The sequence below is a fragment of the Stegostoma tigrinum genome, chromosome 34 (genome assembly GCF_030684315.1).
Source record: "Stegostoma tigrinum isolate sSteTig4 chromosome 34, sSteTig4.hap1, whole genome shotgun sequence".
NCBI lineage: Eukaryota > Metazoa > Chordata > Chondrichthyes > Orectolobiformes > Stegostomatidae > Stegostoma > Stegostoma tigrinum.
In genome coordinates, this window is record NC_081387.1 from 18,032,257 (window position 1) to 18,104,345 (window position 72,089).

General features: G+C 44.7%; 2 protein-coding genes across 3 annotated transcripts in view; one reads left to right on the forward strand and one right to left on the reverse strand.

The window, feature by feature from the left end:
• Positions 1–9,653: 9,653 nt before the first annotated feature.
• Positions 9,654–42,428, forward strand: LOC125446638 (protein CutA homolog). The gene is made up of 7 exons (XM_048520363.2): positions 9,654–9,674; positions 15,893–15,971; positions 20,610–20,758; positions 23,334–23,393; positions 25,955–26,000; positions 39,361–39,410; positions 41,891–42,428. The coding sequence occupies exons 2-7, from the start codon at positions 15,897–15,899 to the stop codon at positions 41,988–41,990; spliced, it is 480 nt and encodes a 159-aa protein (XP_048376320.2). The 5' UTR covers positions 9,654–9,674; positions 15,893–15,896; the 3' UTR covers positions 41,991–42,428.
• A 20,039-nt stretch (positions 42,429–62,467) lies between these two features.
• The window catches only part of LOC125446659 (zinc-binding protein A33-like), a 13,429-nt gene continuing 3,807 nt past the window's right edge, over positions 62,468–72,089 (reverse strand). Inside the window, exons 3-6 of one of the 2 annotated variants that reach the window (XM_048520398.2) lie at positions 70,507–70,734; positions 68,736–68,758; positions 67,589–67,704; positions 62,468–64,152 (exon numbers count right to left, since the gene is read on the reverse strand). In XM_048520398.2, coding sequence (XP_048376355.1) covers positions 63,623–64,152; positions 67,589–67,704; positions 68,736–68,758; positions 70,507–70,734 — 897 coding nt within the window. In that variant the 3' untranslated portion in view covers positions 62,468–63,622. The remainder of the gene's footprint in view (positions 64,153–67,588; positions 67,705–68,735; positions 68,759–70,506; positions 70,735–72,089) is intronic. The other variant, XM_048520399.2, reaches the window with a different exon arrangement.

Below are 72,089 nucleotides of genomic sequence, written 5' to 3' on the forward strand. Positions count from 1 at the left end.
GAGAATCCAAGATAATAAAGTGTGAAGCTGGATGAACACAGCAGGCCAAGCAGCATCTCAGGAGCATAAAAGCTGACGTTGCGGGTTTGGGGTACCAGTAGGTCATCAGAGAGGCTCTCTGATGAAGGGTCTAGGCCCGAAACGTCAGCTTTTGTGCTCCTGGGATGCTGCTTGGCATGCTGTGTTCATCCAGCTTCACACTTTATTATCTCAGACATTGCTTATGATCCAGCCATATCATTACCAAGATAAAAACAGTAATTCCAGAACAGAGAATTTCTCTTTGACTCCTACCACCACTTCACTTCTCGTCTCACCATGAATTCCACATACTATAACCTTTTCTATCAATACTCCTTCTGAATTGCACATCTTCTCATCTCTCACCACATTTCTTTTGCAACTCTTTTGCTTGCCTTTCCTTTGCCACTTTAACAAACCCCAATGGCGTGTCCTGTTTCCCACATCCATCTTCCCACTGTTTTTTAACCAATGCTGCTTCATGAGGCCTACTTCATTACAGTAAAAATACCTGAAGAGTTTTACTCCTCTTTCTCCCTCACGGGTTTCCTTTCTATGCTGCGGTAAACTATCGTTACTATTTTGAATGGGGTCTCCTTTTGCTTTACCTCCTGTGGATTTCTCTTTTCCCCAATTTCTATCTCTCACAGATTGAAACTGATGTCAGGAGCCAAATTTTGATTTATGAACTAACTCAGAATTGCCTGCCATTTCTGCTGCTAATCCTGCAGTTTTAACTCTCTGCTATTCCACATGAGTTCTCACTGCTTTAGGAAGTGAATTTTTGAACTCCTCCAAAATAATTTCTCTCTAAAAGCATCACATGCCTCGAATATTTTCAATGGCTATTATCCACCAAGCAGAAGGGAGGTGATGGCCTAGTGGTATGATCACTACCCTATTAATCCAGAGGTCCAGGTAGTGTTCTGAGGACCCAGGCTGAATCTCACCATGGCTGAGGGTGGAATTGGAATTTAGTTAAAATAATCTGGAATTAAAGGTCTAATGATGACGATGAAACAATTATTGACTGTTGGAGAATGCCCATCTGGCTCACTGATGTTCGTTAGGGAAGGAAATTGCCATCCTTACCCGGTCTGGCCTACATGTGACTCCAGACCCACAGCAATGTGGGTGATTCTTAACTGCCCTCTGGACAATTAGGGATGGGTATTAAATGCTGACCCAGCCAGTGACACTGTCATCCCATGAGTGAATTTTAAAAATTACTTTGTTTGATTCTTTCAAATTCTAATATGTTCCCTTATTGTTGCCAGTAGATTTCTGGCACTAACCCGTACGCAATTAGGATGATTTTGTTCATCACCTCATACTCCCCAGATAACTCCTCTGATAGTGATGTAAACACCTCACTAGCTCTAGGGGCGGCATGGTGGTTCAGTGGTGAGCAGTACAGCCTCACAGCAATAGAGACCTGGGTTCAATTCCAGCCTCAGGCAACTGCCTGTGTGGAGTTTGCACATTCTCCCCGCGTCTGCGTGGGTTCCCTCCGGGTGCACTGGCTTCCTCCCACAGTCTACAGATGTGCAGGCTAGGTGGATTAGCCAAGCTAAATTTTCCGTAGTGTTCAGGGGTGTGTGGGTTATAGGTGGATGGGTCTGGGTGGGATGCTTCAAGGGGTGGTGTGGGCTTGTTGGGCTGAAGGGCCTGTTTCCACACTGTACGTAATCTAATCTAATCATCTACTGGTCAATTTTTGTTTGAATCAACATACCCACATGGCCATATCCTACACCTCGGTTTTCTCACATCTATCTTCCCAGTGCTTTTTTTTTAAAGCACCACGACTGCATGTGCCCTATTTTATTGCAGTGGAAGCACCTGCGATTTTTTACTTCTCTTCCTCCCATCTCATGGCATTCTGTTCCCCCCGAACCCTCCCCAATGGGATCTCAATGTCATAGTGTCAATAGCAAACTGAGAGCAGTTTGCTATTCAGCTCCTACTCTCTGATGAATGCTCCACGTTATTTCAGAACTGACCAGCTCAGTCTTCAAGCACAGGTTCTCTGCTACAACAGGCTGCTTTCCTCTCACACTACTTTCAAAGTAAATCTAAAGAGTGTAGGAAAACATACTTTAAAAAGGACCATGTTTCTGCATGTATTTGCGAATATTTCCATATATTAGTATAACTCTCCGGACATTTTGACAACGCAGTCAACAGTTGAGACTTGGTGACTTTTATTTTAAATTTCCAAGCAGCTGAATGTTTCAGAGACACGAGAAGGACCTTTTATTTCTGTAATAAAAAACTGGGCTGCTGTTGCATGTCAAATTCACTGCCTATATCGTCATTCACACTGACTCCCATTCACTGACCAGCTCTGGTGGTTAATCACCTGCATTAGCTCCTGGTCCAGTAATGCAAATTTAACACTCATGTCCTCGTCTCCAGTCCCGGCCACGGTCACATTCAGCCCCATCTCTGTAATCTCCTCCAGCACTGCAACCTTCTGAAGTATGTGCACCCATCCAGTTCTGGACTCTTGCACATTATTCCAGTTTTAATTGGGAGCCCACTGGCTGCTGTGTCTTCAGCTCATGGTTGTTCCAGGCAGACTACCTTCTTCACGTCTTCCTTTGAAGTCCAGCACAAGCTGGAGGAACAACACCTCATTTTCTGCTTGGGGACCCTTCAGCCCTCTGGACTCAATATTGAGTTCAATTATTTTAGGGCCCAAACTGCCCCATGTCCCAGCCCCCCACCCCACACACCAGGCCTTGTTACCATACAACCTGCCATTATACACCCCCTGTTGTTAGTCACCAACAGTCCCCATAACAACTATTCACCCTCCCAGCCTGATCATTAGAAACTCCTTTGTCTGTCCAACTGTCTTTCTCTCTCTTTGGGCTCTATCCTGTCGTTTACTCCCTACCCCATCCACCTCCCTATTTTCTGCATGTAAACTGATGTTTTCCCAGCCACCATCAGTTCTGATGAAGAGTCACTGAACCCGAAACGTTAACTCTGTTTTCTCCTCCACAGTTGCTGCCAGACCTGCTGAGCTTTTCCAGCAACTTTGTTTTCGTTCCTCTCTCTCTGTATATTGTAGTGTCTCTCTCACTGTTTATTGTAAACTTTATCTCCCTCTGTATATTGTAGTGTCTCTCTCACTTTATTGTAAACTTTATTTCCCTCTGTATATTGTAGTGTCTCTCTCACTCTTTATTGTAAACTTTATCTCCCTCTGTATATTGTAGTGTCTCTCTCACTTTATTGTAAACTTTATCTCCCTCTGTATATTGTAGTGTCTCTCTCACTTTATTGTAAACTTTATCTCCCTCTGTATATTGTAGTGTCTCTCTCACTTTATTGTAAACTTTATCTCCCTCTGTATATTGTAGTGTCTCTCTCACTTTATTGTAAACTTTATCTCCCTCTGTATATTGTAGTGTCTCTCTCACTCTTTATTGTAAACTTTTCTCCCTCTGTATATTGTAGTGTCTCTCTCACTTTATTGTAAACTTTATCTCCCTCTGTATATTGTAGTGTTTCTCTCACTCTTTATTGTAAACTTTATCTCCCTCTGTATATTGTAGTGTCTCTCTCACTCTTTATTGTAAACTTTATCTCCCTCTGTATATTGTAGTGTCTCTCTCACTTTATTGTAAACTTTATCTCCCTCTGTATATTGTAGTGTCTCTCTCACTCTTTATTGTAAACTTTATCTCCCTCTGTATATTGTAGTGTCTCTCTCACTTTATTGTAAACTTTATCTCCCTCTGTATATTGTAGTGTCTCTCTCACTTTATTGTAAACTTTATCTCCCTCTGTATATTGTAGTGTCTCTCTCACTTTATTGTAAACTTTATCTCCCTCTGTATATTGTAGTGTCTCTCTCACTCTTTATTGTAAACTTTATCTCCCTCTGTATATTGTAGTGTCTCTCTCACTTTATTGTAAACTTTATCTCCCTCTGTATATTGTAGTGTCTCTCTCACTTTATTGTAAACTTTATCTCCCTCTGTATATTGTAGTGTTTCTCTCTCACTTTATTGTAAACTTTATCTCCCTCTGTATATTGTAGTGTCTCTCTCACTCTTTATTGTAAACTTTATCTCCCTCTGTATATTGTAGTGTCTCTCTCACTTTATTGTAAACTTTATCTCCCTCTGTATATTGTAGTGTCTCTCTCACTTTATTGTAAACTTTATCTCCCTCTGTATATTGTAGTGTTTCTCTCACTCTTTATTGTAAACTTTATCTCCCTCTGTATATTGTAGTGTCTCTCTCACTTTATTGTAAACTTTATCTCCCTCTGTATATTGTAGTGTCTCTCTCACTCTTTATTGTAAACTTTATCTCCCTCTGTATATTGTAGTGTCTCTCTCACTTTATTGTAAACTTTATCTCCCTCTGTATATTGTAGTGTCTCTCTCACTCTTTATTGTAAACTTTATCTCCCTCTGTATATTGTAGTGTCTCTCTCACTCTTTATTGTAAACTTTATCTCCCTCTGTATATTGTAGTGTCTCTCTCACTTTATTGTAAACTTTATCTCCCTCTGTATATTGTAGTGTTTCTCTCTGTATATTCTACAGTCTTTTCCTCTCACACATTATATGATGTCTCTCTCTGTATATTTTACAGTCTCTCTCTTTGAATATTGTCAAGTCTTTCTCTCTCACTCCCTCTGTACATTATAGATTCTCTCACTGTATATTGTATATTCGCTTTCTCTGTATATTGTACACTCTGTCTCTGTATATTGTACATTCTCTCACTTTCATATGTATAGTACAGTGTCTTTCTGTGAACATTGTACTGTCTCTCTCTGTATATTGTACACTCTCTCTGTACATTGCATGTTCTCTCTTTCTGTATATTGTAAAGTGACTCTGTACATTGCACAATCTCTCGCGGTGTATTGGACATTCGCTCTCTTTGTATATTGGACAGTCTCTCTCTCTGTACATTGTACATTCTCTTTGTCTCTGTATATTGTATATTGTCTATCTCTGTATATTTTACACACTCTATCTGTATGCTGTGCTTTCCCTCTTTGTATATTGTACAATCTTTTTCTGTATACTGTGCATTGTTTCTGTATATCTATTGTACAATCTCTTTCTGTATATGGTACACTCCCTCTCTGTACACTATACCATCTCCTTCTCTCTCTGTCTCTCCATCCCTCACCCCGCCGCCCTGTATATTGTGCAGTCTGTCTCCCTCTCCGTATATTGCACAGTGCCTCGTTCCATCTTGATATTTTACAGTCTCTCTCTCTATCTGTCTCAGCACAGTGTACAGTCTCTGTATATTGAACAATCTCTGTTTTTATGTTGCATGTTTTCTCTCTCTGTATATTATACAGCCTGTCTCTGTATATTGTACAGTCTCTCTTTCTGTATATTGTAAATCCTCTCTCTGTATACTGTACATTCTCTCTGTATAATGAGAATTTTCCCTATCTGTATATTGTATAGTCTCTCTCTGTATACTGTACATTCTCTCTTTGTGTATTGCACATTGTCTCTCTCTTATCATAGATATCATTGAATCCCTATAGTGTGGAAACAGGCTCTTTGGCCCAACAAGTCCACATTGAACCTCAGAGCAACCCATCCACACCCATCCCCCGATAACCCATCTGAGTCTACACATCCCTGAACACTGGTAAAATAGCATAGCCAATCTACGTAGCCCGCACATCTTTGGAATGTGGGAGAAAACCAGAGCACCCAGAGGAAACCCACGCAGACACAGGGAGAATGTGCAAACTCCACACAGTCGCCCAAGGGTGGAATCGAACCTGTGGAGCAGCAGTGCTAACCACTGAGCCACCGTGCCACTCTTTATACTGCACATCTTTCTCTGTATATTGTATGTTTTCTCTTTTTGTGTATTGTACATTCTCTCTCTGCATGCTGAATGTTTTCTCTCTCTCTGTATACTGTGCAGTCTCTCTCCGTGTATTGTACACTCTCTATGTATGCTCTACATTCTCCCCGTCTCTGTATATTGTACAGTCTCTATCTGCATGCTGTACATTCTTTCTGTCTCTGTATTTTGTACAGTCTGTCTCTTTATATTGTACATTCCTTTCTGTATACTGTACATTCTCTCTTTCTGTACATTGTACAGCCTCTCTCTTTGTGGATTGTATACTTTCTCTGTATACCTTACATTCTCTCCCTCTCTGTATATTGCACATTCTGTCTCTCTGTACATTGTAAACTGTCTCTCTGCCTGTATGTTGTACAGTTTCTCGTTTTCTCTATACTGTTCAGCGTCCGTACCGGTATATGGTTCAGTCCCTTTCTGTAAATTGAATATTCTCTCCGTACATTGTACATTCTGTCTCCCTCTCTGTATATTGTACAGTGCCCCTCTCTCTGTGTATTATACATTCTCTCCGTCTCTGTATATTTAAATGCCCCTCTGTATACTATACACTCTCTCTGTATACTGGACATTCTCTCTCTGTGTATTTTACAGTCTCGCTCTGTATATTGTATAGTCTCTCTTTGTATAGTGTGCATTGTCTCTTTCTGTATGCTGTACAGTCTCTATCTGTATATTGTATAGTCTCTCTTTATGCAGTGTACATTGTCTCTCTTTCTCTGTAAACTGTACATTCTCTCTGTACATGAGCGGGTTTTTGTCTCTGTACATTGTACAGTGTCTCTTTCTACCAGTGCAATTGTCTCTCTCACTGTATACCGTAAGGTCTCTCTGTATATTGTATAGTCTTGCTTTGATTAGTGTACATTGTCTCTCTATACTGTTTATTGTCTCTGTACAACTGACATTGTCTCTCTCTGTATATTGTAGTCTCTTTCTGTGTCTCTTGTACAGCCTCTCTTTGATTAATGTACATTATCCCTCTGTGTACTATACATTACCTCTCTCTCCTTCTGTATATTGTATAGTCTCTCTGTACACTGTACATTGTCTCTCTCTGTATATTGTACAGTCTCTGTACACTGTACACTGTCACTCTCTCTGTATATTGTATAGTCTCTGTACACTGTACGTTGTCTCTCTCTCTGTATATTGTATAGTCTCTCTGTACACTGTACATTGTCTCTCTCTCTGTATATTGTATAGTCTCTCTGTACACTGTACATTGTCTCTCTCTGTATATTGTATAGTCGCTGTACATTGTACATGGTCTCTCTCTCTGTATATTGTATAGTCTCTCTGTACACTGTACATTGTCTCTGTCTCTCTGTATATTGTATAGTCTCTGTACACTGTATGTTGTCTCTCTCTCTGTATATTGTATAGTCTCTCAGTACACTGTACATTGTCTCTCTCTGTATATTGTATAGTCTCTGTACATTGTACATGGTCTCTCTCTCTGTATATTGTATAGTCTCTCTGTACACTGTACATTGTCTCTGTCTCTATGTATATTGTATAGTCTCTGTACACCGTACATTGTCTCTCTCTCTCTCTGTATATTGTATAGTCTCTGTACACAGTACATTGTCTCTCTCTCTGTATATTGTATAGTCTGTCTGTACATTGTCTCTCTCTCTGTATATTGTATAGTCTCTGTACACTGTACGTTGTCTCTCTCTGTATATTGTATAGTCTCTGTACACTGTACATTGTCTCTCTCTCTGTATATTGTATAGTCTCTGTACACTGTACATTGTCTCTCTCTCTGTATATTGTATAGTCTCTCTGTACACTGTACACTGTCACTCTCTCTGTATATTGTATAGTCTCTGTACACTGTACATTATCTCTCTCTCTGTATATTGTATAGTCTCTCTGTACACTGTACATTGTCTCTCTCTCTGTATATTGTATAGTCTCTGTACACTGTACATTGTCTCTCTCTGTATATTGTATAGTCTCTGTACACTGTCTCTCTCTGTATATTGTATAGTCTCTGTACACTGTACATTGTCTCTCTCTCTGTATATTGTATAGTCTCTGTACACTGTACATTGTCTCTCTCTGTATATTGTATAGACTCTGTACACTGTACATTGTCTCTCTCTCTGTATATTGTATAGTCTCTGTACACTGTACGTTGTCTCTCCCTCTGTATATTGTATAGTCTCTCAGTACACTGTACATTGTCTCTCTCTCTGTATATTGTATAGTCTCTGTACATTGTACATGGTCTCTCTCTCTGTATATTGTATAGTCTCTCTGTACGCTGTACATTGTCTCTGTCTCTATGTATATTGTATAGTCTCTGTACACCATACATTGTCTCTCTCTCTCTCTGTATATTGTATAGTCTCTGTACACAGTACATTGTCTCTCTCTCTGTATATTGTATAGTCTCTCTGTACACTGTACATTGTCTCTCTCTCTGTATATTGTATAGTCTCTGTACATTGTCTCTCTCTGTATATTGTATAGTCTCTGTACACTGTCTCTCTCTGTATATTGTATAGTCTGTGTACACTGTACGTTGTCTCTCTCTGTATATTGTATAGTCTCTCTGTACACTGTACATTGTCTCTCTCTCTGTATATTGTATAGTCTCTCTGTACACTGTACATTGTCTCTGTATATTGTATAGTCTCTCTGTACACTGCACATTGTCTCTCTCTCTGTATATTGTATAGTCTCTCTGTACACTGTACATTGTCTCTCTCTCTGTATATTGTATAGTCTCTCTGTACACTGCACATTGTCTCTCTCTCTGTATATTGTATAGTCTCTCTGTACACTGTACATTGTCTCTCTCTCTCTGTGTATATTGTATAGTCTCTCTGTACACTGTACATTGTCTCTGTATATTGTATAGTCTCTGTACATTGTCTCTCTCTGTATATTGTATAGTCTCTGTACACAGTACATTGTCTCCCTCTGCATATTGTATATTCCCTGTACATTGTCTCTCTCTGTATATTGTATAGTCTCTATACACTGTACATTGTCACTCTCTCTGTATATTGTATAGTCTCTGTACATTGTACATTGTCTCTCTCTCTGTATATTGTATAGTCTCTCTGTACACTGTACATTGTCTCTCTCTCTGTATATTCTATAGTCTCTGTACACTGTACATTTTGTCTCTCTGTATATTGTACAGTCTCTGTACACTGTCTCTCTGTGTATATTGTATAGTCTCTGTACACTGTACATTGTCTCTCTCTCTGTATATTGTATAGTCTCTGTACACTGTCTCTCTCTGTATATTGTATAGTCTCTGTACACTGTACATTGTCTCTCTCTCTGTATATTGTATAGTCTCTGTACACTGTACATTGTCTCTCTCTGTATATTGTATAGTCTCTCTCTGTATATTGTATAGTCTCTGTACACTCTCTCTCTGTATATTGTATAGTCTCTGTACATTGTCTCTCTCTGTATATTGTATAGTCTCTGTACACTGTACATTGTCTCTCTCTGTATATTGTATAGTCTCTGTACACTGTACATTGTCTCTGTCTGTATATTGTATAGTCTCTGTACATTGTCTCTCTCTGTATATTGTACAGTCTCTGTACCCTGTCTCTCTCTGTATATTGTGTAGTCTCTGTACCCTGTCTCTCTCTGTATATTGTATAGTCTCTGTACCCTCTCTCTCTCTCTATATAGTATATAGTCCCTGTACACTGTTCATTACCTCTCTCTCTCTCTCTGACCCGCCTCCCCGGTCACGTGTTTCTGACGCAGTGCGCGGTGACGTGTGGGAGGTGCGGCAGCGGGTGAGTGTGTGAGGCCTGAGCCGGAGTTTCAGTTCAAAAACCATCAGAGTCGGTGCAATAATACACTGAGAGATGGTAAATAGATCGTAACAGTGACTGTGGGAGGGTCTGGGCATTGGGGTATGTACCCAGGCTTCGTGTGAGGGGCCAGTATCCCCGAAGGCTAGTGGGGGCGGGGGCGGCTGTGCCCAACCCCCAGGGTCAGAGGGGGTTATGTTCCACGTCCCTACCCCAGGGTCAGAGAGGGTTATGCTCCATCCCCACCCCAGGGTCAGAGAGGGTTATGCTCCATCCCCACCCGGGTCAGAGGGGATTCACCCCACACTTGCTGTGGCCCTGGGGGGGGGGGTGTGAACGTAACTCCGTCCCCCTCCCAGTGTCAGAGGGGGTTATGTTCCCCCCCAGGGCCAGAGGAGGTGGGGGAGTGGCTGTGTTCCCCCAGGGCCAGAGGGGGCTATTCCACCGCCCCAGGGCCAGAGGGGGTTATGTCTCCCATGGTCAAGAAGCATGTACTCCAAGATCAGGGGATATGTCCCCCAAGGTCAGGGTGTATGTTCCCCAGGGTCGGGAGTGTGTATATTTTTCCAGGGTCAGTGTGTATGCCCCCGCCCCCAATCAGAGGATATGTTCCCTAATGTCAGTGTAAGTGTGGTATGTTCCCCAAGGTCAGGAGGCATGCCTCCCAGGATCAGTGGGTTTATGTTTCCCTCTGATCTGAGTGATTGCAGTGTTGTATTGCCATGTGACCCAGTAGTCCAGGCAAGATGAAAGGGCTTTGAATACTTGAAATTTTTGCTATTTTGTAACTTCTGTCATTAATTTATATTTGTCTGCATGACACCAGTAAACCATTGTGGCCCCAACACTGAACCCTCTGGTACTGTACTAGTTTGGGGCTGTCATCCTGAAAGTAGCTCCCTTATTCCAAATCTTTGTCTTCTATTAATTAGTCAATCTCCCAGCTTCAAAGAATTTGAATAAATTTGAAATATGTGATATCCCCTTCATGGTACCAGTCTGACTGTGATCCTTTGCAAAATATATTACTGACTTGGATGAGGAAAGTGAATTTTTGTCGCCAGGTTTGTGCTGGAAACCAAAAGAAGTGGGAGGGGGTAAGGATGATGAAGAGTCTGCAGCGGGATATCGGCAGGTTAAGTGAACAGGCAAAATCTTGGCAGATGCAATTTCGTGTAGGAAAATGTAAGGCTTTTACACTTCAACAAGAAGAATAGAGGAAATGAAAACTATTTAAATGGAGAAAGACTGCAGAAAGCTGCAGAATAGATGGACTTAAGAATCCTTGTGTGCGAATCACAAAAAAACTAGCATCTGTGCCCATTAAGCTATGCAATGCATTAGTTCAGACGACAGCTGAAACATTGTGAACAGTTGTAGGAAGGATACTATTAAGTTGGAGAGGGTTCTGGAGAGATTTACCAGGTTATTGTTGGGTATGGAAGGTTTCAGTTGTAAAGAAAGACTGGATAGACTGGGACATTTTTCACTGGAGCATAGGAGATTGAGAGGTGACCTTATAGAAGTTTACAAAATAATGACAGGTATAGATAGAGTCAGAGGTAGTTGTCTCTTCTGTAGGATCAGGGATTTAAAGACTGGGGACACGTTTTTAAGATGAGAGGAGTAAGATTTAAAAAAGACAGCAAGGGCAAATTTTTCACACAAAGAGCGGTTCACGTGTAGAATGAACTTCTAGTGGAAGAGGTGGATGTGGGTATACTCATAACATTTAAAAGACATTTGGATAAGTACACGAATAGGAAGGGTTTGGAGCAATATGTGCTGGGGCTAGTTAAGTTTAGGATTATGTTTGGCGTGGACAGGTTGGATTAAAGGGCCTGTTTTTATTACTCTGTGTTAGCAGGGAGGACTTGGCAGAGTTGACAGGTCTGTTTTTGCCATTGTTTTTTCCAGTGCTTAGATTGATGCCGAGTGATCTGTCTGGTTTCATTTCTTCTTTGAGATTTTGTAGCAGTTGATACAACTCAGTGGCTTGCTGGCAATTCACTTGGGAGTCAGCCACAATGCTCCAGGTCTGGCATCTGATATCAGCCAGACCAGGTTAGAATGACAAATTTCCTTCCCTAAAGGACATTAATGAGCCAGATGGGGCATTTGCTATCAATCTGCAATGGTTTTCTGGTCATCAGTTGATTCTTAATTCCAGATATTTATTTGTTGAATTCAACGCCCACCATTTGCCGTGGTAGATTCAAACCTGGGTCCACAGAACTTTGCTGAATTTCTGGATTAATCGTACAGCAATAATATCATGAGGTCATCACATCCCCCGTATATTGACCAATAAACACCAAACTACGCAACTTCTTTTTACCTTCACTTGGTCCATAGCCTTCTATACTCTGGTATTTATAGTGCTCATGCAGATGCTTCATTAATGGTTAATTTCCTCTGAACCACTTATTCTTCATCTTAAATTTGTGCCGTCAGCTCTTCTGCAATGAGGAAAAAGTTCTCATGCTCTTATCCTGTGTATATGTCTCATAATTTTGTACACATCAGTCAAATCCGGTGGGTCAGTCGTCAGCACTGCAGCCTCACAGCTCCAGGAACCTGGATTCGATTCCCGCCTTGGGTGACTGTCTGTGTTGCACATTTTTCCCGTGTCTGCGTGGGTTTCCTTTGGGTGCTCTGGTTGCCTCCCACAGTCCAAAGATGAGCAGGCTAGGCGGATTGGCCATGCTAAATTGCCCATATTGTTCAGGGGTGTGTGGGTTATAGGGGGATCGGTCTGGGTGGGATGCTTCAAGGGGCAGTGTGGACTTGTTGGGCCGTAGGGCCTGTTTCCACACTCTAGGGAATCTAATCTAATCTAATTCCCCCCTCAGCCTCTTCTGTTCCAAGGCCTATGCAGTCTGTCTTTGTAACTGGGTTTTTAATCCCAGGCAATATCCTGGTGAATCTCCTTTGCACCCTTTCTAGTGCAATCATGTCCTTCTGATAGTGTGATGAGCAGAACTGTGCATAGTATTCCAACTGCAGCCGAACCAATGTTTTGTAAAGTTGTAATAAGTATATTCCATATCCCAGCTAAAGAAGTGAAGTATTTTGTGCATCTTATTCACCACCTTGTCTACCTGTGCTGACACCTTCAGGAATTTATCCCTTTGTTCCTCACAAGGGAACTATCATTCATTGCGTTATCCTTCACTTACTCAACCTTGCAAAATGCATCACCTCCCACTTATTGGGATTAAATTCTGTCTGTCATTGCTCTGCCCAATTTACCAGCTAATCAATATCAAACTGGAGCATGAGACCATCCTCTTCAGTATCACAACACCAACAATTTTTGTGTCATCTGCAGACATGGTAACTATACCTTCTACATTCACATTCAGGACCTCTGTGTAAATACCAAACAGCAAGCATCCCAGCACCCATTCCCGTGGCACACTGCTAGTCACAGGCTTCCAATACAAACACAACTCTCCATCATCACCAAGATGGTAGGAACTGCCGACACTGGAGAATCTGCTAAAACAAGGTGTGGAGCTGGATGAACACAGGTATAGCAGCATCAGGGGAACAGGAAATCAGACGTTTCAGGTCAAGACCCTTCTTCAGAAATGACCCGAAATGTCAGCTTTCTGCAGAGTTCTTACCTTAGGCTTGCTCGTGTAATCACAGCATTTATGCAGCCAGTCCAGTTCAGTTTCTGGTCAGTGGTAGCCCCCAGGATGTTGATAGTGGAAGATTCAGCAGTGGTCATGACATTGAATGTCGAGGGGAGAAGGTTAGATTCTGTCTGATGATTTGTTTCTTGGATTTATGTGGCATGAATGCTATTTACAACACTATCAGCTGAGGCCTGGATGTCATCGAAGGTTAGCCTGTCTCCAATTTTAAGATAGTACCCCTGACTTTGGATGTCTCACGCTGGTGGAAACCCTTTTGATTCCCATAATCAATTTAAACACCTCCATCGGATCACTTATATAGCCTGGAGCATATCTTCTATATTATGTGTTCTTGACTGGTCAGACAACTCGCTTTTAGTATTCTGGACAATATAAAGGCCAGTTTCTAGTGTAACTTTCTGAAACAGAATTTAGTGATTTTGATCCTCACTCAAGGACTTGAGTAGACAGTCTGGGCCATCACTTCATCTCCATGCCAGGGGAGGGGGTGCTGCTGGATGACCTGCTAAACCAAGGTCCTGTCAGCCTCTTCAAGTTAGCTGTAAAAAAAATCGACGTTCAATGCTTGGCTGGTATCCTGGTCAGTTAAGAACAGACAATCCAACTGATCATTCATTTCATTGTCATCTCTCAGCATAACCCGATCACTATCCAAACGAATGAAAGAATCAAATGAAGACTTGCATTTGTACAGTGTCTTTCAAGACTCAGTACTTATCAAAGAACCATAGGTGCCCAGGGCACTTGACTGGGAGAATTTTTTTAAAAACTTAGCCTCAGAGCTTGATTGCGTGGAAAAGGATCCTTTGGTCCAGCTTGTCCATGCCGACCAGATATCCTAAAGTAATCTAGTCCCATTTCCCCACATTTGGCCCATATCCCTCTAAACCTTTCCTTTTCGTATACCCATTCAGATGCCTTTTAAATGTTGTCATTGTACCAGCCTCCACCACTTCCTCTGGCAGTTCATTCCATACACGCACCACCCACTGCATGAAAAGGTTGCCCCTAGAGTCTTTTTGATGAACCTTAGGGCAGTCCTCTGACCTCCATCATTGTCTGCTGCGAAACTCCTGCTCTCTCTCCTACTGTTTAAAGTGTTGTTGTTTTTGATCTTTTGTTTTAAAGTTTCGAAAACAAAACAAAAACTTAGAAAGCATTAGTTACTGCTGCAAAAAAATCGTGGAAATCAACTCCAGCACTGAAAAGAAAACCTGAAAAAAAAGGAGTAGCTCTCCCATCCATCAGCGTACATGGTTCTTGGGGATGCCAGTTAGGATAGCATTTACAGCGGTTCTTGGGGATGCCAGTTAGGATAGCATTTACAGCTCATCCCTGATTTCCCAGAGGACACTCGAGTCAACTGCATTGTCCAGTGCTGGCCTTGAATGTAGAGCATCTTCTAAATGAGCCAGCACAGGCTCAGTAGGCTGATCAGCCTCCTTCCGTGCGCCTGCTGTTCTGTAAGAGAGTTCTGTCGGTGCCTGTTTCCAACACCTCTTCTCTGGTGTCTGTCTGCACAGGGGAATGTGTGACTTCAGTCAGCTGCTGGGCAGTCAGCAGTGAGTCTGGTATCACATCTAGGCCACATCAATGATGGGAGCAGATTTCACTCACTAAAGGACGTTAGTGAGCCAGATGGGTTCTTCTTTTAATGACGGTTGGCTGTAGTTACATGACTTTTATTAAATTCAAATTTCACTGTCTGCCATGGTGAGATTTAAACGCCTGTCCCCAGAACACAAGCTCTGGTTTTCCCTGTACAGTGACATTACCACTACACCACTGCCTCCCAATATGTTCCCTTGTGGGGAAGATGAGAATTGAGGAATGCAGTTTGACTAAGAAGTCTTCCTTTTGAGTTCGAAAGGAGTTCTTTGCCTCTCTCCAAGGCGCTGTTATTTTGAGAAATTCCCTCCTGAAGAAAGTGATGGAGGTGGAATTATCAAGTACTTTCACAGCTCAGTTAGAGTTTTCATGGACAGGGTACTGAGGGTTCTAGGCAGCATACAGGAACGTGAGGTTTAAGGCCACAGTCAGATCTGCCATGGTCTTATCGAATGGAAGAGCAGGCTTGAACGGCCAAATGGTCTACTCCTGCTGCTAAGTAGCATGTTTCTAAAATACCTTACAACTGATGAATTACTTTTGCGGAGAGTTGATGCTGTTTTAGTGTGTCACAGTAGACTGCCATGGACAACAGTATGATAATGATCAGGAACTCTGTTTTTGTGATAAATATTGACCATATACTGGTGAGAAAGCCCTGACAGAACATTGTGGTAGAATCATGTCCATCCACCTGAGAGGCTAGACAGACCCTTGGTGTAAAACCTCTACTGAGAGAAGGCACATCTGACACTGCAGCACTCCTGCAGTGCTGCAGTCGAGTGCTGGCCTTGAAGGTAGAGCATCTTCTGAATGAGCCAACACAGGCTCAATGGGCTGACCAGCCTCCTGCGCGCCTGCTGTTCTATAAGAGAGTTCCGTCGGTGCCTGTTTCCAACACCTCTTCTCTGGTGTCTGTCTGCACAGGGGAATGCGTGACTTCAGTCAGCTGCTGGGCAGCATGAGACTAAACCTCAAACACAGCCCCTTCAGAGCCACGATGCTTGTAAGTTCTTTCCTTTTCCCTTTTATACTGTGATACACTTATCTCCTCTCTCAAACTCAGGGATAAAACTTAACAGTGCCTCTTATTTCCGTACACCCCTCCTTCCACTTCACCCTCTTTCAATGAACACTTCCCTGGAAGGGAAAGCTGACAAGTGAGCCTTTTAAAATTCTGAAAGTGTTCAATTATCCCCGCTGGCGGCAGATACCTCCATTTTTCAACAGGCGATACCAAAATTAGGGACTATAAACATAAAATGGTCAACCATGAATACAAAAATAAGAAATGTGGCGGAGATTGTGGTGGATAGCTGGTGTGGTGGCAATGGCCATGGACTAATAATGCCAGGATCTTATGCTAAAACTGTGGGTTCAAATCCTGCAATAGTAGATAGTGAAGATTTTAAGGGCAGCACTCTGGCTCAGTGGTTAGCACTGCTGCCTCACAGTGCCAGAGACCCGGGTTCGATTCCAGCCTCTGGCGACTGTCTGCGTGGAGTTTGCACATTCTCCCTGTACCTGCATGGGTTTCCTCCCATAGTCCAAAGATGTGCACGGTCGGTGGATTAGCCATGCTAAGTTGCCCATAATGCCCAAGGATGTTTAGGTTAGGTGTGTTAGACATGGGAAATACAGGGGTAGGGGAATAGGTCTGGGTGGGATGCTCTTCGGAGGGGCAGTGTGGACTTGTTGGGCCAAATGGCCTGTTTCCATACTATGATTCTATGAAGAGTGAAGGAGACATTTAATCTTACTTGCCTTTATTGTCAGATGACTGTGGTTGAGGCAATTAGCCTTGATTACATTTGAAGGCACATAGCTACATGAGGAAGGAATAGGAGGTACTGAAAAGGGGTGACAGGATAAATATCACACATCCCAGCCCGTTTCTGTGCTGTACATACTGCAATTTTTTAATTTGTTTGTAGTGCTGTGCCAAAAAGAGATCTGTTTATTTGAAATAAACTAGTCAATGACGGTTAAATAAGTGTAAGCGTTATATTCTGAAAATCAGCAGTGAATCGGGTCTGGATTTCTCTTGCTTCAGTCTGTCATTGTTAGAGTGCAGATGTTCGGACAACCAGCATGGAACTTGGGAGAAGAGGAAGTGATCACTAAAAACGTGAGCATGACCTCGCGCATTGTTTTGAGACGATTGGGGGTGGAGCAGTAGCGTGGTGTGGACGAGATGACCTAGTCACATTAATCATTAGAAAGTTGGGAGGAGACTGAAACAAGAACTTGTGTTTGTTTAGCACCTTTCACAACCTCAGGACATCCCAAACTGTTTCACAGCCAACGTTCCCTGGAAGCTGTGTGTATGTGCAGTTACTCCAATGTGTTGCACTAATCGCGGCATTAACTTTCATTTTCAGAAGACTCCACCGCGCACGGGTCATGGATACCCGTGCATGTTGAGAGAAATTTGGAAGGAACACAGCCATTTACAGTACAGCTGGAATGTAGTTGGTAATGTTGGAATGGAGGTGGCCAATCTGTAGAGAGCATGTTCCATTGAGCAGTTAAGATCAGATTTTGTGAGTGTGTTCTTAAGGATTAATATTTGCCAGAGTGCCTCTTCCGTTGCTGTTTGTATCATGGGATCTTCCCATCCACTCAGGATGGCAGTTAGTTCAACGTCTCATCCAGCAGACAACACCTCTGACAGTGCAGAGCTCCCTCGGTGCTGCACTGGTCATGATAGCACAGATTGTGGCTTGCAGTCTCTGAAGTGAGACTTGAAACCAGTTTCCATTGGAAGAGGGGAGAGTGCAACCAACAAAGCCATGGCTGACACCCGAGAAAGAGAGAAGAGAGTGGTGCGAGTATGGCTAAGAAGAGAGGTCCTGTGATTGAATCAACTCTTTTGAGATGGATTTGATTTCAGCAACTTTTCATGAACTTAACCATTGTTGAACATAGATGTTGATAGGGATGGGGCTGTCAGGATTGTTCTGAAGGCTATTTGGATGATGACAGAGAGTTTGTTGAATGCTATACCTAGGTTTGAAAAGACGTGTTTCTGGGCAGTAGGGAAACAAGCTTTTCAAACAGAACCAGAACCTCCTTAACATAAAGTACTCCCAGAGCCATTAGGGGAAGTAGAACTGAGTGTGGTTCAGCGATGGACTGGCAGGTCAGATTAGTGGCAAACCAGGTGCACTGGGAATGAATGCGTTGATTTTACTGACCTTGAGTGTAAATTTGCCTGTGTGTGTGTGTGTTCCTGTTATTTTCGTTCTGATTTGAGTTAGCAGTTTGCAGTTTGTATGCTTGCCACCTGCACTCACTGTTGTAGTGCTTAATTGCTCATTAAATAATTGAAGGCCCCTAGGGCCTGAAGATAGTGTGAACTGCTTGATTGAATGTCACTGCTGGACAGCGTGATTACTCACCATTGATTGTAGCTGACTGCTGCATTGTCATGAGGTTTGTTGATTGCTCAGTCTCTGGAACTGATGCTAGACAGGGTTTGAAGCATTTTGTGTCCCAACCTTTGCATAAATTCGCTGCCTTGGAATGTGGGAGCAGGAATAGGCTGTTCAGCCCTTCAAATCTACTCCACCATTCAACAAGATTACGGTTGATAATGGTCTTAAGACAAATGTAAACCCTGCTTTCACCACCCTCCTAGCTCTGTGCCCAGTAAGTCAGATGTAGATAATAAAATGTGAGGCTGGATGAACACAGCAGGCCAAGCAGCATCTCAGGAGCACAAAAGCTGACGTTTCGGGCCTAGACCCTTCATCAGAGAGTCTCTGATGAAGGGCCTAGGCCCGAAACGTCAGCTTTTGTGCTCCTGAGATGCTGCTTGGCCTGCTGTGTTCATCCAGCCTCACATTTTATTATCTTGGAATCTCCAGCATCTGCAGTTCCCATTAAGTCAGATGTAGAGCAGCTTCCTCCTTTTTAAGAGTGAGTGTGCTTATGCACATTCCTCACTCATGTGAGTGTAGCATGCCAATTTTTTTTTTAATCAATTCATGAGATGTGGGCATTGCTGGCTGAGCTAGTATCTGTTGTCCATACCCAGTTGCCCTTGAGGAGATGGTGGTGAGCCACCTTCTAAACCACTGCAACCCATGTGTTCCAGGTAGACTCATAATGTCCTTAGGGAGGGAATCCCAGGATTCCATGAAAAGAATTGCGGTATATTTCCAAAGGGTGGTGAGGCTTAGAAAAGCAGTCGCAGGGGCTGGTGATGCTTCTGTAACAATTAACTTTCTAGATGGCAATAGTCCTGGGTTTGGAGAGTACTGTCTAAGGAACCTTGGTGAGCTTCCAGTGTACTTTGTAAATGGGTCACACTGCTGCTGTTGTGCATTGGCGGTGGATTATGTGATTGTGATGCCAGTCAAGTGAGCTTTCTTTGTGTTGTTGGAGTTTCACTCATCCAAGCAAGGGGGGGAATGTTCCTTCACACTCCCTGAATTAGGTCTTGTAGATCATGGACAGGCTTTGGGTATCAGGAGGTGAGTTACTCACTGCAGGAGTCTTAACTTCTGACCTGCTGTTTGTAGTCATTGTGTTTATATAGCCAGTCCAGTTCAGCTATTGGTCAGTGATAACCCCCAGGATGTTAATGATAGTGGTAATGCCAAAGTTGATGTTAGGTTTTCTGTTGTCTATTGCCTGCACTTGAGTGGCATGAATGTTGCTTACCGTTTGTCAGCCCAAACTTGATATTGTCCAGACCTTGCTGCATCTGAACATGGACTACTTCAGTATCTTGAGGAGTTGTGAATGAATGGTGCTGATCATTGTTCAATAATCAGTCAGTATTTCACTTCTAACCTTATGATGGAGGGAAGCTTGTTGAAACAATTGAAGATGTTTGGTCCGAGGGTAATACCCTGAGGAACTCCTAACCATATCCCTTTGTGCTGGGTATGACTCCAGCCAGCAGAGAGAATTCCCCTGATTCTCATTGACTTCAGCCTTGCTTGGGCTTTTTGATGCTATGCTCGGTCAACTGTAGCGCAGTGGTTAGCACTGCTGCCTCACAGCACCAGGGACCAGGGTTCAATTCCGTCCTTGTGCGACTGTCTGTGTTGAGTTTGCGTATTCTCCCTGTGTCTGCATGGGTTTCCTCTGGGTGCTCCAATTACCTCCCACAGTCCAAAAATGTGCAGGTTACGTGGAATGGCCATGTGAAGTCCAGTGTTACAGGGTTAGGGTAGTGGGGTCGGTCTGGATGGGATGCTCTATGGGGGGTTGGTGTGAATTCAATGGCCTGGTTCCACACTGTAGGGATTATATGATGTCGAGGGCTGTTTCTCACCTGTGCCTCTCCTCTGTTGTTCATTCTTTTATTTGTTTAAACCAATGCCGTGTTCAGGTTAGGAGCTGAGTGGTCCTGATGGAACCCAGACTAAGCGTCAGTGCTTCCCAGGTGTAATACCTTATTTTTGCTTCTCTGTTCCCATGAACGAATGTGATGTGCTCTCCCCAAAGTGGCGCCTCACATTATCACCCAATGTACAAGGCGTTAGGTGGGGATGGCCTGCAGATGTCCTTAACCTTTCAGAAGTCGTAAACAGGAAAGAGTCTCTGCACTCCTGTAACTCACAGTACTTCAGATGGTGACAGTGTATGAAGAGAAGTCTGCTGATCTCCCTTGTCCTGTTCTCTCCTGTAGGCTCTGCTGTTCACACTGTTGATGTTCTCTGGCCTGAGAAGTGTGGGCTTGAGACTGTTCTCCATGGCAACGGAAACCTACGTGTCTGGAACCCACTCTGCAGCCTTCATTACCTGCCCCAACATGGAGGTTGCTAAAGACATTGCTCGGTGAGACTGACTATCCATGGTTTTCCAGTTCTTGTGTTTAAGTTGTGGATGAGTCCATGTACAGGGTTATGCAGCTAGTTTTAAACGCTTTAACCCCTGCCGCCATCCTGACCAGTCAAGGAGCTTCATAGATTCATCCTGCATGGGAAGCCATTCGGTCTTGGGTGTGCCAGCTGTAAGGTAAGTATATAAGGCCTTATTGCAATCTCACACTCTTTCATGGTACCTAGCAATATTTTTTCCCTCAATTGACACAGTGGGTCAGTGGTTAGCACTGCTGCCTCACAGTGCTGGGGACCTAGGTTCAATTCCAGCTTCAGGTGACTGTCTGTGTAGAGTTTGTACATTCTCCCTGTGCCTACGTGGGTTTGCTCCCGCAGTCCAGGCAAGTGCAGTTTAAGTGGATTGGCCATGGTAAATTACCCCATAGTGTCCAGGAATGTGCAGGATAGATGGATTAGCCATTGGAAATGTGAGGTTAAAAGGTTAAGGTGGGGGAGCTGGGTCTGGGTGGCAGTGTGGACTTAATGGGCTGAACGGCCGGTTTCCAGACAGGGATTTTATAATTATTGTTCCAAATGCCTGTTGAAAGTTACGATTAAATTCACTTCCACTGCTCTTTCAGTCCGTGCATCCAGAACGCTGCAACTCAGTGGGCCTTTTTTGTTTTCCCCATGTGCTGTTGTAACTTTCTGTCTTGCGTTCAACAAGCCAATCTTTCATGCTGCTATGATCTGTTAGCAGTATGGAGTGGTATTCTGCACCAGCAAGATTAAGCCATCAAACCAAAATAAAATGTTCAGCTTCTCTCTGAAATCAGTAATCTGGTGTATGAGTTTCAGTGCTGACATGATGCCAGATACATAGGCTATATGTCCCAATGGCTGGTGGATTGTATGAAACAATAAGCAATCACGTCAGGCAGAGAACTTACGATATTCAACCAGTCTGGGCTTCCAAAGCTCAGAGCTTAGTGTCCGATATTAAATGTGATTCTGCAATGGAAAATCACTTGCTGAAAAATCCAGACTATTACAAATTACACTAACAATCAATTTTAAGATTAATGTGGTTTATATAAAAGTTGCACATATTCAGACTCAGGGGCCCTGTACTTTGCAAACAGGAAGAATATGATTAGGCATTGCTCCGTGGCAAACTGAATAAAAATGGAGGCAGCCCTTTCCTGGGCTCACTGCATGGCAATACCTTGCTCAATTAGTGTCAGCTTGCCTCGTTTGATTACTCTGTTACGTTTGCATGCACCATGGCAACACCTTTACCTATCACAGTCCACTTTCCAACCAATCAACATCCTCTTCTTGTGCACTTATAATTATTGTTCTCTTTGAGATCTGATATTCTTATGATGGTGTTATGATGCGTGTAAGATAAAAAAACTTCAACAGCACTTTTTTTCTCCATAATACGACTCAATTCTTATGTCACTAAGTAACCATTTAATCCCTACTCCCTGATATATCTTCTCATTTTTCCTGACTCTGAATCCCGCATGCCTCAGTTGGCCATCTTATCCATAGCCCCTTATGGATTCTTTTGATCCTCAGGATTAATCTGTATGACTCCTAGTTCAAAATTACCTGCACCTTTCGACACCCCACTCTCTCTAGTCCTGGACCCAAACCACTGAAATGTTGAGATGACCCGAATAGAATCCTCGAGGTCGTAATTGCCCGCTTCTTACTGGGAAACTGTGTATCCTGCACCCTGTTTCTTTCTTCAGACCCCTTTTTAAAACAGATTTACCCTCACACTGGCACACCCATTCCCCTCTCTCTGACTCAGTATTGTTTCTGGGGCTTGTTGTGGGAACTGTGGCTTCTACGCTTCAAAAGCACATTACTTGTCTTGAAGCAACACACTCGCTCAACCCACTCCCCAACCAAAAACTAAAACTCTTTGTAGAACATAAATTAAGTCTCTCTTTTATTGGACTTCATATCATACTTTTCAAAGTATGGCAGAGAATTGAAACTCTGGGGCCTACTGCGTTATAAACATGAAACATTGAAAATAGGAGCAGGGGTGGCCATTTGGCCCTTTGCACCTCCTCCACCATTCCATATGATCATGGCTGATCTTCCTATACCCTTCAATCACTTCAGATATAAGAACTATATCTAATTCCTTGTTGAAAACATTCACTGTTTTGGCCTCAACAAATTTCTGTTGTAGTGAATTCCACAGGCTTGTCGCTCTGTGTCTCCACATCTCCGTACTGAATGGCCTACCCGGTAACCTTAAACTATGATCCCCTGGTTCTGGACTCCCTGATCATCTTTCCTGTATTTACCCTGTCTAGTCCTATCAGAATTTTGTAGGTTTCAATGAAATCTTCCCCTTTGTTCTTCCAGACTGTGCAACCCTTTTTTTGAAGTGTAGCAATTGCTTGGCAAGAAAAAAGATGCCAGTTTAGAAGTAAACCATTAATTTATTTAGTCAAACAAGCTCTCTTATCCCATTACAAATTGAACTTGGAGCAATTGACTGAAGCAATTCCCACTTTGCGGTGCACAATGAACATTGACATTTCTTGCTCTGTTTGATTCCTCAGGGGTGTTGTACAGAAGAAGCTGGCCGCCTGCGTGAACATTGTCCCACAGATAACGTCTGTGTACGTGAGTCTTTTCATCTGGCATGCAGCTGTTACGGGAGGGATCAGCCTCGGTTCAGCACTTCTACACCACACAATCAAATGGCCTTTCATTCTATTTAGCTCACGTTATCCCTATGACACCACTTCTTTTATCCACTTACCTGATCTAACCTTGAATGACAACCAGGCATCCATTCAAGGCCCTGAGACAAATGATCAGTTAATCAATTTTGGTTGGTTCAGAGGTAGATATTTTCAGGTAGATTAATAGAACTCCCTTGCAGTGGAATAATTCCTCATATGCAGTCAAGAGGTGTGAACATCGCTAGTAGCACTAGCATTTATTACCCACCCCTGACTGCCCATGAGAATGTAATGATGAGCTGCCCTCATCACCCATTACAGTCTGTGGGGCATTAGCACTCCCACAATGCTGTTAAACAGGTGCTTTCAAAATGCTGTACCCTGACAATGGATCAGTAGCATGGTGATCGTGGACCAAAGGCCAGAACAAACAATATGGGCCGTGGGTTCAGAATCCCTCAAGGTAGCTGGGTAAATTTAAATTCAATTTGTCAGGTTAATCTTGAATAAAAAGCAAGTCTCAGTAGTAGTTACTGTGAAACTACTGAGCATTGCAAAAAACCTGCTTCATTCACTGATGCTCTTTTGGTGAAGGAATCTTCTCGGTCTTCACATGTGACTCCAGACCCGCAGCGATGTGGGCGATTCCTAACTGATCTCTGAAATGACCTGGTAAGCCACTGAACTGCATTCAAGAGGGCAGTTCACTACCACCTTGATGTGAATCGAATAGACGCTCACCTGTATAACGTGATTGTCTGAGGAGGATCCAAATATTTGACCCATTCAAGGGATTTACGCAATTCAAGGTGACCCTCCGATACAGTGCTGCACTGTCGCTGTTTGAATGAACTCTTCAGCCAAGGTTCCTCTCAGGTGAACGGGAAAGATGATGTGGCATTATTTTCAAGAACAGGAGAGATATCCCTGTTGTCCTGGCTAATATTTAACCTTTAATCAAAACTGCAAAAAACAGATTAAAGTAAATTTCTCTGTGCCTTCTGTTTTCACTGTCTCCCCTCACTCTCCCCCCCACTGATCATATTTATGAGTGGTCCTGCCTGCAGGCCTGTACATTCATGTGTTCAGCACCGACCCTCCCCCCGCTTAGTGCAGGTTCATAGTTCCTTGAAGGTGGAGTCGCAGGTTGACAGGGTGGTGAAGAAGCTGTTTGATACGCTTGACTTTATTGGTCAGTGCATTGAGTATAGAAGCTGGAATGTCGTGTTGTGGCTGTACAGGACATTGGTTAAGCCACTTCTGGAATACTGTGTTCAATTCCAGTCTCCCAGCTATAGAAATGATGTTGTTAAAACTTGAAAGGGTGAAGAAAAGATTAACAAGGATGTTGCCAGGGTTGGAGGGTTTGGGCTATAGGGAGAGGCTGAATAGGCTGGGGCTATTTTTTCTGGAGCATTGGAGGCTGAGGGGTGACCTTATAGATGTTCATAAAATCATAAGATGCATGGTGAACAGCCAAGATCTTTCATTTTCCAGGGTAGGGGAGCCCAAAACACGAGTTATAGGTTTAAGGTGAGAGGGGAAAGATTTAAATGGGACCTGAGCGGAACTTTTTCACGCAGAGGGTGGTGCACGTATGAGCTGCCAGAGGAAGTGGTGGAGGCTGGTACAATCACAACATTTAAAAGGCATCTGTATATGAATGGGAAGGGTTTAGAGGGATATGGGGCAAATCCTGGCAAATGAATTAGATTAATTTAAGATATCTTGTCAGCATGAATGAGCTGAAGATAACGAGGCGTAGAGCTGGATGAACACAGCAGGCCGAGCAGGAAAGCTGGTTTCAGGAAGGTGTCAACCCTTCATCAGAAGTGGGGGAAGGGAAGGGGGTTTTGAAATAAATAAGGAGGGGGGGGGGGAGGCGGGTAGAAGATGGATAGAGGAGAAGATAGGTGGAGAGGAGACAGACATGTCAAAGAGGCAGGGATAGAGCCAGTAAAGGTGAGTGTAGATGGGGAGGTAGGGAGGAGGTAGATCAGTCCAGGGAGTCCAGGACAGGTCAAGGGGGCGGGATAAGGTTAGTAGGTAGCAAATGGGGGTGCGGCTTGAGGTGGGAGGAGGGGATAGGTGAGAGGAAGAACAGGTTAGGGAGGCAGGGATGAGCTGGGCTGGTTTTGGGATGTGGGAGGGGGAGGGGAGATTTTGAAGCTTGTGAAGTCTACATTGATACCATTGGGCTGCAGTGTTCTGTTTCCAAGCTGTACAACACTGTGAATCTAATTCTCCTTGTGTGCCAGATTCAGGGGAGTTTACTTTTTTATCGTCTTTGCCCCGTTCCATCTTGTAGGAGCTTGTTGTGACCAAATTGATTGTCGTCTTTCCTGCATTATAAGTTTGGTTGTCAACTGCTTTGAGACATCCTCAAGTAGTGGAAGATACTCCATAAATGTGAGATTATTTTCCATTGTGGCAATGGAGGTTTAATTTGCATATATGTACATTTGGTTGCACAATTTTTTTAATTTTTCCTTCAGATACGAGTGGAAAGGAAACATTGAGGAAGACAGCGAAATTCTGCTTGTGAGTTTTCAGATTATAACATAAGGTTTGACCAGATCAAGAGTGATTGTGCATAATTACATGGTCCTTGGTGTGTTGTAATATGTCTGTGGGCTTCACAGCAGGAGGTTAGATCTGAGTAAGCCTGGGGAAGTGAAGGAGTGTAGCAGACCGTGTGGTCAGAGAGAGAGTGCATGAAAGGGGACTTTTGAAGGTGTGCTCCAGGAATAGAAGTCTGGGGAGGAGAACTCCATAATGTAAGCCTTGGACCACATTTCCTTGGAGTTAATAAGATTGAAAGGAGATTTCATAGAGGTGGAGATCATGACATAGGAAGAGGAGTAGGCCATTCAGCTTATGGAGCCGGCTTCACCATTGAAAATTATCATGGCTGATAATCCACTTAAATATCTTTTACCCACACCATCCCCTAACTCTTCATACTATCGGTGATCAAAACAATTATCAACCGTTAAGTACTCTCCTCTGGGGTGGTTTCACAAACTTGAGATTTTAAAAAAAAGTCTCCCTGTCTTGGAGCTAAGTGGTATTCTTCTTATTTTTAAATTTTGGTTCTTGTTCTCGACTCCTCATCTAGGGGAAACTTGCATCTTGCCTGTCTATTCCCTTGTGCATTTTGTCGGCTTCAATGAGATCGCCTCTAATTCTGCAAAACTTCAGAAGCTACAGGCCCAGTTGTTCCACACTCTCTTCACCAGACAATCCTGGTGACAAATCTGGTGGAACTTTGTTGCATTCTCTCTGTGACAGTCTCTTTCCTGAGGTAAAGAGACCAAAACTGCACACAATAATCCAGGTTCAGTCTAACTAAACTCCTATACAGGTTTCAATAAGGAGACATAGAAATAATACTCCTTTCAGCTGATGGTACAGGATTTAAGTTTTTCGGCCAGAAATGCAGGGGATTGTGAATAACCTTTTTTCCACCACGTGTGCCAATAATCTGGAAGTCGTGCCAATAATCTGGAAGTCATACCAATACGGTTCATCGAAGCGGGGGTGTATCAATGATTTCAAAAGGCATTTGAGAATAGTGTACTTGCAGGACTACAGGGTGAAGAGGGGATTGGACTGGACTACTTCAGAGTGAGGTAACATAAACTTGATAGGTGCAAGGCCTCATGTTGTCTTGTAATGGCTCTGTGGATCTGATAACTGAGCTGTGAGTGGTGAGACAACAAAGAGAGGAAGAGGGGAAATTGGGTTGGAGAGGCTGTGACAAGTCCATTGTAGTTGGTAAAGTAAGTAAATTGTGAAGAGACCTTACCTAGAGAGCGCAGTGAGGAGGTGGAGTCCTGTCTCTCAGAGAGTGGTCAAAATGAGTCATATAGATGCTGTCAGGGAAAGCTAGACAAACAGACGAGGGAGAAGGAAATACAGGGATGCAGTGATTGGGTTAGATGTGGAAAAGTAGGAGGGCTCTCAAGTGGAGCTGAATCACTGGCTTGGCTGAATGATATATTTCTGGTTTTATTTATAATTTTCTGTCTGTTCAGCAAGTGAACAAAAATGAATACTCTAGACAATGTGTTTGTTCTTTAATTGTCTACAGTTCTGACATATTCAGCAGGGCAGGGAATATAGAAATATAATGACAATGGACCAGGCATGTGTTCGCTGAGAAGTGTGATTGCAATTTTAAATATGGTCGAGAGTCAGGCAAAAGATTTGGTCTCTTATCATCCAGTAGTTGTGTTTTGCCAAAAGTGGTGATCAAAATTTGCTGAACTCCAGCTTGTGGAGTCAGGTTAGCTCTGGAGTTGTGGTGCGTCTGCATTTCTTACTTTTATTTGCTGTTTTTTTTGATATGGAGTGGTGTACTGTTGGGCCACAGGTGGGGACAGGAAGTCTACAGTTCAGCAAATACGTTGATTTGAAAAATAACATTTTAGAGCAGTGATTGTCAAATTAAGTTGACGGGAACCACAACAGACTGACTGACTATCCTGATCTATGCAATCTCCACGCTAGCATTTCCTATCCCTCTTTATTTCACTCGATCGGCATATCCTTCCATTCCATTCTCCTTCATGCACTTACCTAGTTTTCCCTTAAATGCCTCTGTACTATTCACTTCACTTGCTCCATGTGCTGCAATTTCCACATTCTAACCACTCTGGAGTGTGGAACTTGCTTTTGAATTCGCTATCGGAATCAACAGTGACTACTGTATATTTATGACATGACACCCCTTTTATAGTTTGAAAGAGCTTCACGGTGTCTCCTCTTTGCCGTCTCTTCCTGGAGAGATCTTTCAGGTAGAATCAAGTACTGACTCAGAATTAACCCTTAAGGTTTCATTTCTGTGCACTGCCCAGTGCTGGTGAAAGGTCACAGACCTGAAGCAGTAATGCACTTGCTGTGTCACTTTCTTTTTCCCTCCCCCAATACAGGTTGGGGGTGGCTCCCTGATATAATATATACTCATATAGCTAATATTTGGTCACATGAAGTGATGAGAGAAATAATAATTCACTGCCATAAGTTCCATTGTAAAATTGAAACTTGTCCTGAACCACACTTGTACAGGTCAAAGGAACTCAGAAGTAGGTTTGACTTGTCGTTCTGGCCAAAAAAAAACTTTGTCTTGATTCTGCCCCCTTTTTATCTCCAAGGTGGGAGTTTCATGGCAGTACTGAGTCGTGGAAACAGCAGGGAATCCTTCTTGGGACATCTCAAATGAGTGTGTTTGGGTCTGTTATCTTAAAGGTACATGCTGCATCTCACTGACACCGCATGGTGCCCTAACCACTTTCAGTCCACAGTCAGTTCAGCTATGATCTTACTGAGCCACAGGGTGAGCTCAAAGGCCTACTCCTCCTAGTTCTCCACGTACGCCTGTAGAATGTAATGAGTGTGGACTCGTTGAGGAGTGGAGTTGGCCAGGCACACTGGGTGAATTGAAGAGAGTTACAGGGGAAGGATTGGCTGAGTGGGATGGTTTTTAAAAGGTGACAGTGGGCTGGAATGCTCCCCGACTTCAGCACCATTGAATATTGGTCATGTGTTGTATTAGGGAATGACATATTCCAATCTGGCTGATTAGCCATCCCTGCTCAAATTCATTTCTAGTCCCCCAAAGCCTTAATTTTGAAAGATGTACAACTGAGATGATGTTTCCCCACATGGGACAGCCTAGGACCAGAAGGGCACAGACTCAGAATGAAAGGGTGCAAATGAAAGACTGAAATGAGGAGGAATCTCTTCTCTGAGAGGGTTGAGAGTCTTTGGACCTCCCTGCAACAGAGAGAGCTGTGGGGGTAGAGTGCTTAAGGCTGAGACAGACAGATCCTTGATCAGTCAGGGAATCGAGGGTTACGGGAAAAGTGGACATGAGGAATGCTAGATCAGCCGTGATCCCATTGAATGGCAGATCAGGCTCAAGGAGCTGAATGTCCTACTCCTGCTCCTATTTCATATCGCGTTATGGTCGTAGTGCAGTGCTGAACTTCAGTAATTTCCTAAGAGTCGAAAATGCAAGGCCGGCACAGCGGGGCAACTACATCTGCTCCCTGACTCCGCAGATGAGGGAGTGTGTTCCCAGCAATTCTCAACCCTTCCCATCCCCCTGTCTAAACAGATTCCCAGCAGCCGCAGTACTTTGGACTGCTGTTTTATTTATGGTTTGTTGTTGATGTGTTTTCTGGGTGATCTGAAATGCTCGAGTCAGACTTGTGACTCCTTTGACTTAGCCACACCGCATAGTGTCAGACTGAGTGCAGCTCAGTTCTACTTAAAGGCATTGTGACAGTGGCACAGTAAGAACCTGTCCCATCATGTAGGAGCTCCCCAGGTTTGATGTGAAGGCTCCTGCTGTGACAAATCTTCTGTCTCAGTTGTCAGCTGGTCAGATCGCAGAAACCGAGCAGAACATTATCTGTCACTCCCATGGGAGATGGGTCAGGGAGGGAGGGATGTGGGGAGGGCATCTAGATGATGAATCATTTTGCAAAATTTGTGGCATTGTCACCTTGTTTGCTAGCAAAAGACATCAAAAAGCTGCATTTCTGTCGTGCGTCAGGTCATGTCTGCTGGCCAAATGAGTTGCAGTAGCTGTTCTGACTGTAGGAAACGTGGCGAATGATTGATGCATAGGACGATCCCACAAACAGCAGTGCATTAATGACCAGATAGTTTGACTCCATTGCTGTCGAGTATCCTGGGTCAGCTTCGTCCGCTGGTACCAATTTGTGTTGCTGCTGTATTTGCAGCAGTGGGCGGGGATGGGAGGGTGCGCTGCCATTTCCCAATCCCATCTTGGGAATACATCACTGCTTCTTTATCATCACTGGGTCAAAATCCTGCGTGCTGTTGCCAGGAGCATTGTGGGAGTACCTTCACCAAGTGGTTGAAAGAGCAGCTCAGCCTCAAGGGCAGCGAAGGATGGTTCGTAAATGTTGCTCTTAACATTGACGGCTGCATCCTGTGACTGAATTTTTTAATAAAATGTCCTTTGGTGGGGGAAGGCTGTACGAATGTTGTTGTGGTGTGGCAGTAATGCCCCTACCTCTGGATCAGGAAATGCAAGTTCAAGTCCCTTCTAGAATCCCTACAGTGTGGAAACTGGCCCTTTGGCCCATTGAGTCAATACCAGCTCTCCGAAATGCATCCAACCCAGATCTACCCCCTAGCCTATCCCTGTTACCCTGCATTTCCTATAATCTCATCCATCCAGCCTGCACTTCCCCAGACACTGTGGGGTTATTCAGCGTGCCCAGTCCACCTATCCTGCACATCTTTGGGCTGTACCTGCCCCATCTGTCTCTAATAACATCTCTGAACAACTTGATTTAAAAAAATAGCAAAAAAGAAAAATGCTTTTTGGGGCATCCCAATACCGTGAAAGGTGTTTTATAATTGCATACCTGTCTTTTTTTTTTATTCACTAGACTTATTTCTGGGTGAACATTTATTGCATGTCCCTAGATGCCCTTGAGAAGGTGGGGGTGAGCTGCCTTCCTGAATAGCTGCAGTTCTTGTGTTGTAGGCAGACCCACAATGCCATTAGGGAGGGAATTCCAGGATTGTGAACCAGCCACGCTGAAGGAACACGGTATATTTCCACATCAAGATGGTGAGTTGTTTGGAGGGAAACTTGAAGGTGTTGGTATTCCCACGTATTTGCTGCTCTTCTCCTTCCAGATGGAAGTGGTCTTGGGTTTGGAAGGTGCTGTCTAAGTATAGTGGCAGAACGCCTTGTTAAACCCTCAGCTGAGCTTCAGTCAGTGCAGAACTGCTTTCAGGCTGATCTGGGCTGGCCAAGCAGAATAAATGTTGAGATTTATAGTGATATTTGAAGTGGTATGCACTGACACCTGAGCCGTGAAACTTGATAGTAAAGTTAAAAATCAGAATAATTAGTAGGATTCATTTCCGTTGAGTGCCATTTTTAGTGTGCCTGTCAGTGCATTTAAACAAATTCTCACTTGTGCTGTGTCGCTTTTATGTTCGGAGTACGCAGGCCAGTGATTTGTTTAAAAACAGCAAAGGGAAGAACCTTTTCAGAGCAATTTGAAGCGTGTTGTTAAATGGATAGTACAGTTGAAAGCGTGTGTATTGTCAGAGAGGGCTCAAAGCTTAATAAGCTTTTGGGGAAATAGTTATCTAGGGCGTCCTTTGAGGATGGGCAGAGGGTGAAGAGATTGCAGCAGATGGAGAAGTGTGTAACGACTGGGAGGTTAATCTGAACACATCATAGTCATATAGCACGGAAACAGACCCTTCGTTCCTCCGGTCCATTCCGACCAGATATCCCAATCCGAACTCGTCCCAATTGCCTGTGTTTGGCCCATATCCTTATGAACCTTTCCTATTCATGTAACTGTCCAAAGTCTCTTAAAAGTTCTAACTATACCCACCTCTATCATTGAATGTATATTCAATAATCCTGCCTCCTCTGCTTGCTGAAGAAAATTCCAAAGATACGGATCATTGGGGAAAAGGAATCCCCACTCGTCTCCATCTCACATATGAGGCTCCTTCTTTTTAAACTGTTCTAGAATCTTCCACAGAGGGAAGCATCCCCTCAGCAACTGCTCTGTCACATGCCCTCAAAAAGGCCAAAGTTTTGATCGTGCAGTAATGTATAGTAATCCAGAGCCCAAGGCTAACCCAGGGGGGACATGAGTTCGAGTCCCACCAATTAAAAAGAAATGGCCTAATGTGCCCATGAAACTGCTGTCAATTGTTGTAAAAACCCAGTTGGTTCACTAATGTCCTTTAGAAAACGAAACTTGCCATCTTTACCCAGTCTGGCCTCCATGTAACTCCAGACCCACACCCATGTGATTGCTCTTTGACTGCCCTGTGTTGGGCGTTTGCGAGTGGGCAGGAAATGCTGGTCAGGATTGCCCACATCCCATGATCAAATATGGCGGAGCAACCGTGAAGGGTCCTGGGGAAGGATCCTGACCTGAAACGTCGACTTTCCTACTCCTCCGATGCTGCCTGGCCTGCTCTGTCTCTCCAGCTCCACACTGTGTTGACTTGAAGAACTCATATCCCACTGTGGTGTCATTGAGCCATAGCACTTTACACTACGGAAGCAGACCCTTCAGTCCAACTCGTCCATGCCGACTGGAAATCCTAAATTAATCTAGTCCCATTTCCCAGCGTTTGGCCTATAACCGTCTAAACCCGTCCTGTTCGTGTACCCATCCAGATACAATCACAACATTTAAAAGGTATCTGCCTCCTCCACTACCTCTGGCAGCTCACTCCATTCACACACTGCCCTCTGTGTGGAAAATGTTACCCTTGGGTCCCTTTCATATATTTCCTCTCTCACCTTAAACCTATTTCCTCTAGTTTTGGACTCCCCTCCCTATACTGGGGAAAAGACCTTGTCTATTTACCCTATCCATGCCCCTCATGATTTTATAAACCTCTACAATGTCACACTCAGCCTCCAACGCTCTCGGGAAAATAGCCCCAGCCTATTCAGCCTCTCTCAACAGCTTAAACCCTTCAACTTCGGCAAGATCCTTGTAAATCATTTCAAGTTTCACAGCAACTGCCTGCAGTTTCAGATTTGCATAGGCAGCATTTATTGGAAGCAAAAATTTAAAAAAAAAAACTGCAAGTGCTGGAAATATGCAATAAGAACAGATGGTGCTGAAAATGCGCAGCAGGCCACTCAGCACTTGTAAAGCGAATATTGGGTTAATGATTTGCGCATATGTTCTAAATCAGCCTGCAGGTTATTGAGCCTAGTGTCCTCTCAATGTGAATCCTTGGTCCTCCTCTTTCCCATTTTACTGAACTGTTTTACTTCAATCAATGTTTTCTTGGTAAAAGATGGCACCCTGACCAATTAACCTGTGCTTTTTCCATTGTTCCTGATCTTACATCAAGTTTTGCCATGTTCGCAACAGCTCGCGTTTCTGTAGTGCCCTTAACCCAATGAAAAGTTCCAAGGGACTTCTCGGGTGCATTAACAATTTGAAACTGAACCAAATATGAGGGAAGATCGCCAAAAGTCTGACTGAAGGGATAGATTCTAAGGGGTGTCTTAAAGGAAGAAAGAGAGGCGGAGAGGTTCTGGGAGATCACTCCAGAGCCGTTACTTGGGCATGTGAAGACATTGCCATCAGTTATGGAGCAAGTAAAACCAGCGGTCTCAAGTGGCTAACATTGGAGGAAAGTGCATTCCTTTAGCGGGTTCAAGAGCTGCAGCGGGTTACAAATGTTTTGAAGCCATAGAGCAGTTTGAAAGGAAGGCTGAGTATTGTAAAGTTGAGGTGTGGCCCGACCAGGATCCAGTATAGGTCAGTGATGACCATGGGTGATTTGATCACATAGCTCGGTGTGAATCAGGATACAGGCAGCGGAACTTTTCACATACATGTGGCTTCACTCAAAGCAGCCCACTCAGTCCGGGGGTCTCAACTTTGTGGTGTGGCGGCTGCAGCTGCTCGCGAGGGAAATAAATTGCTGCAAAACAGAGACTGCCTGAATGTCCGTTCTGAGCTGCGGCCCTGATGCTGATTAGCGTTGTGCATCTGGAGCAATTCTGCAGGCCTGTCAGCTCCCCTGCGAAATGGTCTGACTCGGAAACAGTACCTGGGGCAGATGACAAATGCGTGTGTCTTCTTTGTCTGCAGAGGGCAGCCTTTATCAAGCGAACACAAAGAACTGTGGATGCAGGAAGTGTGAAACAGAAACTACACATTGCATCTGTGGCAGGAAAACCAGAATTAACCTTTCGAGACCAGTGACCCTCCATCGGAATTAAAGGGTGAAATTTATGCTGATGACCATCAGAGTAGATGCTGCCAGACCTGTTCTGTTTCTCCAGCACTCTGTTTTGTTTAATAAATTGAGCATCTCTTAGAGTCATACAGCACGAAAGCAGACCCTTGGCCCAACTATGCTGACCATGTTCCCAAACTAAACCAGTCCCACCTGCCTTCACTTGGCCCAAAGGTTCTCATATATTTGTGTACTTATAAGTACATATTTAGGTACTTTTGCAAATGTCTTTTAAATATTGTAACTGTACTGCATCCATTGGAAACCAATTCTCTTTAAAAATACTGGCACCTATCGAGACCCAGGCTGCAGCGTTTGTGTGGGGAGGATGGTGCCTGTGCAACTCAAGTCTATTTGTGATTCTTCTGCGAGGAAATTAAGCAGTCAGAGAGGAAAAGAAATGCTTGTATTAATGTTGCACTTCTCTCTGCCACCAAAGTGCTTTTCAGCTGAAAGAGTACCATTCAAAAGGAAAGTAAGTAATTCAGAAATGTGATAGCTAACTTGCAAACCTCAAACTCCCACAGGTAGCGATTCGATAATGATCAGTAAGGTGTTATTGCTTGAGGAAAAATATTAGTCAGGAGACTGGGCAGAACTCTACCTGCTCTTCATCAAAATAATAATCCATAGGATTGTTCGCATATGTTTAACAGACCTGCACCCATATGCTGAATTAACCAGCAAAGGACCTTTTGAAATTTGTAAGGGTTTTGTTGTAAATCTATAGTTCAGCACAAGCACCAGTTTTCTGCTTTCTCATCTGGACCCTTTCCCTGTCTAGAAGCCAACACCCCACTGGGGAAAGCTCAGACTCTCTTTTTCCTGACCAACATTTTCAGAGATGCTACAGCATGCCTACGGAGAAGAGTGGGCATTGAACCCAGGTCTTCTGTCTCAGAGGTAAGGGCACTTCCACTGCCCCACAAAAGACCTTCAAGCAAAGCCCGATAAAACCGTAGTTGCTGTTGTGATATGGTAAACGCTGTAGTCAGCTCTCAGACAGCACATCCGCCCCCCAAAATAGCGAAAAGGATAGTGTCCAAAATCTTCCTTTTAAAGTGAGATGGATGAGGAGTAAATATTGGAAAAGTCTGCTGCTCTTTTCAAAGCAGAACCACCGAAATATTTTTTTAACATCCTGAAAGAATGATAGAGACTTTTGAATGTGAGTTTGCTCGCTGAGCTAGAAGGTTGGTTTTTCAGATGTTTTGTCACCATTCTAGGTAACATCATCAGTGAGCCTCCGACGAAGCGCTGGTGTTATGTCCCGCTTGCTGTTTATCTGGTTAGGTTTCCTTGGGCTGGTGATGTCATTTCCTGTTCCTTTTTCTCAGAGGATGGTAGATTGGCTCCAAATCAACGGTACACCATGGGATCTCCGATATCAGGGTTCTTAGCAGAGGCAGTAATGCAGAGACTCGAACAAACAGCTCTGCCAATCTTCCAACCCAAACTTTGGGTCCGCTACGTGAATGACACCTTTGTCATCACTAAACAAAACAAATTAGAGGAAACCTTCAAGACCATCAATAATACCCTGACTGGCATAACATTCACAAAAGAGGAGGAAAACAACAGCAAACTGCCATTCCTAGATGTCACAGTAGAGCGAACAGTCAATGGGGAACTTCAAACCAGCGTCTACAGGAAAACAACACATACGGACCAAATACTGAACTACAGGAGCAACCATCCCAACACCCACAAACGAAGCTGCATTAGAACATTATTCCAACGAGCCACCACACACTGCAGCACAAAGGAACTACACAGAGCAGAAGAAAATCACCTATACAGCGTATTTAAAAAGAACGGGTACCCTATGAACACAGTCCGCCAATTTCTCAGCAACAAACCCAAACAGACAAAACGGGCTCAGAAACCATAACCACTCTCCCCTACATCAAAGACATTTCCGAAATGACTGCCAGACTACTTGGACCTCTTGGCATCAGGGTAGCCCACAAACCCACTAACACACTAAAACAGCAGCTAATGAACTTAAAAGACCCTATACAGACAACAAGCAAAACGAACATCATCTACAAAATACCTTGCAAGAACTGTGGCAAACACTACATTGGACAAACAGGCAGAAAACTAGCCACCAGGATACATGAACCTCAACTCGCCACAAAACGACATGACCCACTATCACTAGTATCCTTACATACAGATGAAGAAGGACACCACTTTGATTGGGACAACACATCCATCCTAGGACAAGCCAAACAGAGACACGCACGAGAATTCCTAGAGGCATGGCATTCCAACCGGAACTCCATCAACAAACACACTGACTTGGAGCCAATCTACCATCCTCTGAGAAAAAGAACAGGAAATGACATCACCAATGCAGGAAATGACATCACCAACCCAAGGAAACCTAACCAGATAAATAGAAAGCAGGACATAACACCAGCGCTTCATTGGAGGCTCACTGATGTTACCTAGAATGGTGACGAAACGTCTGAAAACGAACCTTCCAACTCAGCGAGCAAACTCACATCCCGAACCTCAACCTGAGCTACAAATCTTCTCAAAACTCGCTAGAGACTTTTGAGTCGCAACTGAAAGATGTTTCTTTAGCCCTGCAGCCGTCCTTTAGTTTGGCACTAGATGTATCAGCTTGTTGGAGTAAGTGCTTTGATTTGATTTTGTTATTGTCACATGTTCAGATACAGTGAAAAGTATTGTTTTGCAAGCTAACCTGACAAATGATGCCTTACATAAGTACATTAGAGTAACAGAACAGAATGCAAATTAGAGACAACAAGGTGCAGAGCTGGATGAACACAGCAGGCCAGGCAGCATCAGAGGAGCGGGAAGGCTGATGTTTCAGGCCTAGACCATTATATTGTGTCACAGCGACAGAGTAGATGCAGAGAAAGATAAACTCTATTATATGAGAGGTCTGCTCATAAGTCTGACAACAGCAGGAAAAAACCTGTTCTTAAATCATTCAAACTGTTGTATCTTCTGCCGAATGGAAGAGGGTAGTACAGAGTATAACCGGGTCTGGAGGGATCTTTGATTATGTTAGCTGCATTCCCAAGGCAGCATACAGTGTAGATGGAGTCAGTGTATGGACTGGGCTGCATTCATAACTCTCTGTAATTTCTTGTGGTCTTGGGCAGAGCACTTGCTGTATCAAGCTGTGATGCATCTACACAGGGTGCTTTCTGTGGTGCTTTGATAAAAATTTTATGTGTCATTGTGGGCATGCTGAATTGTCTTAGCCTTCTGAGGAAGTAGAGGCATTAGTGTGCTTTCTTTAGTGTAGCGTGAACGTGGATGGGCCAGGATAGGTTGTTGCTATCTACTCCTAAGAACTTGAAGCTGTGGACCTCTTCCACCTCAGCACCAGGGACGACAGACAGGGATATGTCCTCCACTCCACTTCCTGAACTTGATGACCAGCTCCTTCGTTTTGCTGACATTGAGGGAGAGATTGTTATCTTTACACCAGTGCTGTGGAGCTGGTTTTGAACTCGTGACATTCAGTTTGGAGGTGAGGATCCTAACCACAAAGCCTGGGAGCTGTTAGAGGTCATTTGTTGCAGGCTGTTGATATCAGTGTTAAGAGTTTCTCAGGGCTGTTTCATACAGTTTGGATTAACCCTAAGGGAATTGAGAAGTTGAGTGTGTGAAAATTGGGTTGCACAGGTTTGTCTTGATGTCCTATAAGTTGAGAAGAGTGCAGTAATCCCTCAACATTGGACTGAAGTGTCAGCCTTGCTTTTTTCACGCTTCGAGATTGGAGTGGGTCTTAAACCCAGAACCTTGAGAGTCAGAGGTGTGTGCACTAACAGCTGATGCATGTCCTACGCCGAGGGTCAGACCATATTTGGAATATTGTGAGCTATTTTGAGCCCCGTATCTAAGAAAGGGTTTGCTGGTGTTGGAGGGGATCCAGAGGAGTTAACAAGAATGATACTGGGATGAAGGGCATGTCATATGAGGAGCAGTTCAGGACTCTGGGTCTGTACTCGTTGGAGTTTGAGGGATGAGGCGGGATCTGATTGAAACTTACACAATGCTGATGGGTCTGGATGGAGTGCACATGGAGAAGGTAGCACAGTGTTTAACACTGCTGTTTTGCAGTGCCAAGGGCCTGGGTTCAATTTCAGCCACAGGTGACTGTATAGAATTTGCACATACTACCCATGTCTGTGTGGAATTCTGACCAATATTCCAGTTTCCTACCACAGTCCAAAGATGAGCATGTTAGGTGGATTGGCTAAATTGCCTTGACGTGCCCTGGGACTAATCACGGTTAACGTGGGGTTGTGGGGTGGAAAAGTAGGGAAGTGGGTCTGGGTGTGATGCTCTTTGCAGGGTTGGTATAGACTCAGTGGGCAGAATGGCCTCCATTTGCACTGTAGGGGTTCAGTGAAAGGCTCGACAGTTTTGACCTGTATCCTCTGGAGTCCTACAATTGTGTAAGACATTTCCACTAGTAGGCCAGACTGGGACCCGAGGGCACAGCCTCAGATTGAAACGACAACCCTTTACAACTGAGATGAGAAGGAATTTCTTCAGCAACAGGGTGATAAATCTGTGAAATTCATTGCCACAGAGGCTGTGGAGGCCAAGTCATTGAATGTATTTAAGGCACAGATCGATAGGTTCTTGATTAGAAAGAGAATCAAGGGTTACAGGAAGAAGGCAGGAGATTAGAGTTGAGAAACATAGCCATGATCACTTGGTGGAGCAGACTTGATGGGCCAAATGGCTTAATTCTGCTCTCTTATGAACCAGTCTGCACCCTATAAACCTTCAGCATATAGCAGTGTGATAATGTCCAAGATATTTACTTTAGTGATGCTGGGTTGGGGATGGATGTTGATGAGGACCAGGGATGAGACATTTGTTTTAACATCTTTAGTCTTGGGTTACCATATGTCTGACACCTTAGACAATGTAGCACAGCCATGCTGCTGCACCTGAAGGTATCATAGACTGAAACCTCTGGATTAGACCTTGCGTCTCATCGTTCAGTGTCAGGAGAGTTAAACACTGAACAAGACTGCCACTTCACAAATAAAACTTGAAGTGTGTTTATGCTTCTTCAGAATAACGGTCACTTTATTTCTCTCTTAATCAGATGATTAAAACACGAAGCACCAAAGTGGACGACCTAGCGGCGTACGTGCGGTAAGTGAGGGGACTGGGTTAGCCACAGACTTGGAATGGAGGAGGGCAGACAGGCAGGCTGGCTGGCTGTAATCATCCATTCCCCTCATGCTGTCCAACAGGAGCGACAGGCAGCTACAACGCAATGCCAGCAGAGAGACCAAGGAACTTGCTCCTTGATTGCCCCTTGCACACTGCTGGCAGATAACAACTATTCCAAAAATACAGCCTGGCTGCTAGTGCAGCACTCCTTCAGTGCTGTGCATCTCACTTAAGAAGGCGTTAGACATGTGCCTTGTGTGTCTGTTGTCGGTGGTGAAATAGGAAGCCATAATATTTTTGTTTGCTGCTCAACCCCCAGTTGGGAGAAAATCGCACACTCATCTTGGCTCGTGAATCTATTACCTTTTAATTCTGAATACGTTACTGTATTCAGTCAAATGGCAATCTGAGTGCCATATCCACAATGGTAGTATGACACAGTTCAGGTTAACCCTAGGTGATCCAAGCCAAGGGCGGGTTGCACAGGCTTGTATTGTAATCCCTTTTTTATAGAAGATTAAGGAATGAGTCATAGAGTTGTACAGCATGGAAACTGACCTTTTCAGTCCAACCCATCTATGCTGACCAGACGTCCTAAATTCACCTAGTTTTCTATGCCAGCATTCGGCCCGTATCCATCTGAACCCTTCCTATTCATATTCCTATGCCTTTTAAATATCGTCATTGTACCAGGCTGCACCACTTCCTCTGGTAGCTCATTCCATACATGAACCACCCTCTGCATGAAAAAATTGCCCCTTAGGTCACCTTTATATATTTCCCCTCTCTCCTTAAATCCATGCCCTCTAGTTTTAGACTCCTCTACCCTGGGAAAAAAAGACGTTGGCTTTTCACACTATCTGTGCCCCTCAGGATTTTAGGAACCTCAGTAAGATCACCCCTTAGTCTCTGACATTCCAGGGAAAATAGCCTCTGTCTATTCAGTCTCTTCCCTATAGCTCAAACCCTCCAACCCTAGCAACATTTGCAAAAAGCTTTTCTGCACCCTTTCAAGTTTTAACAATGGCCTTCCTATGGGAGGGAGACCAAAACTGAACGCTCTATTCCAAAAGTGGCCTAACCAATGTCCTATACAGCCACAACATGACATCCCAACTCTTATACTCAGTGCACTACCAACAAAAGCAAGTGTACCAAACACCTTCACCACCTTCTCTGTAACTCCACTTTCAAGGAACTATGAACATCTGTAATACTATGTGCAATATCGCCCACTTTGTGACAGGGAGGATGTAACTGGTTTACTAGATTAATACCTGGAATTGGAGGACTGTCTCAGACAGTCTCGTCTCAAACCATGGAGTTTGGAAAACTAGAACGTGAATTGAAGGTTGGAAATTTATAAGATCCTAGGGGTCTTGGCAGGTTGGATGTCCACTGTTGTAGGAGAACTGAGTCTTTGGAACTCATTACTCAGTGAAATGGCGGAGGTGGAACCCTTAACTAGCTTTAGAGTCGAGGGAGGTGGATTCTTGGTAACCAAGAAATGTAAAGGTTATTAGTGGCCAGTGAGAATATGGATTTGAGGTTGCAATTAGATCATCTCTGATTTTATTGAATGGCACTGTGGGTCTGATGGGTCGAATGGCCTTCTCCTACTGCTTGGTTCAGATGTTCTCCAATAATATAAGTCCATCCTGGTCTATCTTTCCTCATGGGAGGATTCCTTTCATCCCAGGTGTCAGCTGCCTGAGCCTTCTCTGAACTAATGCCAATGAAAACATACCCCTCTTGAAGTCAAGAGACCAAACTGCACATGGCATTCCAGTTGTGGGTTCACCAAGGCCACTTTTACACTCCACCCCCCACCCTCCATCCTGCACGCTGGCTCAGTGGTTAGCACTGATGCATCATGGTGCATCAGTGTTCGATTCCAGCCTCAGGCGACTATCTGTGTGGATTTTGCACATTCTTCCCTTGTCTATGTGAGTTTCCTCCTAGTGTGTGGGTTAGGTGGATTGGCCATGCCAAATTGCCCATAGTGCCCAGGGATGTGCAGACTAGGTGTATTAGCAATTAGAAATCCGTGGTCACAGGTATAAGGGTAGGGAATGAGACTGGGTGGGATGCTGTTTCGAGGGTCAGTGTGGACTCAATGGGTTGAATTGCCTGCTGCCACCTTGTGGGGATTCTATGATTCCACTCTTGCTGTAAAGGCCAAAAGGCAGTGGAAATTTTGACCTCTTTCTCAAAATGCTGGTGAAGCTGTGTAGTTGGAACGTTAAAACCCAGACCGATGGATTTTCATTGGGTTTGCGACTTCCAGGTTACAGAACCGCATGGGTAAATGATGTTGAAGTTCAGGTCAGCCTTGATCTGGTTGAACAGTAAAGTAGGTTCAACAGTTGAGCAGTCTCCTCCTGTTCTCATGACTTAGTTCCATTCCTGAGCCTTAGAGTTGTCTACTGGTGACGTGTCCCCACTCCATCTCCTTGCAGGTCCGTTCACCCTTATGAAGTGGCAGAGGTAATCAGTGTGCCGATCGACCAGGGGAACCCACCGTACATGAAGTGGCTGAGCGACGTGGTGCCAGAATAAAGTCCTGGGCCTGTGGCCGGAGGAGAGAGACATCTTTCAGGAGCAGCGGCAGGCAGACAGCGGCTGTTCCCTTGAGTCCCGCATTTGCTTTGATTTGTTTGGTCTTCAAAGGACCTTCTTCTTCAGATCTCTCTGCTTCTGGTTTTTCTCCTGCACTAGGTTCCCTGGTCTAATTCCTGCTTCCAGCCCACAGCCTGCCATGGCTAGAAAGGCTTTTGTGTGTCTTATTGTGCCCTCATGGTGAGAAGGCAGTTGTGGCAAACACTCTCACCTTTAGGGGACACTTGGTCTGGTCACTGTAATGAAGGACATACAATGTGCTTCAGAACATCATGTTAGAGTATCATGTCAAATATCGTGTGTGTGAACTTCACTAACAATGACCCGTTTAGTGGTGTTTCCTCTGTTAATTTCTAATTAAAATTTTGATCAGATTTATTCTTCTTGTTTTAGTTTGCAACGTTTCATAGTGCTTGTTACTGTGACATCTGCTATGAAAGTGGGCAGTAGAGGTTCCAGAATGTGTAGTTTTTTTGAAAACTGTTTTCACCTGTATTTTTTAATTTAAGAGTTAACCTGGTGAAGTTTTATTCATGCAACAGAAAATGCACCTTCCCAAAGGAAAAAGTATTTTTCTCGTGGTTTTAAGTTGGTTGCACTGAGATCCAGTCGTCCTTGCCTTTAGCTCCATTTTTTCCCAAACTTTTTAGCATTTGCTGCTGCAGCTGAGAGTTAGTGAGGTGGAAACCAACAAGACAGAGGTGAACTTACTGAAGTTTTGTGAAAATCAAATTTCTGCCCCACTATCATCTTATGGTTTTAAGTCATCGCGCTTCCTTCTACAATTGGTGTTTGGTCAAGTTGAACATGTTACTTCAGGCAAGAATCCCGTGCGATCTTCAGTGTTTCTTTGTTTTTTTGTCTGTAGCACTCCTTTGTATCAGTATTGCCTATTATTGACTCTATAATCATATAGCCCAGAGTTAGGCCATTCAGCCTATTGTTAGAGTGCTCACTGTTTGAAAGAATGAATCTTTCAATTAGACCCACTCACTTGTTCTTGCCCTGCTAACTCACGTCATGTTCCCATTCAGGGAGTTTCGAATCCCTTTTGTAAGTTATCATTAAATCTAAGTCCATGGACCTTTCTGGGCAGCATTTTGTGAACGCGACCATTCGCCACGGAGACACAGATTTCCTTTCTGTTGCCCCTAGTCGATGTACCAGCTGTCTGAAATCTGTGACTCCCAGTTATTAGACTGTGAAATGCAGAAACAGAAGCAACCCATTCAGCCCACTGAGTCTGCTCTGCCATTCAATGACAGACCATGGCTGATCTCATAATCCTCAACTCCATTTTCCTGCCTTTTTCTTCATAAGTCTGGATTCCCTTCCTTATTAAAAAATCTGTCTGTCTCAGGCTTGAATACATTTAATGACCCAGCCTTGACAATCCTTTACCAGAAGGTAAAGATTCCCACAAATTCACCGCCCTCTGAGAGAAGAAATTCTTCCTCATCTCTGTGTGAAATATGCACCCCCTTATTCTAAGATGATGTCCCCTGGCCCTAGACTGTCCCACAAGGGGAACCCATCTTTCCCCATCTCTCTTGTCAAGCCCTCTAAGAATCTTGTATGCTTCAATGAGGTCACCTCATATGCTTCGAAATTACAATGAGTGCAGGCCTAAACCTTCTCAACCTCTCCTCATAAAACAGCCCCTCCATACTGGGTATTGGGATAGTGAACCTTCTCTGGACTGCCTCCAATGCCAGTAAATGTTTCCTTAGACAGATCCTTCCATGATGGAAATCGGTTTCTCCTTATTTACTCTGTCAAAGTCCCTCATGCATCTCGAGCAGGTGTCCGCTGGACATTCCCGGCCCTGACTAAATCAGCCTCAGTTTCAGTTTCCGGCAGGAAACTTCAACAGAAGCAGAACAGTTTCTGAACTGATAAAATTTGCGTGGAGTAGAAAGTGCCTCAGATTTTCCCATAGCCTTTCATTGACCTGCTGTACTGGAGGCAGCAATGATGAGAAACCCGCTTCACTGCAGCACTGTACAAAGGAACTAAGACCTATGTGAACAGGGTGAGCAAGTAAGTCTCTCCCTGACCAATTATTGCAAAGATGTGATTTCCCCAGCACAGTTAACACCTTGAGTCCTTAGCTCCTCGGTTGGGCAGCATTCTTTAAATATAAAATGTTAATGGAATTCTGCACTCCCAGTTTCTTCTCCCTCCCCCATCCTCTCCGCCTTCTTCCGACACCACCCCCTGCCCTGCCCCAAAGAGAGTTTGAATCACGAAGTTTCTGTTGTTGTATTTAATATTGTGTCAAATGTTTGGCAAAATGAAATAACCAGACAGAAAGATGGCATCAGGGTGGGGAGATAACAGAAACTAAGAAAAGGTTAACAGTGTATGATTTGAATAATTCAATGCTGAAGGAATGAGACTCCATGCTTGCCAAAGTCAACTTTTGGTTTTAAAATGCTTTCGTTTAGTTCTTTCAGTGGATATGGGAGTTGCTGGGTAGGCCAGCAAATATTGTCCATCCCTAATTACCCAGAAGGCTGTTAAGAATCAAGCACATTACTGTGGGTCTGGAGTTACATATCAGCCAGACCAGGTAGGGACAGCAGATTTCCTTCCTTAAAAGACATTAGTGAACCAGATGGGTTTTTCTGACAGTTGACAACATTAGAAGATCATCATTAGCCCCTTACCCCAAATAATTTTTTAAATTAAATTCCGATCCAGATCAGGACCCCGGTTGCCAGAACATTAACTGGGTCTCTGGATTAACAGAGTAGCGATAATGCCACGAGGTGGGGCTGGGTGGGGAGCTCTTCAGCCAGGGTGAGTTATCTTAAATCAACTTCACTTTTGTAAGAAATTGCAGAAGGCTAAGGGGTTATCTTTTCAGATTGAAGAAATTCTTCCTCATGTTAGTAGTAAGATCTACCCCATTGTTAAACATTCAACTACCCTGGAATGGGTGAGTCTTAACATTTTCCCAGAGGTTTAAGTACACTCTGGTCATGTATTTGAGTCTCAACAAGCTATCATTCTGGTGAGCGGAGATTGGTTAGCTCGGTTGGCTGGACAGCTGGTTCGTGAAGCAGAAGAATGCTGCTCTGGCAGAGGTTACCATAAAGGTTTGTCTGTCACACCCTCTGTCCTCACCTGAGGTATGTTGATCCTCAGGGTTGAAAGACCTGTTTCTGTGTGTGTGTCTCCTATGTAGGTGGGGCTGGCTTGGCTGGCTTGGTTAGCTCAGTTGGTTGGCAGGCTGGTTTGGTTAATGCAGTGATACAAATTCTTTGGGCTCAGTTCTGTCACCAGCTGAGGTTACTATGAAGGTCCTGCCTTCTCAACCATGCCTGAGGAGTGGTCACCCTTTCTGACCCTTAGGTGAAACCACCACCAGTCATCTCTCTGACTCTTTAATGAGAGAGCAATGCAATGGTCTGATAGGATTAAGGTGACTTTACATTTTGATTCCAGTGAAATCTTTGGAGAAACAGAGCCAGCAACCCCATTCGACTGTATACAGATAGTCCCAGAGATTTCTGTCAGCTTTGTCACTTAATATTGACAAGGCCTGAAATCCTCACACTCGTTTCTAGTACAAAATTAAATCTGTTCATGCTGATTGTGAATATCACATTCTAACTCCGACTCACACCTTAATAGTATCAGTTCATCACAGAATCTCTACAGTGTGGGAGCAGGCCATGTGGCCCATCAAATTGACACTGACTCACTGAAGAGCTCCCCACCTCTGTACCCCTGTAACCTTGCATTTCCCATGGCCAATTCACCTAGCCTGCACATCTTTGGACTGAGGATGGAAACCAGAGCACCCAACGGAAAACCACGCAGACACAGTACACACAGTCGCCTGAGGCTGGAATTGAACACAGGCCTCTCTCTCATGATGAGAGGCTAAATTCTTGTTTTCTGAAGTTGCATTTTGTCATGGATTATCTTGGTGGTGGGGGTAAGAGAAATCTGAACTTGTTGCCTTTGAAACCCAGGAAGCTAAGAGGCACTTTAAAGAATGAGTTCACCATTATCAGAGTTTTGACACAGCAAATGAGGAGAGAATCTTTCAATCAGCAGAGACTCAGTTACCAAAGGACACAGATGGAAGATAATTGCAGTTGTTTCAGGGGTAAATGCAGTTAGTTTTTTTTAAATCAGTGAGTGCAACTTAGAGCAGACTACTGGGATTGGGGTGAATCATGGGAATGGTAATTACTTTCCATAAATATAATTTTGTTTGTCTTTCATGTATAAAATATAACCACAATTTAATATTTAAATTCTGAGCTTCATCTAGAGTTGAACAGAGATAAGTGCTGCTGAAGTTAACTCATTACAGAAACTATCGTAAATTGTTTATTTTTATGCCTGGGGCTAAGCCGACTCAAAACATATAAGCATAGGCTTTGAACAGAGTGCTGGGAGATGGGTGAATAAGGGAATTAAACGAAGAGGTGGAGCAGGTGCTTCAATTTATCCAACTGTTTTTGCCTTGGAACTGGCTCTTATTCTGTTACAGGGGACGGGATGAGTTGTTTGGTGAGTGGACAACGTCTATTCCAAACTTCCAAAATAGTACATGAACTGGTCATTGAGTAATAGAATCATACAGTACATAAACGCACCCTCGGTCCAACCAGTCCATGCTGACCATAATCCCAAACTAAACTAGCCCCACCTGCCTGCACTTGATCCCTATCTCCACCCCTCCACCCCCAAAGCTTTCCTGTTCATTTACTTATCTAAACGCATTTACCACTTCTGAAAATTCATTCCGACACGAACGACTGTCTGTGTTTTTAAAAAAAAATTGCCTCTCGTGTCTTTTTTAAAAAATATTTCTTCTCTCACCTGAAAAATATGTCCCCTAGTCTCAAAGAGAAAAGACCCTTGTCATTCACCTCATCCCTTATCTATAAAGTCACCCCTCACCCTCCTAAACTCCAGTGGAAAAATGTCCCAGCCCATAACTCTGTTTATTACAAACCCTCCATTCTCGGCAACATCCTGGTACATCTCTTCTGAACCATCTTGAGCTTAATAATATCCTTCCTATAACACTGTGACCAGGATTGGACACAGTACTCCGGAAGAGGCCTCACCAAAATCCAGTTCAAACTTAACATGAAGTCCCAACTCTTATATTCAAAGGTGAATTAAGGTTGTTGGGGGGTGGGGGGACAAGTTACCAGATTTTTTTATACCTGGAGAGTGCTCACTACCTTTATAGTAGGATCTTTCTGATTTGATCAGTTGTCAGGGACAGGGAACAGCTCCAGTTGAGGCAGGGTAAGGAGTCCCAGAGGGTAGGATGCTCGAGCTGTAGCCTGTCTAATTCTCCTTCACGTTTGACATTTTCTCAGCCTGTTTGGCTGTGAATGGGTGCTGATGATAGGACGAGCAGCTGACCATGGCATTCTGATACAGGAAGTCATTCCAATGGGGGGGACACAAAAAGGAATGTGATGGTACAGGGTAACAGTATCGTGAAGGGGATTGACATCATTCGGTACAGCAAAGGACAAGAGTTTTGGTGACTGTGTTACCTGGCCAGTGATGGTTTTTAGGCTCAGGGCTAGAAAAGCACTGGGAGTGCATGTAGGGACCGATAATGTTGCAGAACAAGGGAGGAGGCCCTGCATGGCCAGTGTAAGGAGCTAGCAACCAAATTAAGAAGCAGAAGCTCAGAGGCAGACATCTCTGGATGAGAATGACACGAAAACTGGCATAGTGTAAGTTAAAATTCGAGAAATGAATGCGTGGCCTGATGATGTACAGAAGTTGGTGATTCTTGTCTTGTGGGGCACTGGAGAAAGTGAGGACTGTATTGTTAGACTCCACCTGAACTGCGTTGGCACCAGTGTCTCAGTGAGCTGCATACCTAGGGATGGAAAAAGGCTTTGAGATGAAATAGTGGAGGTAAAGGATCAAATTTGGGAGGATGTGGTAAATCAGAGCGGCAACAAGGCAAGAGTGAAAGATATTAGTGTAGGAAATGGTAAACAGACTGTGATAGAGAGGACAGTGCTGAGGATAAATCAATAGATAAAGTTAGCGGGTAGAAAAATAATGAAAGGGCAACAGTAAAGGCTCTGTGTCTGAATGAATATTCGGAAGAAGAATCATGTTAGACTCAAATTGTTAACTCTGTTTTTCTCTCCAGAATGGTTGTACTATTGGACCTATTAATCCAGAGACCCAGATAATGTTCTGGGGACCTGAGTTCGAATCCCACCATGGCAGATGATGGAATTTGGATTCAACAAAATATCTGGAATTATATGCCTGTCTGACCAACCATTGTCAATATTCAGAAAAACCCATCTGGTTCAATAATATCCCCCCCTTTAGGCAAGGAAACTGCTGTCCTTATCTGGCCTACATGTGACTCCAGTCCCACAGCAATTAGGTTTAGCCTTAAGAGTTGTCTGTGCAATTTAGGGTGCCGGCCTGTCTAATGACACCCACATGTTGTGAATGATTCAGAGAGGAGATGCTGCCAGACCTGCTGCGTTTCCCCAGCACTTTGTATTAGAATTCAGATTTCCAATCCACACAGTGCTAATTATTGGAAATAAGCACTTTGGTCAATTGTAACCATATTTCACAAGTGTAACACAAATGGTTTCTTCCGTGTCAAGTTGGTGCTTGATCTAAAAATTGGGACTTTCTTTGGGAATGCTGGAAATGCCCATAAAGATGACTTGGTGACATAGCTAAAAGACAACAGGAATGATCATCAGAGATAATGGGAACTGCAGATGCTGGAGATTCCAAGATAATAAAATGTGAGGCTGGATGAACACAGCAGGCCAAGCAGCATCTCAGGAGCACAAAAGCTGACGTTTCGGGCCTAGACCCTTCATCAGAGAGGGGGATGGGGGGAGGGAACTGGAATAAATAGGGAGAGAGGGGGAGGCGGACCGAAGATGGAGAGCAAAGAAGATAGGTGGAGAGGGTGTAGGTGGGGAGGTAGGGAGGGGATAGGTCAGTCCAGGGAAGACGGACAGGTCAAGGAGGTGGGATGAGGTTAGTAGGTAGCTGGGGGTGCGGCTGGGGGTGGGAGGAAGGGATGGGTGAGAGGAAGAACTGGTTAGGGAGGCAGAGACAGGTTGGACTGGTTTTGGGATGCAGTGGGTGGGGGGGAAGAGCTGGGCTGGTTGTGTGGTGCAGTGGGGGGAGGGGATGAACTGGGCTGGTTTAGGGATGCAGTGGGGGAAGGGGAGATTTTGAAACTGGTGAAGTCCACATTGATACCATATGGCTGCAGGGTTCCCAGGCGGAATATGAGTTGCTGTTCCTGCAACCTTCGGGTGGCATCATTGTGGCAGTGCAGGAGGCCCATGATGGACATGTCATCAAGAGAATGGGAGGGGGAGTGGAAATGGTTTGCGACTGGGAGGTGCAGTTGTTTGTTGCGAACTGAGCGGAGGTGTTCTGCAAAGCGGTCCCCAAGCCTCCGCTTGGTTTCCCCAATGTAGAGAAAGCCGCACCGGGTACAGTGGATGCAGTATACCACATTGGCAGATGTGCAGGTGAACCTCTGCTTAATGTGGAATGTCATCTTGGGGCCTGGGATGGGGGTGAGGGAGGAGGTGTGGGGACAAGTGTAGCATTTCCTGCGGTTGCAGGGGAAGGTGCCGGGTGTGGTGGGGTTGGAGGGCAGTGTGGAGCGAACAAGGGAGTCACGGAGAGAGTGGTCTCTCCGGAAAGCAGACAGGGGTGGGGATGGAAAAATGTCTTGGGTGGTGGGGTCGGATTGTAAATGGCGGAAGTGTCGGAGGATAATGCGTTGTATCCGGAGGTTGGTAGGGTGGTGTGTGAGAACGAGGGGGATCCTCTTGGGGCGGTTGTGGCGGGGGCGGGGTGTGAGGGATGTGTCGCGGGAAATGCGGGAGACGCGGTCAAGGGCGTTCTCAATCACCGTGGGGGGGAAGTTGCGGTCCTTAAAGAACTTGGACATCTGGGATGTGCGGGAGTGGAATGTCTTATCGTGGGAGCAGATGCGGCGGAGGCGGAGGAATTGGGAATAGGGGATGGAGTTTTTGCAGGAGGGTGGGTGGGAGGAGGTGTATTCTAGGTAGCTGTGGGAGTCGGTGGGCTTGAAATGGACATCAGTTACAAGCTGGTTGCCTGAGATGGAGACTGAGAGGTCCAGGAAGGTGAGGGATGTGCTGGAGATGGCCCAGGTGAACTGAAGGTTGGGGTGGAAGGTGTTGGTGAAGTGGATGAACTGTTCGAGCTCCTCTGGGGAGCAAGAGGCGGCGCCGATACAGTCATCAATGTACCGGAGGAAGAGGTGGGGTTTGGGGCCTGTGTAGTAATGTGGAGTAATGTAGTGTAGGAATGATCATCTGTGTGATTACCACCATAAAGCACCTTCTCCATATAATGTGCTCCCCAATTCCTTCAATTTCATTGATCTCAGATACACAGACATTCTGTTGGGTATATCTTGTATTTTGGTAGAGTTGGGCATGATTCAATGTTAAAATTCTCAATCTTGTTTTCAAAGCCTTCCACAGCCATGGTCCTTTATACCTGTATAATTCCACGGATTTTTATGATAATCTCCTCCAGTTACACAATCCTCTGAGATGCCTACACCTCCATAAAACTCATCTGTTGTTTATTCCCTGCATTCGATCATTTCACAACATGATGTTGCCAATGTTGAGAGCTTAGGCTGACGAGCGTCAAGTAACATTACTGCTTCACAGATGCGAGGCAAATCTCCAATAAGAAACAAACAATCTAACAATTGCCCTTTGACATCCAATGGCACCACCAGGGCTGAATCCTCCACCATCAACACCATGGAGGTTACCATTGATCAGAAACTGAACTGGTCTAGCCATATAAACACAGTCGCACAACGGCAGGTCAGAGGCTAGGAATCCTGCAGCCAGTAACTCAACTCCTGACTCCCAGAAGCCTCCCGTCTAGCTAAGGCACGGGTCAAGAGTATGCTCGTATCTTTTCCACTTGCCTGAATGATTGCAGCTTCAACAGTACTCAAGAAACTTAACACCATCCTGGACAAAGCAGCCCGCTTGATTGGCTCCCATTTTAAACTGTCTCCACCAGCAACGCACAGTAGCAGCAAATGTATACTATTTAAAAGACGCAATGCAATAACTCACCTCCTCCAACAGCACCTTCCAAATCCATGACCACTTCCATCCAGAAGGACAAGGACAGCAGATACATGAGAACATCGCCATATGCAAGTTCCCTTCCAAGCCATCCACCATCCTGATTTGGAAATATATCTCTTGTCACTGGGTCAAGATCCCTACCCAACTAACCCAGCTACATTGTGGGTGTAGCTGCTGCATGTGGACTGTGATGCAATAGGCAGCTCACCATCTTCTCAAGGGCCAACTAGGGACAGGTAATAAACGCTGTCCTTGCCAACGAAGCCAACACGTAATGAATGCAGACTCGAAAAAAAAAGCATTGTTCCACCATTGATGTTTCTTGCTGCCTGGGTAGCAAAATTCCTTCCTTAAACCTGTTCACTTTGAGAGGCCTTTTCCCCCTCTAATTCACTCCTTCAAACCTACCGATAGATCTAGCTTTTATCATCCTCGCCAATAGCCCCTTGTGTGACACGCCCCAAGTGGTGCGATTGGGCATTTTATGACCTGAAAGATGCTATCTAAAACAAGAGATAACAACGTGTGGAGCTGCATGAACACAGCAGGTCAAGCAGCATCAAAAGAGCAGGAAGGCTGACATTTCGGGCCTAGACCCTTCTTCACAAGTGAATTTTTGAAGAAGGGCCTAGACCCTTCAACGTCAGCTTTCCTGCTCCTCCGATGCTGCTTGGCCTGCTGTGTTCGTCCAGCTCCACACCTTGTTATCTCAGATTGTCCAGCATCTGCAGTTCCTACTATCTCAGGTGCTCTATAAATGCTGGTTTTGTGGTGACGAACACAAATTAGTTCGCAGGGCCGTTTAAGATTTTAATGATAAAAAAAATAAAAAACTTAACCTGAGATAACGAGGTGTAGAGCTGGGTGAACACAGCAGGCCAAGCAGCATCAGACGAGCAGGAAAGCTGGTGTTTCGGACCGAGACACTTCTTCAGTTCCTGCTATCTCTAAAAACTTAACCTGCCTCCTCAACAAATCTTTAAGTGGTCTAAGATAGAAAGCCTTATATGGACTGACATCACTGTGTTTATTGTTACAATTATTTGGAGTGCACGTACGCAACTGCCGGTATGTGTTTGCGGAACTCAAAGTTATTAATGGTTTGATCTTGTTGAATGCGCGCTGAATGGTGTAGAAATTATTCTGCTGAACGTATCATTTACTAGCTTCCTGCAATTGATATGAAGAGCAACAGCGCCCCACAGTGACTTTAAGAAGCCATGACCGATGCGGACCATAGTTTGGGGAAAGCACTTAGGTTGTGTAAGTTAATAAAATGTGAAGCTGGATGAACACAGCAGGCCAAGCAGCATCTCAGGAGCACAAAAGCTGACGTTTCGGGCCTAGACCCTTCATCAGAGAGGGGGATGGGGGGAGGGAACTGGAATAAATAGGGAGAGAGGGGGAGGCGGACCGAAGATGGAGAGTAAAGAAGATAGGTGGAGAGGGTGTAGGTGGGGAGGTAGGGAGGGGATAGGTCAGTCCAGGGAAGACGGACAGATCAAGGAGGTGGGATGAGGTTAGTAGGTAGCTGGGGGTGCGGCTTGGGGTGGGAGGAAGGGATGGGTGAGAGGAAGAACCGGTTAGGGAGGCAGAGACAGGTTGGACTGGTTTTGGGATGCAGTGGGTGGGGGGGAAGAGCTGGGCTGGTTGTGTGGTGCAGTGGGGGGAGGGGATGAACTGGGCTGGTTTAGGGATGCAGTGGGGGAAGGGGAGATTTTGAAACTGGTGAAGTCCACATTGATACCATATGGCTGCAGGGTTCCCAGGCGGAATATGAGTTGCTGTTCCTGCAACCTTCGGGTGTAAGTTGCTGCGTAAAGACCTGAAACATCAGCTTTCCTGCTCCTCTGATGCTGCTTGGCCTGCTGCGTGCATCCAGCTCTACACCTTGTACCCTAGTATGCAGGTACAGCAGGTATTAGGGAAGGCAAATAGAATGTTGATACTTAATGCTAAAGGAATAGAGTATAAAATTAGGGAGGTGTTTCTACATGTGTACAAGGCATTAGCAAGACCACTGCTGGAGTATTGTGTATAGATTTGGTTGCCTTACCTGAGGACGCATGTCATTGTATTGGAGGCAGTTCAGAGGAGATTCATTAGATTAATTCCTGAGATGACGGGTTTGTCTATGAAGAGAGATTGAGTAGTTTAGGCCCATACTCACTGATGTGTAGAATTATGTGGGAAGATCTAATTGGTGTATAGAAGATGCTGGAGAGGATTGACGAAGTAGATATAGAGAGGATATTCATAGAGAGGATAACATTTCTGAGGAAGGGTCACCAGACCCAAAACTTTAACTCTGCTTTTCCCTTCACAGGTGCTGCCAGACCTGCTGAGCTTTTCCAGCAACTTTGTTTTTGTTCCTGATTTACAGCATCTACAGTTCTTTTGGTTTTTATAGGGAGGATATTTCTTCATGTGGAGTAATCTAGAATGAGAGATCATAGATTAAGGATAAGGGAGTCGCGGTTTTAAAACAAAGATGAGGAGAAATTATTTTTCTCAAAGTGTCATGAATCTGTGCGATTCACTACCCCACAGTGCAGTGAATGCCAGGACATTGAGTTGGTTTAAGGAGGAAATAGATTTTTAATTAGTGATGGGTTGAACGGTTATGGTGAGCAGGCAGGAAAACAGAGCTGAAGCCAAGATGAGATGAACCATGACCAAATGGCAGAGCAGGTTCATGGACTGAATTACCTACTCCCACTCCTATTTCTCATGTTTGTAAGTTCTTACACTCCAGGAGGCACAAACTGGTTTAATACCATTGTTCTGGAAAGACCGGTAAGTTAATTATTAATCCCCTTCTTAGAAATAAAGTGCTTATGCCACTAGTTCGAAATCCAAACTCCCAAAAGAAAAATGTATAAAAACACCATTTAGAACAGAATAGAACAGATTAATAATTTCTTCTCATTTGTTTTTATGAAATTACAGTGAGATGTGTATAAGTCAGCACAATTCAGTGCCATTTTAATTATGGAAATTATTAAAAGAAATAATTCAGACCAAGTTGGATAAAGTCCGTTATTTCTTCCTTCCACGGCAGCCTGGGTTTATGGAGTAGCTGCAGGATGTTGTTGCTGAAGTTGCCCTTGAGACCACTAAAGCAAGGATTTCCGGACCAGACCCACCGTCGAATCCGACACCAAAAGCCATCGCAACGCAGCCGCAGCAGGGAGGGACAGACTAGACCCACCAATTTCGCTGAAGTCATCGCCATTTCAGCTGCCACCCAAAGCACCCACATTGGCGCCACAGCCATAAGGAGCTGGAACCACCATGCTGCCACTGTTATAGCCGCCGCTGAAACCGCCGCCAGGAGGGACGGCCCAGACCCACCGACGGTGAAGCCTTCGCTAAAGCTGCGGCCGCGATGGCTATGAGGAACGGACATCTTGATCCACCATATGGCTGTAGCAAGCCCTCACAATTGCGACGCTCAACTGCAGTTGTAGAAAAGAAGAGGTGAACTTTGACACAAAAGGTAAATTAAGAAACAAGACAAAAAGAAAGTAACACACAAAGAAAAATGCGGCTGGCCAGGTGAGCAGGAGCATATGGGCACAGAACCTGAACATTTTCTATCTAACCTCCACTGCCCTATTGGATTACATTACATTACTGGTTTATATAAATGCCTGTTGCTAGTGCATTAAAAATATTGACATATTGACAAAGACAACTGTTTATTTGGAGGCGAGAGGGTAAATATGATTTGATGTGATTGTATGAAATGGGCATTGGTGAACGGCACCTGCTTTTTGTATCTTCTGACTTCTATTTTCGCTAGGTTCAATGGAATGCCAAGTCAAGCAGAACCGATAACTGGAAGATCACCCAAAAACTTCATACCGTCAGCCAAGCTTAAATTTATCTCACAAATTCGAAGTCCAAACATGCACAGGTTGGGTTGAATGGCCACACCAAAATGTGCATAGTGTACCGTGATGTGCAGGCTAGGTGGGTTAGCCGTGGGAAATACAGGGTTACAGGCATAGGGTAAGGGGGTGGGGAGTGAGGGGTTGTGGCAGTGTGCGGAGGTTCTGGGTGAGATGCTGTTCGGAGGATGGTTTGGAGTCACTGGACCCAATTGCTCACTTCCACATTGTAAGGATTCTACGATTCTGTCTAGACCAAGTGAAGTATGAGAAAATATTCTTTGCATCTACAATTAACATTCGAGATATGCAGTTACATTGACGGGGGTGAGGGCTGTCTTTTTCCCACTAATTTGGAGGAGGCAGCACAGTGGCTTGTGGGAGTAGTTTTCAGTATTGAGCAGAAAACTGCTGACAATTAGGATAGGGTTTCTTGTTCAGTATGTAACACCTTTGAGCTCTGATGTGAACGAGAGCCTGGGCAGAATGTGCAAATCTGTCAGGATAAAGTAAATATTCTGTCATCAGCAAAGGCATCTGGTCAAACCAGTTAGAGATGCCAGTTCAGGGTGTCAGATAAAGATATCCTCGGCCTTCACAGCATTTTCTCTGAAAATAACTTCTTATCACCTAAAACGAAAGAACTAAAATAGAACCTTTCTCATCCCCTTCCACCAACTTAGCTTCTCTACTGAAGCTGTCAAACCTACTTAAGAGTCATAGAGATATACAGCATGCAAACAAACCCGTTGGTCTGACTCGTCTAAGCTGACCAGATATCTTTCATAAACCTAGTCCCATCTGCCAGCATTTGGCCCAAATTGCTCTAAACCCTTCCTATTCAAATACCGTCCAGATGCCTTTTAAATGATGTAATTGTACCGGCCTCCACCACTCCCTCTGGCAGCTCATTCCATACACACACCACCCTCTGCATGAAAAAGTTGTCCCGCAGCTCCCTTTTAAATCTTCCCCCTCTCACCTTTAACCTATGTCGTCTAGTTTTGCACTCCCCCAGCCCTGGGAAAAGATCTTGTCTATTTACCCCATCCATATTTATCCCCTTCACAATTTTATAAACCTTTATAAGGTCACATCTCGGCCTCCAACACTCCAGGAAAATAGCCGCAGACTATTCAGCCTCTCCCTGTAGCTCAAACCCTTCAACCCTGGCAACATCCTCGTAAATCTTTTCTGAACCCTTTCAAGTTTCACAACATCCTTCCTATAGGTAGAAGACCAGAATTTTCATACAATACTCCAAAAGTTGCTGAACCAATTACCTGTAGAGCTGCAACATGACCCCCTAAGTCCTATACTCAATGCACTAACCAATAAAAGCAAGCATTCTAAACGCCTTCTTCACTAGCCTTTTGACCTGTGACTTCCAAGGAAGTATTAACCGCCACTCCAAGGTTCTTATTTCCTCTTGCATTTTTCTATTCTCTTCTGTTTCAGTGTTGCATTTGGCATTCATCCATTATGTTGAGCACATCGTCATCTAATCCAGGCTGACAATGTGGTGCACTGCATAGTATGAGACAAAAACACATTCAGACAGTGAGCGGGCAGGGTTTGAAATGTACTGCCTGTCGGGTGTGGCAGTGACAGGTTCCACCTTGAGGCCATAAGGCAGTTATTTCAGAATAAAGTGCAGGGTCTTGGAGAAAAGGCAAGAGAGCCAGCTGTCCCTTGCAGCGCTTGTTCAGAGAGCCAGCGGGGAAAAAATGGGACGGATGCTGTCTTTGTGCGGCACTGCAATTCTGTGATATCGATAAATGCTGAACCACCAGAGGTGTTGGTGTCCTCTCAGATCAGGAGCTGTACTGAGGCTCTGTCTCCAGGGCACTCAATATGTCAAAGAGAGGGTCAGGCCAGCGTTTGTCCCTACACAGAAACAGCACAGTGCAGAATATTCCTGCCCATCACACCTTGCTGCACACAAAGATGGTAATCCTGTTCCTGACACCACACCAGTGATAACCTTCCATCAACCAAACAGCCTGTTCCTCCTGTGATAATGGGAACTACAGATGCTGGAGAATCCAAGATAATAAAGCGTGAAGCTGGATGAACACAGCAGGCCAAGCAGCATCTCAGGAGCACAAAAGCTGATGTTTCGGGCCTAGACCCTTCATCAGAGAGGGGGATGGAGTGAGGGTTCTGGAATAAATAGGGAAAGAGGGTGAGGCGGACCGAAGATGGAGAGAAAAGAAAGGTGGAGAGGAGAGTATAGGTGGGGAGGTGGGGAGGGGATAGGTCAGTCCCGGAAAGACGGACAGGTCAAGGAGGTGGGATGAGGTTAGTAGGTAGGAGATGGAGGTGCGGCTTGGGGTGGGAGGAAGGGATGGGTGAGAGGAAGAACAGGTTAGGGAGGCAGAGACAGGCTGGACTGGTTTTGGGATGCAGTGGGTGGAGGGGAAGAGCTGGGCTGGTTGTGTGATACAGTGGGGGGAGGGGACGAACTGGGCTGGTTTTGGGATGCGGTGGGGGAAGGGGAGATTTTGAAGCTGGTGAAGTCCACATTGATACCATTGGGCTGCAGGGTTCCCAAGCGGAATATGAGTTGCTGTTCCTGCAACCTTCGGGTGGCATCATTGTGGCACTGCAGGAGGCCCATGATGGACATGTCATCTAAAGAATGGGAGGGGGAGTAGAAATGGTTTGCGACTGGGAGGTGCAGTTGTTTATTGCGAACCGAGCGGAGGTGTTCCGCAAAGCGGTCCCCAAGCCTCCGCTTGGTTTCCCCAATGTAGAGGTAGCCACACCGTGTACAATGGATGCAGTATACCACATTGGCAGATGTGCACGTGAACCTCTGCTACACTCGCCCCCACACCTCTTCCCTCACCCCTATCCCAGGCCCCAAGATGACTTTCCATATTAAGCAGAGGTTCACCCGTGTACAATGGATGCAGTATACCACATTGGCAGATGTGCAGGTGAACCTCTGCTTAATATGGAAAGTCATCTTGGGGCCTGGGATAGGGGTGAGGGAAGAGGTGTGGGGGCGAGTGTAGCAGAGGTTCACGTGCACATCTGCCAATGTGGTATACTGCATCCATTGTACACGGTGTGGCTACCTCTACATTGGGGAAACCAAGCGGAGGCTTGGGGACCGCTTTGCGGAACACCTCCGCTCGGTTCGCAATAAACAACTGCACTTCCCAGTCGCAAACCATTTCTACTCCCCCTCCCATTCTTTAGATGACATGTCCATCATGGGCCTCCTGCAGTACCACAATGATGCCACCCGAAGGTTGCAGGAACAGCAACTCATATTCCGCTTGGGAACCCTGCAGCCCAATGGTATCAATGTGGACTTCACCAGCTTCAAAATCTCCCCTTCCCCCACCGCATCCCAAAACCAGCCCAGTTCGTCCCCTCCCCCCACTGTATCACACAACCAGCCCAGCTCTTCCCCTCCACCCACTGCATCCCAAAACCAGTCCAGCCTGTCTCTGCCTCCCTAACCTGTTCTTCCTCTCACCCATCCCTTCCTCCCACCCCAAGCCGCACCTCCATCTCCTACCTACTAACCTCATCCCACCTCCTTGACCTGTCCGTCTTTCCGGGACTGACCTATCCCCTCCCCACCTCCCCACCTATACTCTCCTCTCCACCTTTCTTTTCTCTCCATCTTCGGTCTGCCTCACCCTCTTTCCCTATTTATTCCAGAACCCTCACTCCATCCCCCTCTCTGCTGAAGGGTCTAGGCCCGAAACGTCAGCTTTTGTGCTCCTGAGATGCTGCTTGGCCTGCTGTGTTCATCCAGCTTCACACTTTATTAGCCTGTTCTTCCTATTCCCTATGTTTCTCAAAACCTTCTGCGGTCTCTGCAAAATCTTGAAGCGCGCAAATCTGTTCTCAGATTTACAACAGTGAGCCCTAATGTCACTGCGTAGAAACAAGAGTGGTATGATGGCTCAGTAGTTAGTGCTGCTGCCTCACAGACCCGTGCTCGATTCCACCCTCATGCGACTATTTGAGTTTGCACATTCTCCCCACATCTGCGTGGGTTTCCTCCAGGTGCTCTGGTTTCGTCCCACAGACCAAAGATTTGTATGTTAGGTGCAAATTGGCCGTGCTGAATTGTCCTGTCATGTCCAGTGATGTGCAGGCTAGGGGGGGATTGGCCATGGAAAATGAAATGTTATGGGAATAGGGTGGGTCTGGGTGGAATACTTTTAGGCGGGTTGGTGTGGCCTGCTTCTGGGTTGTGTGGTTCTAGGAGTGGACAGTTCGATCCCTCAAGCCTGCTCTACCAAACAATACATCTGACCATCTCCCTCACTTTCCTGTGCTATCTCTGTATCCCTCGATGTCATTAGCCTCTAGAAGGCTATCAATGTCTGCTCAGTGACTGATGTTCTACAGCACACTGTGGCAGAGAACTCCAAAGTTTCACCACCCTCTGGATGAAGATATTCCTCCTCATAGCTCGCCCTATGTATCCTGATATGACATCCCTAGTTCCAAACTCATCAGCCATTAACCACATCCTAGCTATTTTTCTGAAGAAAGCACAACATTAACTTTTTAGGGAGAGTAAATGGAGGGTCAAGAATAATGATACCAGAGATTTTCCTTGCTCAATGGTATTTTTTTTAACAAGATTTGAGGACTGGAAGATATTCAGCAGAACACATGCAGAACCTGGAAAATAACTGGAAGATTGAAATGGGTCGAGTGGCCAAATCCCACACTTAGGGCTCTGTGATTCCAAGAATGGACTATTCAACTCCTCGGTGAAAATGGGAACTGCAGATGCTGGAGAATCCAAGATAACAAAGTGTGAAGCTGGATGAACACAGCAGGCCAAGTAGCATCTCAGGAGCACAATCTCTGATGAAGGGTCTAGGCCCAAAACGTCAGCTTTTGTGCTCCTGAGATGCTGCTTGGCCTGCTGTGTTTATCCAGCTTCACACTTTGTTATCTTATATTCAACTCCTCAAGCCTGCTTTGCATTCAATACTCCTTCTAATTCAACATATGCTTTCGTGCGTTACCTCCCTATCCCTTGATGTCATCAGTCTCCAGGAACCTAACCATTTCTGACTTTGGACAGCAACATCAACAGATGCTGGAGTCTACGGAGACTAGAGACAACACAGTGTGGGACTGGAGGAACACTGCACGCCAGGCGACATCGGAGGAGCAGGAAAGTTGATGTTTTGTATCGGGACCCTTCTTCAGAAATGGAAGGGGGGAAAGAGCTCAGATATAAAAAGATAGAGGATGAGTGGGGCTGGGGAAGGTAGGTGGAATGGTGATAGGTAATTGCAGGTGGGGAGTGGTGATGATTGCTGAATGAGTTCGGAGGAGCAGATAGGTGGGAGAGGAGATGGACAGGTTGTGTCAGGTCAAGGAAGCTGGGATGAGAGTGAGTGTTGGACAAGGGATGAGGCTGGGGGGCTGGGGAGATTTTAAAACTGGTGAATTCCATGTTTAGGCCATTGGGCTGAAGGCTCCCGAGGCAGAATATGACGTGTTGCTCCTTCAGTTTGCAGGTGGTGTCATTGTAACACTGGAGGATGCTCAGGATGGACATGTCACCCAGGGAGTGGGAGGGGGAGTTAAAATGGTTCCCGACCGGAAGGTGTTGTTGTTTGTCATGAACAGAGCACAAGTGCTCTACAAAATGGTCTTCAAGTCTACACTTGGTCTCACCGATGTAGAGGAGACCACATCGGGAGTAGTGGATACAGTAGACCAAGTTGGCGGATGTGCAGGTGAACCCCTGCCTGATATGGAAAGTTTGCTTTGGGCCTTGAATAGAAGCGAGAGGGAATGTGTAGGAGCAGATGTATCACTTTCACCATCACTCCACCATCCTCCGCATCAAGCATATGCCACCTCCAATCTCAACCCACAACCAGAGACGTATTTCCCTCCCCACCCCTAATGCCTTTCATAGGGACTGCTCACTTTGCAACTCCTTGTCCGCTCCACACTCTCCACTAACCCCACCACAGCTGGGACCTTTCCTCGCAACTGCAGATTGTGCTACATCTACCCCTACACATCCCTCCTTACTTCTGTTCAAGGCCCAAAGCAAACCTTTCATATCAGACAGGGGTCCAACTGCACATTTATTTTCTTTTATTCATTCATGGGATGAGGGTGTCACTGGCCAGGCAGCATTTTTTGCTGGCCTCTAATTGCCTAGAGGGCAGTTAAGAGTCACCCACATTGCTGTGGGTCTGGACTCACGTGTAGGCTGAAAGGACATCAGTGAGCCAGATGGGTTTTTCCAAAAATCAACAATGGATTCATGGTCATCATTCGCTTCTCAATTCCAGATATTTATTGAATCCAAATTCCATCATCTGCCGTGGCAGGATTTGAACTCGAGTCCCCAGAGCTGAATTATCTGAGTCTCTGGATTAACAGTCCAATGATAATACCACTAGGCCATCGCCTCCTCTCATCTGCCAACTTGGTCTCCTGTATCTGCTGCTCCTGATATGGCCTCCTCTACATCGGTGAGACCAAGCGTAGACGCGGAGACTGTTTCATAGAGCACCTGCACTCTGTACGCAATGAACAACGTCTTCCGGTTGCAAACCATTTTAGCTCCCCCTCCCTGGTTCACATGTTCATCCTGGGCCTCCTCCAGTGTCACAATGATGCCACGCGGAAACTGGAGGAGCAGCACCTCATACTCCACCTCAGGGCCTCAACATAGAATTCACCAGTTTTAAAATCTCCTGGACCGCGGCCTAATGTCACGTCCAACACTTCCTCTCATCCTTGCATCTTTGACCTGACACATCTTGTCAATCTTCTCTCCCATCTTTCCGCCCCACCCATCCCACTGACCAATCCCCACTACTCCCTACCTGCACTCACCTACCACCATCTCATCACCTTCCCCAGCCCCACCCTTCCTCTCTCTATTTCCCCCTCCCCATTTCTGAAGAAGGGTCCTGATACGAAACATCAACTTTCCTGCTCCTCTGATGCTGCCTCATCTGCTGTGTTCCTCCAGTTCCATACTGTGTTGTCTCTAGTTTCTGACTTGAACCTGGTCAATGACCAATGTTCTACAGCGCGCTAGGGCAGGGAATTCCAAAGCTTCACCACCTTCTGGATGATAATATTTTGTTCTCATGGCCTACCTCATGTATCCTGAGATTATATCCCTGCTTTAAGATTCATCAGTCAGGGACCACACCCTAACAACTTTTCTCAAGAAAGTGCAACATTAGCCTTTTAGGGAGAGTCAATGAAGGTCAAAGATGGTGAGACAGGAAGATTTTTCTTGCACAATACATTTTTTTAACAATACTTGAAGATTGGAAGATATTCTGCAGAGCCTGGAAAAAAAAACTCCAACGTGGAAATGAAACATTTCACTTTTATTTATTATCACAATCACTGCATTTGAAATTACAATCAAATAAACATTATCCCTTAAATATCATGCATGATTATTTTAGATTCATACAGCACTAAAAGAAGCCAATTGCTCCATCTTGTCTGAATGAGTCTTTTAAAAGAGCCATCAAACAGACCCGCTACTCTCCTGCTTCTCTGCAATTATTCCCCTTGTATGTCAGCAACAGTGTGTTCGATCACACCATAGAACAGAAAATGGCCCTTCAGCCCATCACATCTATGCCAGCTCTTTGTAAGTGCTATCAAAATTGTCCTGCTCCCCTGATCTTTCCCTACAAGCTTCCAAATTTTCTAGTCACAAATATGTCAATGATCAATGGAGATTGAAACAAAAGGGATGTTTCCGTGATGGGATCAACAATTGGTGAATTGGTAACCAATCGCAATTTCTCAGTGAGGCGTGGAGAAACACTTGGATTAACCTGGGGTAATTTTCTCCTTCATCACATAAGCCAGCCAGGCCTTCAGCAGGCAGGTTACCAAGTGAATTGCAGAGTCACTATTGCCTGCTTTCTGGCACTGCCCTGGGTGCCATTGGCATCTGGGAAGGTCTCTGAAGGTACCCTCGAGTGGGTGAAATTGTTCTTGGGGTGGGTGGGGGGGGCGCCAGACAGGATGAATGTAGTCATCTGGCCATCGCCCCTTCACCTTGCCACATTGGATTTGAGTTTCTCAATGCAGAGGAGTGACAGACTTGGTAGGGGTTGGGATGGAAGGTGATAAAACTGATTAGAAACTTGCATTCTATCCCAGGATGAAAACCAAATCCAAAAACCCTCATGGCGGGAATGGAAAGAGCCATCGTGCAGGATCGTGGCAAGGTTTATCTCCAGTCACCTTCCCGACCTTCCGTGGAAGGTTAGTTCGAGGGAGTCCGTCAGAAATTCCAAGATTTTCAAATTCCAAGAAATTTCAGATTGTGCGACGGAAACGTTTTGGCCGCTTGGCGTGGAGGTTAGTCAATGTCAAATGGAACATTCCCCTGTCTGCCTCTCACTTCCAGGGATTTCCATCGCAATCTCAATTGTCATAAGGAGCAGCTAAATGGAGGTGATAGTCGGAACCTGCTTGAATCCTGCCTCCATCTATGTGACAAAGAAGTGGAAGGCTGCCCCTATTTCAACGCCTCTCACATCTGTAAGGAGATGACTCTCAGCGAGTCAGCTTTGCAGCTGGTGCTGAAGTAAGGGTAGAGCTTCTCCCTGAAGGTGTCACTGAAGGTGTAGAGATGGGACATATCTGCCGCATCGTAAAATACCACCCAGCCCCCCTCGTAGTCCAGGTAGATTCCCAGCCTCTTGGGTCTGGCGTTGCGGGCGAGGCAGGCAGGGGGCGAGCTGAGGGCTTTGTACCCGTCCTGCCACCTCAGCTCGATGGCCCACACTCCTGCCTCGGGTGCCAGGGGCAGGTTTCCGCACCTCGAGATGGATTCGCTCGCCACGCCCAAAACCCAGAAGGTGCAGCTCCCCACGTCCACCTCCCAGTAGTGGCGTCCACTGGTGAACCCCTTGGATCCCAGCACACAATGCCGGTTGCTAAATCTCTTCAGGTTGTAAGGAACTGCCTGCGCTGTCTCGCTACGCCTCACATGGCTCAGGTCGTCGGAAACCTTGAGGTGTGGGTGTGCCGTCATTGGGTCCAGGGTCACAAACTCGGGGGCTTTGAGAGAAAAACAAGAATAAATAAATACAGCACCATGAGATTAAAAAGCTCGGACAAATTTTACACATTTGATTTGTTTAGACAGGGCAAATTTTCAACTGTACGCACAGCATTATTCAGTGACAGTGCCAAGTAAATTTACATTATCAAACTTTAGAACTTTAGGGAGGCCATTCAATCCATCACATCTAAACACTGCTTGACCTTCAAGATAGCAAAGTGTGGGGCTGGATGAACACAGCAGGCCAAGCAGCATCTCAGGAGCACAAAAGCTGACGTTTTGGGCCTAGACCCTTCATCAGAGAGGGGGATGGAGTGAGGGTTCTGGAGTAAATAGGGAGAGAGGGGGAGGCGGACCGAAGATGGAGAGAAAAGAAGATAGGTGGAGAGGAGAGTATAGGTGGGGAGGTAGGGAGGGGATAGGTCAGTCCGGGGAGAACGGACAGGTCAAGGAGGTGGGATGAGGTTAGTCGTTGGAAAATGGAGGTGCGGCTTGAGGTGGGAGGAAGGGATAGGTGAGAGGAAGAACAAGTTAGGGAGGCGGGGACGAGCTGGGCTGGTAACCCCTCCCCCCACTGCTTCCCAAAACCAGCCCAGCTCGTCACCGCCTCCCTAACCTGTTCTTCCTCTCTGATTACTAGATTAGGGATTTTTACAATAGTATTTGTTCACGGGATGTGATGATCAGCATTAACAGCTCATCCTAAGTTTCCCCAGAGGGCTGTTAAGAGTCAACCATATTGCTATGGGTCTGGACTTACATGTAGGCCAGACAAGTTTAAGATGGCACGTCTCCTTCCAGTGACATTACCGCTAAGTTACCACCTCCTGAAAGTTGTGTATGCTGCAAACAGCAGGCGACACCATGAACACATGCATGCACGTGTGTGTGTGTGTGTGTGTGTGTGAGTTTAAGCATGTGCTGTCAACGCTGATCATCACATCCCATGAACAAATACTATTATAAAAATTCCTAATCTATTAATCAGATAGCACATCCCAAAAGGAGTCATGGTGAGATTTGAACCCGTCCCAACAGCATTAAACAGGGCCTCTGGATTATTTACACTGCCGTCTTTTTTTTGTAAATTCATTCACAGGATATTTGTATCACTGGCTAGGCCAGGATTTATTGCCCATTCCTAATGGCCCAGAGGGGAGATGAAAGTTAATCACATTGCTGTGGGTCTGGAGTCACATATCGGCCAGACTGGGTTAAGACTGCAGTTTGGAGATAATGGGAACTGCAGATGCTGGAGAATCCAAGATAACAAAGTGTGGAGCTGGATGAACACAGCAGGCCAAGCAGCATCTCAGGAGCACAAAAGCTAACGTTTCGGGTCTAGACCCTTCATCAGAGCTCTCTGATGAAGGATCTAGGCCCGAAATGTCAGCTTTTGTGCTCCTGAGATGCTGCTTGGCCTGCTGTGTTCATCCAGCTACGCACTTTGTTATCTAAGTCTGCAGTTTCCTTCCTTAAAGGACGGTGGTGAGCCAGGTGGATTCCCCTGTCTCTCAGTTATTTTGTGGTCATCATCAAGCCTTCAAATCCAAATTTTGAATCCAGATTCTACTGTCTGCCATGACAGGATTCAAACCCGGATGCCTAGTATATTAGCTGGGTCTCTAGGTTAATATTCCAGTGATAATATCACTAGGCCATCAGCTACCCATCAATCCCAGAAAATGGCTATATCGATTTTATTACAGAATCACACACAACACGGAAATAGAGATTGGGAGGAAAGTATCAACCTTTGTTGAATCCTTCGTGATAATTTCACACTTCCACTCAGAGATACCAGTTTTATGGGTCAGAGCTTGAATGTCAAATTGGCAGCAGCAAGAGGGAAGCTTGTTAATCATTAAAGTCAACCAAAATAACAAGCGGTCAGCTGTGGGGTAAAATGGACTTCCTACTTCCTGTGACCCATTTAACGCTACAGCCCACCGTCCACTCAATACTAAATGTCACTGTGATGTTTTAAGGCAGTCCTGTCTGTTCACATACATTTCCAGGGAGAGTCATCTCTGATCAGCCATGAGCTGGAGATTTGTTGCCTCAGCAACCTGCTGTTTGCACTGTATCAATATTGAGTTCCACTGTGGGAGATGGCAACCTTTCTACGAAACATTGTGCTTTCCTGGGCAAGCAGATTGGTACAAAGCTGAAATGATCTCAGCCTTTTCCCAATGCAGTGAGACTCCACAGTCCCTTCCAGTAGCTATTTCTGTGTCTGGTTTAACAGAGAGTCATACAGCATGGAAACAGACCCTTTGGAACAACTAATCCACACCGACGATGTTCTCAAACTAAACAAGTTCTATTTGCCTGTGTTGGCCCATATCCCTCCAACCCTTTCCCATTCATGTAGTTATCCAAATATCTTTTAAATGTTGTAATTGTACCAGCATCCACCAGTTCTGCTGAACATTTATTCCACACACGAACCACTTTCTGTGTAAAAAAGTTGCCCCTCATGTTTCTCCTGTCACTTTAAAGATATGCCCGCTAGTTTTGAAATTCTACATCCGAGGAAAAAGAAATCTGAAATTCACCTTACTTCTGCCAGTCACAATTTTATAAACCTCTGAAAGGTCATTCCTCAATGTCCTATGCGACAGTGAAAGAAATCCCATCTATCCAAGGAGATTTTATAACTCAAAAGATGAGACCACTCTTGGAATATTGTGTTCAGTTCTGGTCACCTCATTATAGGAAAGATATGGAAGCTTTTGAGAGGGTGCAGAGGAGATTTACCAGGATGCTGCCTGGACTGGAGGGCAAGTCTTACAAGGCAAGGTTGAGAGAGTTAGGGCTTTTTTCATTGGAGTGAAGAAGGATGATAGGTGACTTGATAGAGGTGTACAAGATGATGAGAGGCAGAGATAGAATGGATAGTCAGATTTTTTTCCCTGGGTGGAAATGACTATTACGAAGGGGCATATATTTAAGGAGATTGGAGGAAGGTACAGGGGAGATGTTAGAGGTAGGTTCTTCACACAGAGAGTGGTGGGCATGTGGAATGCGCTGCAGCAGTGGTAGTGAAGTCAGATACTTTAGAGACTTTTAAGTGACTCTTGGATAGGCACACGGAGGAGAGTAACATGTAGGGGATAATAGGCAGGCACAACATCGTGGGCCAAAGGGCCTGTATTGTGCTGTACTGTTCTATGTTCTAAACCATCCATTCCCGGGAACATCTGGGTAAATATCTTCCGAAACCTGTCTAATTTAATAATGTTGTTCCTGTAGATTGTCACGGACTAGAGTCGCTTGGGACCAGCGCTAGACTAGTCACCGTTTACAGTTTGTAAAAAAACAGCTGCGACTCCAGCATCTGTTCTCAAACAGCCCACGAACAGCTTCGCATTATTCAGTAGCACGTCCTATCTGTTGTACCTTAAATAAAAACAGAGGACTTGGCTTTACCTGGATTGATGGTCCGCAGCAACCGTCTCCATGTGATATACTGCACTGGTCCAATGAGCTCGTCCAGGTTCAGGTCAACAGAAACTTTGGTGGGCTTCTTGAAGTTATTGTGAGACCTGTACAGAACAGCAGCTAGCTGTTTAATTCTTGATGCTGACTCTGAGCTGATCATTTATTTCCATTGCTGACAATTGCCACTGAACGCTAGTTAAATTTATTGAAGTACACATCCCTACTCACCATGCCTCCCCCTTCCATTGTAGAAACAACTTAAAACCTTCATCCCTTTGGGTGACTCAGTGGTTAGCACTGTTGCCTCATAGTGCCAGGAACCCAGGTTTGATTCCACCCCCCGCCACGGGTAACTGTCTGTGGGGAGATTGCACATTGTGCCCGTGGGTTTCCTCCGGGTGCTCCGGTTTCTTGCCATAGTCCAAAGATGTGCAGGTTAGACGGACTGGCCATGCTAAATTGCTGATAGTGCTCAGGGATGTGCAGGCTAGTTGGATTAAGTCATGGAAAATACAGAGTTACAGGGATAGGATAGAGTCTGCGTGGGATGCTCTTCAAAGGGTTGGTGTGGACTTTGTGGGCTGAATGGCCTGCTTCCCTATTGGAGGGGTTCTATATCGTGGCTGATTCTTTAACCTAAGGTCATTTTCCTACATTACTCTTTGTACTTTAATGCTTTCATATTGAGAATATTCTTCTTCACCTTTGTCCAAAAGAGTGCCTTATTTGGAGACTCTGTCTCCTGGCTGTGGACTCCCCACCTTGGGTGGAGGGTGGGGGAGGGGGAAGGATAAGGTTCTGTCTGGGAGTTGAACCCTGGTCTCCTGTATGCCAAACAGGAATCCTGCGAGATAGTGATCAGGGCGCGGTGCTCCGAGTTGCTTGTACCTGTACTGTCGATCAAAGTCATTCTAAGTAACTACCTACTATTCATTTTGAAGACAAGGGCTGGATAATGGGAAACTGCATATTTTGAATCACAGGTGAGAGAATTATGAAGCATATACAAAACCAAGAACATTTACTCACCTTAAACGACCATGTGGAAAGCAAATTTCCCATAAAATCATATTTGACTGTAAACTGATTTAATATTTCACATCCAAATGTAAAAAGATCATAATAAATATCATACCTGGGGATGATGTATTTAGCAGTCTGAAAAAGAAGTGAAATGTAGTCAACAAAACTTGCAAATCGTTTTGTAGAATTTTTTCGAAATCTGATGAATCTATTGCCTTTTGTCTGCTCTCTGCATGATGGAGGCCTAACTTTTGGACTGGAGGCCTGTGACCAATGGTGTTTCATAGGCATTGGGGCTAGGACCACTTTTATTCATCATTTACATAAACAATTTGGATGAGAATTTAGGAGGCGTGGTTAGTAAATTTGTAGATGACACCAAAATTGGTGGTACAGTGGATAATGAAGGCTATCTAAGATTACAAAGTGATCTTGATCAATTGGGTCAACGGGCTGAAAAATGGCAGATGGAGTTTAATTTGATGCTATGTGAGGTATTGCAGTTTGGTACCACAAGCAAGGGGAGGACTTATACAATTAACGGTACAGTCTTGGGTAGTGTTGTGGAACAGAGAGACCTATCAGTTCAGGAAGGAGTTCTGGCACTTTTTTCACTTGTGTGTAGGAGGCTGAGGGCTGACCTTATAGAGGTTCATGAAATGACCAGGGGCATAGATAAAGTGAAGAGCAAAGTTCTTTTCTCCAGTTCAAAACTAGGGGGCATATTTTTAAGGTGAGAGGAGAAAAGTTTAAGAGGAGCTTGAGGGGGCAAGTTTTTCACTGGAATGGACTGGCCGAAGAAGTGGTCGATGCAGATACAGTTACAACATTTAAAAGTAATTTGGACAGGTACATGAACAGGAGAGGCTTAGATAGATATGGGCCAAATGCAGGCAAGTGGCTTGGGAAGTTTAGTTTGGGAAACTTGGTTGGCATGGACAAGTTGGACCAAAGGAGCTGTTTCTGTGCTGTATGCCTCTGCATCAAGCATCTCAATGAATGATTCCAAAGTAAACGGTGCCCAATGTAATTCCATAATATGAAATTCTGGCCATTAGATGACTCTATACTACCCAGCTATCTATCTAGCAGAAATATTCGTCAATGGGCAATGGGCTAAGCATAAATATGGGTCACTTTGCTCAGCTGGCTGGACGACTGGCTCATGGTACAGAATGATACCAATAAAACATAGGTTCAATTCCCACACTGGCTGAGCTTACAAATGAAGGCTCTCTACTCACGTGAGGCGTGGATCCCTCAGGTTAAACCACCACTAGTAGGATCTCTCTAATGTGAGAACAGCCCCATGGTCTAGTATGACTATAGCAAATTTGTCTTCACTTTTACATCAGCCTCCTTCTGTATTTTCTTAATCATTACATTTAGTGCAGATTATGAACCTGTTGTATTATTACAAACAATGTATATTGCAATTATAGTTAAATCTTTCTTAAATTCTATTGCTCTGAGCCCTGAGTCAGTTGCTCCAGGGTTATTACAGTAGACAGAACCCCTGAAGAAGAGTCACACTGGGTAACTGTTTCTGCCTCTTCAGATGGGACCAGACCTGCTGAGCTTCTCCAGCATTCCCTGTGTTCACCACTGAATCTAATGCTTTCTGTTCTTTCTGGAATAGTTTCATGGTTTAACTCAGGTAGTTTCCCTGAGTTTTGTTCTTTAAGGGGGACTGTAGGTGTCGTTGGTGAGACTACCATTTATCGCCCTACCTGCCATTGCGAAGGAGGCGGTGAGCTGCATTTCCTGAATTGTCGCATGGTTGCAGCATGGTGGGGTGAGGTAATACTAACTCTCAGCCGCTTTTACTAAACCTCTGTTGTTCTCCACTCACCTTGGTATAGTTCCTGAACCTGCCTGCTCACCTGAAGTAATTCCTCCTCTTGCAGATGCAGCGCTTCTTGGATGTCTGTTATGAATTTTCTAATTTCTGCACTTTCCTCAGAATTTTTCTTCATATTGTCCTCTAATTGTACAATAAGCTTCTCCTTCTCTTTCAGCTTCATCATGAATCTCCGTTCTTCATCTATCAGAAAGCCATGCAATTTGGTAAACACTGCCTGGATGTCTTCCCGCAGATCACTGATTTGTCTCTGTTCACATACATGGAAATCTTATTTAGGAATTTAAATACAAGAGTGGAGGAATACAGCTGCAAAAGTAAAGGTGTAAAATAGGACTGTAAAAAAATGCGCTTTGTTCTTTCGGGATATTGACCTGGTCTTTCCCCAATCTTCTGATATAAATTCACTCAAAATCAGGGTGCAAGCAGTTTCCTGATTTGTTAGATGCTCATCAGAAATGCTTTTGTCATGTTTCAGACCGCTGCATTTCCTGCACAATCCTCTTCTCGTTTTTACTTTCACAAAGACACAAAACTGAGGGCTGACAGGGAGAGAAGCCAGCTCAATTTCCAATGAATTTGGACCATATCAGCCCTAGAACAGTCTGAGATCTTTAGATTAGCTGAAAAGAGTGATGTTTCACCTTCTTTCATGCTCTTCAGGATGCAAGCAAGAATGCCAAAGCATCAAGGCAGTTCATACTGCAGGATATTTGCCATACTCCATTGCAACACCTCACCAATCACAGTTAATTCCGTGACCAATCAGTAGCCTTTTCTTCTGCAGTATATGCTGGTGTGATGTTTTGGCATTCTTGAATTTGTCCTGATGAAGTCCCTTGAAATCTTAACGAGCCATTGGCTAAGGAAGAAGAGCTCTGGACATTCAGCCCCTTGAGTCTATGCATTTTCGAGAATTAGTTTTCAATCTAGCTAACTGTATACACATCATACAGATAATTGCTCTTGGTCCTTGCCCTTCCCCAAAGTGACACTAGTACTTTCAACTGTTGGAGTCACAAGATGCCAAGTTCCCAGATCCCGATGGACTTCTTCCGAGGATCGTACAGGAAGTGGAGAGTACAATGTTCGATGGACTGGTTTTCATTTTCCAAAACTGCCTTGATTCAGGGACAATCCCATTAGATTGAAAGTTAGTGAATGTGAATCTTTTATTCAAAGGAGGCAAAAAATGGGAAAGTACAGGCCAGGTAGCTTAAGATCTATCACAAAGAAATTGTTAGAATCTGTCATTAAGAATGTCGTAACAGATACTTGGATAAGTTCAAGGTAATCAGACAGAGTCAACATGGTTTGTGAAAGGAAAGTCATGTTCAACAAATTTGTTGGAGTAGTTTGAGGAGGCAATACACAAGGTGGATGAAAGGAAACTTGTGGATCTACTGTACTTAGATTTCCAGGAGGTGTCTGGTAAGGTAAGAAACGTTGTTGCTGAAAATAATAGCTCATGGTGCAGGGATAACATGGATAGAAGGTTGGTCAGATAACAGGAAGGAAAGACTGGATATAAATAGCTCTTTTTCAGGTTAGGAAGATATGAGTGGTGTGTCACAGGGGTCGGTACGTAAATGACTTAGAAGAAGA

Excerpts from the sequence above, each read along its gene's own strand:
- LOC125446638 (XM_048520363.2), top strand. The coding sequence starts at position 15,897 with ATGCGTGACTTCAGTCAGCTGCTGGGCAGCATGAGACTAAACCTCAAA. Across the intron at positions 23,394-25,954 it reads GTCCCACAGATAACGTCTGT|ATACGAGTGGAAAGGAAACA; the intron begins GTACGTGAGTCT and ends TTTTTCCTTCAG. Across the intron at positions 39,411-41,890 it reads GACCTAGCGGCGTACGTGCG|GTCCGTTCACCCTTATGAAG; the intron begins GTAAGTGAGGGG and ends ATCTCCTTGCAG.